Here is a 70,275-nt window from a genome sequence, read left to right as displayed (position 1 = left end):
TGACTCATGTGGACCCACATGTAAGTGAGATAGTAATGGTATGGATCCAAAGTGGTGATCTTTTAATGGTATGGATCCAAATTTCCCTTTATAAAAAGAAAAGGAAGAGAAACAAATGCAGAGGATTTGTCACTCATATTACTCTAAATTCCTACTGTATAAAGAAAATCATGTTCTCATCATTAAAAAATATTTTACCTATACCACAATGCTCCATAGTCATGTAAATTAACTACTGTATACCCATCCAATTACCTCATACCGCTGATGCTAACGCATGCTGTTCGGTCAACCCAACATGCCACCGGAGCAGCACACCTGTAGTGAAAGAAAGCCTTGGCACGGAACGCCATAAATAACCCATCCGCAATATTGTCACCCGCCTGATCGCTCGCCGCGCCGAAATGCCACCGCCGCATCACCTCTGCCTCCGCTTGCTCCTCCTCCTCGTAGCCGCCTGCCACCCGCCGCCAGCCGCGTGCCGGCTATCTACCCGCCGCCGCTGGTGCGGCGGCATAAGCAGCAGAACGGCAGCGGCACCAACGTGCTCACCGCGGCGCTCGCCGCCGCCGCCGCGTCGCTCCTGGCGCTGCTCCTGCTATACCTCTGCGCTGCCATCGCGGTGCGCCGGTTCCGCTCCCGCGGCGCGGCGCTGGCTCTGGCGCAGGAGCCGGCGGCGTCCCGCGCCGCGGCCTTCCTCCGCCGCCACGGGCTCCACCACCACCGCCCGGCCTTCACCTACGAGCAGCTGCGCGCCGCCACCGCGGGCTTCGACCCGGCGCGCAAGCTCGGGGACGGCGGCTTCGGGACGGTGTTCCTCGCACTCAGATTTTGTACATCTTGGTAGTCTACTTCTGTTGGAAACTGTGATGTATAAGCTCTACATGTGCTCCTAGTAGTAGTAACAAATCCGCATTCAGCTGCCATCAAAGCGGTGCGCCTTGCCCCCCTCCTAGAGTCGAGTGACCGAGTCGGTGACTCGTGTGGGTTGCAGCAGGCCTGCACCCTATCGTTCTCCAGTCTCCACGCACGAACGCCTGCCCCCACCCGGTCCCCGTTGGCTTCAGAAGATCGTGTCGGCTCTCGTGCCATGTCATCTCATGGCTGCTGGCTGCTGGTGCTGCGATCACAGGACTCGGTGAGTCGTCGACGCGATCAGGTCACAAGTTCACAACCATCCGACGCGCCTGCCGTGCCCGCCGGGGGCCATGGCTCGTGGGGATGGGGATTGAATTGAAACAGAAGTGGACCCACTCAAAATTCGCTGGCAGATGGGCCATTGCGCTGAGCGCGATCACGGCCCAGGACGAGGCCCACTTGTGAGACGTCTTGTACAACCGTCGCTCAGCGGGAATTGATCCTTACCGGTCTGTCCATCGCTTTGAATTTCTTGTTCACGAGCGAGGCCTGCTGCAGACTGCAGCCAGTGGCGGGATCGCGCCGCCCATGCACCCGCTCACGCTCTCCACCACCACGTTCCTCCGTCTAATCAAGTCGCTCTCGCCGGCGGCGGGGCCGAGAGCCCACATCTCGGCCGCGGACCGCGGCCTCCTCTTCAAGGAAGGGCTCCTCTTCAACCCGAGGAAAATTGGTGCTGTGCCTAGTTGTGGACTTGTGGTGACCGGGACCAACTCCAAATGAATCTGCAGGCTGCAGCCTGCTATGGCAACGGCGCCCGGGCAAGATGAAGCCACGGGTCGTCGTCGCCCGCCATGGTCGTGTTGAGACGCAAAACCAGAAACCACAGCACCAACTTTCCTCGGGTTGGAAACCACAAGTACTATAAAGCAATAATCCAATTTTCGCATCGAGCAGGCTGATTGCGTTACACACCAAATATATCAAGACAACCCAAAATTTATAGCCAATCTTAGTGGCCTGTCAAGATTTTTCCCAAGCCAGGTAACATCAATCAAAGCCCTGGTACGAACACAACAATAGTGAAACGCTCCTGCTCTTCCTTCCTTTCTAGAATCTCGCCAACTGTCGTTTATCGCCGGCACCGCCTTTGTCCTTCCTCCCGTACGGGTTCGAAGCGCTGATGCCATGCCTCTTCCCACCGTCTACTCTCCTCATCTTCTTCCGATGCTTCGCCGCACTGCTATCCAGGTCCAGGTTCACTTTCGGGGGATTCTTGAAACCGAATGACGCAGCTACTTTCTGTGAAAGTGGCAACAAAATGGGCATGATGAGTTCTCTAGAGTATCGAAAACCCATATGCAAATAGAGTTCACTAATAAGAACACAGTGATGCTGCTACTTTCTGTGGGGCAACAGAAACTCATTTGAGTTCCCCGGTATAGTAGCAAAACCTGTCATGCATTTACTGTTTCATTCTCATGGCAATGGTACTAAGACACTATATAAAACACCAAATGCAATTAGCTCATTCTCCTGACGCTGATGGCAAGACAGAATATATATATATATATATATATATATATATATATATATATATATATATATATATATATATATATATATATATATATATATATATATATATATAAAAGCAACCCATGACCAATTATAGCTCATGCTCATTCTCCTGACATTGATGCAAAGACATAATAATATATACGAAACGCATATGCAATTAACTCACGATAGCTTCTTCATAAGGAATAAGCTGAACTTTGCAGTTAATGAAAACTTTGCAAAACGTTTACCTGCAGATCAAGTTGATGGACATTAAAAATGTCTTTCATAGAGTGAGAGTCATATGCCAAAACGTAGGATCTGTAGGCTTCTTTGGCAGACTGGTTCAGAAAGTAATTCTCACCAACAATATTCTCCTGTTCATCAGCTCGAGTTAACTATATATATGACAAAAGGGGGGACTCGTATAATTCAGTTATCTTGAAAGGGGTACTTACAAGCTGCGATTGCAAATTTGGCACATTCTTCTGATTGAACTCATATTCCGTCAGGGTAACCTTGGCCGCCTACAGACAACCAATAAATGTGTGATTTCTCTTAATTCACCAGAGGGAGGGAGTAGCAGGTCAAGGAAACAGGGCACAAGTATTATATTATCTTTTTCACACATACCTTCAGGTAAATTAGAAACTTCAGTTCTTCTGGTAGTAAGAACAGCAATGCACTTCCTTTGCCTTTCTCACCACGTGCGGTACGACCAACTCTGTGAATGTAATCCTGAAAGTGAAATTGCAAATAATAATTATAGCAAGCACTGTGTAGAAAATTTCACAGGCTCTGTTTAGAATCACCAACCTTTGGTTCATCTGGAGGGTCATATTGCAAGATATAATCCTAAAGAAGAAACCAGATGCTTCTGTTAGCCGTGAACAAGAATTAAGTTTAGCGTTAAAAAATAAGAAGTCAAAATCTCACCACGTCAGGAATATCAAGTCCACGGGCAGCCACATTAGTGCACAATAAGATGCCCTTTTCTGCCTTGCAAAAGCTAAAGAATGTAGTAGTTCGCTTCTGTTGCTTCTGTTTTCCATGGATATCAGAACACTCTATCCCAAGGAAATTCAGAAGTTCAGCGTGGAACTTTACTGAATTACATGATGAGAAGAACACCATTATCTTCTTATTCCGCTTCTTTCTTAGGAAAGCATACAGAACCAAGAACCTTTTATCGCTAGAAATGACACAATAACCCTGCTGCAGGCCTTCAACAGTAGCCTGACAAAGCACCATAGTTATTTTTTTTCTACAGAAGACTCTTGGAAGGACAGTTGAATAACCAGGTAAACCAATTCCTTACCTTTGACTTATCATCATCAACTCCAACATAAACAGGTTTTTTTTTACTTTCTTCATTTTTCTCAAATGACAGTTTAGCAAATTTTTCAACCTGTGGGGCATCACCGCATAAGAGCAAATTATATAAATCATGAATGAAAAGTTGACTACAAGCAGCATAAAAGATCTACTAACCTCTGGAGTTTGTGTAGCAGAAAAAAGAACAGTCTGCCTATTCTGCATATCATCCATGATGATCCAACAAAAATATAAAACATTATGTCAATGTGAAGTTTAAATCTGCAATATGCATATGAAATGGGAAGTACATAGCCCATGTACCTGGGGAAGGCGTTTAAATATTTGTTTCATGTCTTCCTCAAAGTTTTGCTCAAGTATGCGATCGGCTTCATCAATGACAAGGCACTGCAAAATTACATAGATGCACAAAGTAAGTTGGAGAACAGATCAATCAGCCATGGTGTGTTGGCATTCATAAACATGAATAATATTTTCCATTTCCCTATGGTGAAATAACAGATGGCACATGAGATCAAGCCAGCAAGCTAAGGCCTACTGATATATGGACTGCCCAGCCCAGTACGTTCAATCTTCTGGGCTTCGTGCCAGAGGCTGATCAAGGGAAAAATGTCTTGAGCCCATCCCATCCATACAGTATGTTTAGAACACATTTTCCATCAGAAAAATAGAATATTAAATTTTGAGGACAGCCATAAGAGCGGTACCAAAAACTTCAAGCTACCTAAACAATTCTCAGCTCAGCTGATATCCTCAAAAAAAATTGTCACATGTCACTCCAGACAAACTAAATCCAGAATCATGGAGGAACTAACAACACACCCAAAAGGGAACATGTAACAGAGATACAAATGCCTAAATAAGATAGAAATAGTGTTACAAGGAAAAGCTTCATTAAGAGACAAGGAATTTCCATTCATACCAACACCGGGCACTTTTCGTCTATATCATCAGGTTGGTCAATGACTTGTGAGTGTGCTACACATTGTTGATGTAGGTTTGTGGAATAAATAGAAAATGTGCCTTAAATAGTGGTCTAGAAGAAAATTTTCCAATAACAAGTCAACAAAAAACAAGAAACAGGTATAAAAGCTGACTTGGTAAAAATAAAAAACCAGCACACAATTTTACATATATGTTGTATAGTCCAAGCAAAATTATCTAGAGTTCGAGAGTACCATTTATTTTCACACTCAAGCAAGCTTCAAGTCTTGGGAAAAGCAGTAGATAGCGATAACCAAATAATACATCTGTAATACAGCGGATAAGCAGGACTGATGATGCAAAACTAGATGCATTATTGCAAGTTTACTGCTATTTGTTATGACAGCTCAAAAATGCATGATACAAGCAGATTTCCTTCAGACTTCTCAAGATAATGCTACAAACATTATGTTTTACTACCTTTAGCCTTCTGTATATGAAACTCTTGGTATTTTGTAGATGGTCCAAAAGCCTGCCTGGGGTAGCAACTAATAAATTGATCCCCTTTGCAAGCTGATCAGCCTCACTTCTTCGATTATTACCACCAATGACATATCCGAGAGTTTGTGAGTGATATTTCATTAACTCCTTGGCAACATTGTGTGTCTAGAGAAAATAAATCAGCAACAGTTAAGAATAGTGAAATACATAGGACCAAATTATTAGCAATAGAGTAGGTTCAAGGCCATATAGATTGCAACTGTTCAAAATACAAAAAAAAATTGACACACCATAAAGAATACAATTTTAAAATTCCACGTTTTGTCATTTATTGGCAACAGCAGCATTAAGAAGACTTTTTGCAGCTTATACAAAAATACTTTCACATCAATTTGTCCAGTAATTTTAGATAGTATTCTCTAAACAAAGTATAACCGTATCTTATTTGACACGTCTGACATAAATCGTTTCTCAGTTTTTAAACAACCTTAAACCATGTGAGCTGAAGAATACTGTTATTGCACCACGGACTGTACGAGTAAACCATCATATACCTGGATAGCAAGTTCCCGTGTCGGGCAAACCACAATAGCTCCAGTCCCATTCCTCGGTGAGAAGTGTGTGTGATATAGCATCTCAATCGCTGGTATAAGGAATGCAAGAGTCTTCCCAGAGCCAGTCTTGGCTGCGCCCATCACATCATTCCCCTCCAACAGATGTGGTATTGATCTAGCTTGAATCTGCAAGCATGGAAAGAACCACAACCTTAATTCACTGTATCATCAGCACTAAAATCAAACAGAGCAGTAGACAACACAGACTTTCACAAAAATAATTAAAGTTTATGCAGACTGTCTCTGGCAAAAAAAACAAAGAAGGTAAACAGTTATCGATTTTCACTGGGAACAGAAGCCGCATAAAGAGAACTCTTTGGGCACAGACGCACGGTGATGGGCGGTACCTGGGTGAGGTGGGTGTAGTTCATCTCTCTGATGGCCTTGGCAGTGAGCTCAGAGAGGGGGAGCTCCGAGAAGAGCTTGTTAGACAGGATTCCACTCCCCTCGCTCTTCTTCTTCGCCTTCTTTTCCTCTTCTTTCTTGTCCTCCATCACCTTTTTTTCCTCTTCCTTCTTGTCCTTCTTCGCCTTCTTTTCCTCTTGCTTCTTCGCCTTCTTTCCCTCTTGCTTCATGTCCTTCTTTTCCTTTTTCTCCTTCACCGTCTCCTCCTTTTCTTTTTTCTCCTTCACCTCCTCTTCTTCCACCTCGCTATCGTCACCAATTTCATTTTCCTCGCCGCCCTCGCTCCCCTCCTCCACCTCCTCGTCTACATCCTCACTCTCTAACTCCTGCGTCTCCTCTTCCTCCTCGTCATCGTCGGAGGCAGTGTCGTAGACAGATTCCTCCTCAGAGTCCGACTCCGGCGGCGCTATGACGGGCTGTTTCCGCTTCTTCGACGGCTTGGCGGAGCTCGTGGTCGCCGCTGCTGGGCACATGGCGGCGGCGGTGGCGGTGGCGGCGGCAGGTTGAGGGAAGTGGAAGGCTCGCCTTCGCTAGGGTTTTAGGACCAGCGGGTAACGGCGCGAGAGGTTCGGTATTAACGGCAGTGGTCTCACCGTGGCTTCTCAACCTCCCGCGCGGCCGCGCCGTCAGTCTTGCAGGCCCATGCGGCCATGCCCAACGCGGCCCGGCCAACGAAAGATGTGGCCTATGTACTTCTTTTTCGGGTGACTTTCTTTTTTTTTCTAACATATAACTTGTGCTTACGCTATGATCTCAAGGAGGGAATGGGTTGATGTCGACGGCGATGGCGGCACGAGTGAAGGAAGGATGAGAGATGATATAAATAATATTGTCAATTAAATTTGAGTAAGGGAGAGTTATCGAGCGATCTTAACTGTTGATCTTGATGGTGTGTTAAGTCTAAGTATAATTTGTTTGGTTAATTCAGTGTAGGTTATGGGTGTTGAAGTGATTTAGTTGGGTGAGCTTTATAAAGTTTAAATTGGTATATTATATATTGGTGTATATATATATAATAATTCTTCTCTTCTCTACTTATCTCTACTCTTAACGGTCGTCGTTTGTCGGAAAAACTCTCTTACACAATACTTTGAATGGGCATATAGATAGAATGCTTTTCGAACGAAATTATGTAGTACTGAACATTAACAAACACGATATCCCCTTCAAAAATATCACGACATGAACACTTAATGTTTAGGCTAAAGAGGGTTAGGGTTTAAGTGTATGAAGGCCTTTTTTACTATAGGGCCATATGGTCGTTTGGGCTAAAAGGGTCCTTGGTGACAATGGTGAGGATCTAGAGTAGTGTCATGACCTTAACACAAGTTCTTGTTAACGTTAAGTGTATGGAGGCCCTTTTTACTATAGGGCTATATGGCCGTCTAGGCTAAAGAGGGTCATTGGTGGCAATGATGAGGATCTGCAGTAGTGTCATGACCTTAACACAAGTTCTTGTTAATGTTAAGTGATGAAGGCCCTTTTCCTATATGCCCATGTGGCCCATGGGTTTATTTATATGTAGCTATTTCCATTAATCAATTGCTCATCTTCTCATACCTCCAAGGCTAGTAATATGGTACCAAAGCAGTTTTTACAGATTACTATGAAATGGGAAAAGCTTGTTCAGTTGTTGAAATTTGTAAATTGTTGAAAAATGGTACTACTACAAACAACATACCAACAATGTAGAAATGAATACAACACTTAGCTAATATTATGTTGATGAGAAATATATGAGAAATGCTAGTGAGACTATATTTAAAGTCGTGTGACTAAACTTAGTAACATCATCATTGTATGACTACATGGACAGAAAATTGTAGTAGCCCATCAGCAGAAAATCAGGAACACCCTGATTTAGCTAGCTAAATTAATATTTTTTAGATAATGGAAAACAAATTCCAACTTTCACCTCTTTTGAGGTTAGGGCCAAGTTTTACAAACACTAGCAACACAGTCGTCTGCTCACAAACGGAGAGACAAACCCCAAACCGTGAAAGAGGACAAAACCCCAAGACGCACAAACACAACACCAACGAAATGTAAGGTTCTGTTACAACACAACACCATTTGTAAATCTCCAAAGATGAAAAGCGAAAAACTGCATAGCCACCGTCTCGAGACGTCGACATGTGTTCCTTATTAAGACAACTATGTCTTCACTTCTTTGGAGCTGCGACCAGAGTCTGAGCCAGTGAGTGACTCTGAATATAATCTGCAGATAAGTCATCATGTGGGCTTTATAGAAAACTAAGTTATTCCTACTTTTCCAAATAGCACAGTATAGTGTTGAGACACCTAGAATAACAAGATTCTTAGTATTTAAGTTTACCCCAACCAACTCCAAAGATATGTCTAACTTATATGGGTCTCGTCAAACCAAAGCAAAAGGATAACAAACGCCACATGTGATCAGCAAAATGGCAAACAAAAAAATAAATGTTGAATGGACTCATTCGAACGACAAAAAACACATTTTTTTGGTTACCCTGTCACTTGTGTTTTGTTAGAATGTCTTTTGTCAGCGCCACTCCTTTCAACAATAACCACATTTTTAAATATTAAGAGATATTTTAAATTTCTAGATTAGCTTTTGATGAAACATGGTCCCATTTTTATAAGATATCTATACATGGATTGAATTGTAGAATGCCCAAACGAATTTAAGTTCCATCTAAAGATATCCTTTTTAGCCCGTAACTGAACATGAATGAGACGCGCCACTAGATTATGCCATAAGATGAAGTTGGGGCCCGACTAAGGCCCTATGAAAAGATACATTTAGAGGTATTGAACCTAAAACCGTAGCAACCGTGGCGCTTTTATGTCTCACAATCTGGTATAGACTCAGACATTGAGACATAAAAGGTTGATTTCCAAGCTAAATATCTTCCCAAAAACTAATATGTTTCCCATTATTTAGGATTAACTTTCCAAGGTTTAAAAAGGTATCATTGGTCTTCATTAAACCCGACCAAAAATGCCAATCTTCAGGTCTATATGTGTCACTTTTGATAGAGGATACCTATAAAGATACTTTTTATGTAACAACTATTACCATAAGTCGTCTCGTTAAACAACTTAAAAGTCATTTGCTTAATAAACATTTATTTTGAACCTATATGTTATGAATTCCTAACCCTCCTTGATCCTTAGGTTGGCATAGGATGTCCCATCTGGCAAGTCTATATTTCTTCTTATGATTCTCGCCTTGCCAAAAGAACCTAGAACGAAAGTAGTCAATCATCTCAAGAACCCCTCTAGGTACTTCAAAGAAAGATAACATAAACATTACTAAGCTTGTAAGCACTAAGTTTATTAAAACTACTCGGCCACCCACAGACATAAGTTTTCCTTTCCATCCGCTGAGGTTATTCTCGAATTTCATTTCTGTTATTTTCCAATCACTATTCCTTATCTTATGATAGTTCATTGGAATCCCATATATTTTTGAATGGATATTCCCCCCTTTCGCAACCAAACAAAAGATGATATTGTTCCTCCTCGTCGGTAACCCGACCAAAGCAAAATAACTCACTTTTGTGATAATTAATTTTAAGGCCCGAAAACTTGCTCAAAAGCAAGGAATAATTAATATAGCAAGACATCCTATTCTTTGCTAAAAAATTAACTCGCTGGAAGTTGCACTGCAACTGGAATACCTTATGAATCTTTTCAAAATGTGGAAGATAATTGAACTTCAGCTTCTTGCCAAGTGATATCTCTGTACTGTTCCTACTTGAAAAGAGTTTGCCAGTTTCATCGGTAGCAAAATTATTAATATATTTTTCTTTAAAATTCTAATATATTATTTTTTCACAAAAAACTTTACACTTTAGATAAGCTATTCTCGTGTGGCTAGTGCAGACACACTCAAAAAGTCAGAAGCGGATGGAGAAAAACACATTCCGTTCAAAGTAACCCTGGAAAACTTATAGGGTGTTTGGTTTGAGAAATCACTCCATGCAAGATGTGGTGATGCATGCATCATGAGTCAATTCCTCAATTTTGGTGGGATGACATATTCCTTATATTAGTATTAACTAACTAGCTAACTATGATGAATGAGGTGGTGATGGATCAACTCATTACGTTCCACAAACCAAACAAAAAAGTGAGGAGTGAGAAGATAATGGACTAACTAAATCCTCAAACCAAACACCATGTTAAATTCCATACTTGTGCTAACAACCAAACATATCCCAAGCTAATATGATAGATTTAACTATACGTCGGATGTTGGTTCTCCACCTCCATGTGGTGTTCATTCTCCTTGTGTTCCACCTTGGCACCTTTAGTGTTGTTTTCCTGCTTATGGTTAGTGGGAGGCTCCTTCCACCCATGGGAGAGATCGGCTCCGTTGAAGCCATAGCGATGACGGTTCCGGTCACCGAGGGCAAGGTGATCGAGATCTTAGGGAATGTGGTGGCTAAGGTTTTTGGGCACAAAAATGTCGGTGTTTCGTATCTCGTTCCGACAAGTAAATTTATTGTGTGCGTTCTAGAATCTGAAGGGTGTGTGCAAAGGGCATAAGATTTATATTGGTTCGGACAGAACGTCCCCTACATCCAGTCATCATTAACTTGCGCTACTGACACTATTGAGGATCAAACTTGTAGTAGGGGCTACAAGTAGTCGATAGAGGGAGGAGACTCCCAGATCTCTTAACGGGGTGGAAGTGGAGCTTAGAAGCTAAGAGATGCAATCCTAGTTAAGTCTTGGCTTGGTGGGGCTCCGGTCTCCTGGTCCTCATCGGTGCTTCTCCCCATGTTCATCCTTATGGGCTCGTCTCCTCCTGGTCTTAATGATATTCTTGACACTGTTTTCATTGATGTTCCGCTGAAGGAGGTAATCACCAAATGTTGCATTACTGATGGAGTGATCGTTAAAATGGCTCTGTTATACATATCGTCTCTGTGGCCAAAGGTTGCCTAACAGTAGCAGTTGTAATTGTAAATAGTGTCATCTCGAGAACTGGGTCTTGTTATTCTCATGTTTAAATTAAACTTCATATGCCTTTGATATATGAAACCTTGTGGAGTTTCTTCCAGTTATAACTGTATTTTTAGTAGGAAAGAGTTGAACTTTGTATTGAAGTTCAAAACATGTAGTTCTTCATTTGCTTTTGTATTGGTGATTGTAGGATTTGGACTTGCAGATCTCCCACCAAGGTCTCTGGCTGAATTTTAGTACTGCGTTATATGACCATATTGTTCCTTATGTTGAAGACAACAAGGATGATTTGTTTCGTGTTCAACTAACTAACTAATAGGATAATGTTCATCTTTGTTTGATTCGTCTGGTGTATTTCCTGATCAATAGAGAAAATGGAAAGAGTGGTAGAGAAGCAAGTGCAGATTCTGTATGGCGCCACCAAGTGCGGATTCTGTCCATGTTTTGTTGTTCAAAATGGCATGCGTTTGTGTCTGTAGATAGGCACACACACTTTGTTTGGCATATGCAAGTTTAGAAGATGTTAGCCTTCCATGTTTTCCTTTCTTCAGGCCAATGATATCGGGTCATAACTAGAAGTAAAACTACAGACTTGCTCTTGACCAATTGCACTTGGATGAATGATGAATTGGATGTTTAACTAGATGTGTTCTTAGTTTAATCACGCATGACCACCTTCTCTTGCTACTTAATGATTTTACTTGAAAAAACTAAAAGTAAACAGAATAGGTCGTGCAAAAACTGTGGTCAAAATTTGTTAATCCATATATTTAATGAAGTTCATTAACATTAAGATAGTTCTTAAAAAATAATAGATAGAGAGTTCACACCAAGGCCGTGCAGGAGGGTGTGCAGGGTGTTCGTCCGAGATCGCTAAGAGTAACTAAGGCGCATACAAAATTACCAGCATAAAACGAAGAGTAACTAAGGCACACACAGGTAAATAAGGCTTCACTAGAGATGGCAATGGTGAGCTGATTCCCCTAGGGAATTTCCCTATTAGGGGACGTGTTACGTTTATGAAGGTAATTTAGTCCATATGAGAACCAGAACGGAAAAAAATTAGTCCACGTCAGGGTCGTGGTGATGGGGATGGGAAGCCATTCTGTCCTCATTCTTCGCGTACCGCCTCACAAACTTCTCTTGATCTAAACTAGTCCATTGACTTATTAAAATTATACTAAAAAATTAATACATAGCATATTACAAAATAGTCAAACTAAACTCTAAAATATATCTCTTATAACTTTAAATCTTGTTTCTCAATTTATATTTATATGATATAATTAATTTAAACTTACCTTTAAATATTGTACTTTTTAATGGAGACGGATCCCCGCAGAGATAAATTCCCCAACAGAGATGTAGATCGGAGAAAAAACTTCCTCATGAGCATTCACGTGGATAGGGCCTCATTTCAAAATCTGTATAGGGCCTTGGATTGGCATTCACATGTCTCATAATTTACTGTTATCTGCTGGGTTATACAGATTATCACAAAATCTATATCACTTTTGGCACGAGCATGTTGTGAAGCTTCTCAAGTTCTTTGTGTTGCAAATACAATCTAGATAATATTCTGTGGAGGTATTTTTGCATACCTGACTGAATCTTGTACGATCCTTTTACGAATCTGCACCAAGGCTGATATGCTAGATGCGCGTCAGGTGCCAGCAGAGGTATGCCATTCTTTCTTCACTGTCGTTCCTCCTTTCCACACTCATTCCACCCTATCTTATCTCTAATATTTGCAGTTCCTAATCTATACTACACTATTAAGATAACAGTGTCAGCGTCCACACCCTTGTGCCCCCGCCCACTCCCACGCCTGCGCATCCCCCATTCCCCCACATCGCACGCGCGCCACCATCGCTCGCTCTGCGCCCTCGCCCCACATGTGCGCTACCTCCGCATCGCACGCTCCGCGGAGCGCTTCCCGCATAGATTCTCAAACCGCACGCTGCACTCCCTTCTATCCTCATCCCCGCATGATGCGCTCCCAAGTCCCAACACTAGCGCCCTCCATGATGAAAGGCCCGAGGATTTGAACGAGGGACGTGTGCAGATCTTCGTGAAGACTCCAATCGGAGCCTAGCCATGGCCGCCGTCGCGGAGCAGGAGAAGAAGCTCCTCTCGTCGGTGGTGGACGACATCCGCTCCTACTCCGGCTCCGATCCCCTCCACCCATGGCTCTGGTATGGCACCACCGCCTATCGCTCCCTCCCTTCCCTTTCACAACACTCCATCTCCTGCGATTTCGTCCCTGTGTTTTGCGCGCCGGTGACGGATCGACCGATGACCCCCATGATCTCCACCTCCCGGCGCACGTCCTCGACGCCGACGGGGGTGCGGAGCTTCTTCTTGGAGATGGACTTGCAGGCTAGCGCCTCCCCTAAGGCGCGGTCCGTGCAGAGATATGTGACCCCGAACTCGCCGCGCCCGAGCTCCGCTCCAAGCTCGTACCGCTCTGCGATGTCCCGCGCCCGTTGTGAATCATCTAGGCCCCTTTGGTAATGTTTTGGTAATTAATGACAACTACTTGTGGACTAACGATTCTTGGAGAAATAAGAATGCAGGGTTGGACCACATAGAACAGGAAATGTTGAAGAGTCATACGCATTGGTTGTGGATCAGATGAAGGCAAAGGTATAATATAGGTTTTACTTTTGCCGGTCTTGAGGTGTTTAGAGAAGATACCTGACCGGATTAGTAGGCTAGATAGCCGTACTATTAAGAGGGGTCAATGACTTAGATCTGTGTAAAACTTAGTGCCTCATAGAGCATCAAGTAGTTGCATTTGCATAAGGGCTAACAGCGCTTCTCATTTCGTGAGTTAAAAGTTCATTCAAAAGCATGTTTGAAATTTGAGAAGTCTTGGTCGTGCGGACTGTCCGGCCCTTAAGGGCGGACCGTCCGCGATCCTCCAGCAGGTCCGGGGTTTGACCATTTGTGTTGACTCTGTGTTCTATTGCACTGCGGACCGTCCGGGCCTTAGGGCCGGACCGTCCGCAGTCCTGACCAGAGGAAGGTGGCTTCGGGTCAGTCCCTGAATTATAGGCGGACGGTCCGCCTGTGAGGCGCGGACGGTCCGCATGTGTATAACTCGTTTTTGGACAGGGACTGTGTGTTTTTATTGGTTTGTACTACGGACGGTCCGGGGGACCAGTCCGGACAGTACTGTCTCAGGTCGCGGACGGTCCGGGATTTATAGCCGGACGGTCCGCGTGTGTTAACTCCGTTTGATCCGAGGCTCGGGTGTTTGAAATTGCCAGGTCGCGGACGGTCCGGCCTTGAAGGGCGGACTGTCCGGACCCACCTTTTGAGTCTGCTCTGACATGTTTCAACGGTCATTATAGCCGTTATGGTGTACGGCGGACCGTCCGGCCCTAGGGCGCGGACGGTCCGCGTGTGCGCAGAACTGCCCCCTTTTGCACATAACGGTTGGTTTTAGATGGGGGACTATAAATAGAAGGGTAGCTCGTGTGTGAGACCTCCCTTGGCTATTCCTTGCACATATTGAGCTCATTTGTGATCCTCCAGCTCACTCTCTCACACTCTTTGCTTGAGATTGCATTCTAGTGAGAGATTGAGGGTTCCTAGTGCATTTGCATCATTTGGTGATTCTTGAGGCACTAGGTGGTACACTGAGCAAGCGTCGTTGGCTTGTTACTCTTGGAGGTTGCCGCCTCCTAGACGGCTCGGGTGATTGTCTCCGTCGAGCTCTCCAAGAAGATTGTGGAGAAGTCGCGGTGTTGATTGTGAGGGGTTCGCGCCTACCTCGCCGGAGCGGCAAAGGTGACATTAGTGGAATCGAGGTATTGAGTGATTTCTTGTCCACTTGGCTCAAAGATCAAGTCGTGTCTTGATAGAGGAGCAAGTGAGAGCTTGAAGTCCACCTCAACGTGGATTAGGGGTGATCGGCAAATCACCGATACCACGGGATAAATTTCGGTGTCTATTCCTTCTAGCATTACTTATTGCCTTGCAATTGATTAGTGTTTTGCTTATTGTTCTTCAAGTATTCAATCTCCGTAGTTGTCTTTCATACATTGTTTACTTATTGACACTAGCAAATTTATTCCTCTTGTTGTATTGATTAAATTTACTTAGTATTGTTGTTTTTAGTCAAAACCGTCTATTCACCCCCTCTCTAGCCGGTGTCCTAGATCCTACAAGTGGTATCGGAGCCGAGGACTCCATTGTTTGTGGATCTAATCATCCCGGAGTGGGACAAAATGGCTAGTAACAACAACGTGCACATTGGGAAGCCACCGCACTTTGATGGAAACAATTATGATTATTGGAAAATAAGAATGTCAATGCATCTTAGAGCAATGGGTGGAAAAATTTGGCCAATTGTTAGAGATGGATTTGTTGTATTGAAGGAAGATGAACCATCCGTTAGTGATAATGAGAATATCCTCACAAATGATCAAGCCATGAATGTCTTTTATGATGCTCTTGATATAAATGAGTTCAATCGTATCAAGAATCTCACAACCGCTCATGAGATTTGGGTAAAACTAATGGAAATTCATGAAGGAACTACAATTGTGAAGAGTGCCAAACTATATGTGTGCAAAGGGAAGTTTGAGCAATTTATTATGAAAGAAGATGAGAGTGTATCCGATATGTTCAATCGATTGAATGAGATTGTAAATGAACTCAAGGGACTTGGTTTCAATGTACCGGATGTGGATTTCACACACAAGTTCCTTAGATCACTTCCGGAGAAATATGAGACTATTGTGACAATGCTAGTAAGGAGTGATCTATCTACAACCTCTCCAACCGAAGTATTGGGAGAAATTCTCACTCAAGATATATTTAAGAAGTCACAAGCCGATGCTTTAAGTTTGGCAAAGAAGGTGAAAAATGAATCTATTGCTCTCAAAGCCAAGGCCTCAAAGGCAATTGAAAAGGAAGATAGCAATGATGAAGAAAATGAAAGTGAGAGTGATGGTGACATGGCTTTATTTGTAAGGAAATTCAATAAATTCATGAAGATGAAAAGAGGTCAACCTAGAAGAGGTCAAACATCTAGAAGAAATGCTTTCAATGATAGAAAATGTTTTGAGTGTGGGGAACCCGGTCACATTGCCATGAATTGTCCAAGCAAGAAGAAGAAGGGCAAAGATGAAAGTGACAATAAGAAAAAGAAATACTATAACAAGAAGAAAGATGGCAAAGCCTACTTAGTTGAATGGGACTCGGATGATAGCTCGGATGATGATGATGATGACACCTCATCCAAGCTTAATGCCGGAATTGCCATCAAGGAAGCTCCCTCACTCTTCTCATCCCCCCATTGCCTCATGGCAAAGGGAGATGCTAAGGTAAAAATCATCACCGATTTAAATGATATAAATGATGATGATGATATCGATGATGTTGATGATGATGGCTATTCATATGATGATCTTGTTAGAATGTTAGGTGAGGCCGATGACTACATGCACAAAGAAAAAGAAAAATTTAAGGCCTTGAAGGAATTATATAAAAACCTCCAAGTGTCTTTTGAGGAGCTCAAGACCTCTCACAATGACCTCAAAGAAAATTGTGAGAAGCTTGCGGATGCTCAAAAATCATCTATTGTGCATGAAGTTGAGGTGGTCACTAAGGATGTTGGAGTCACTTGTGACTTACTTGATAGTCTTACAAGTGAACCACTACCTACTAACTCTATTTGTGATAAATGCAAAATTTCTCTCAATGATAATATTGCTCTTGATGAATCAAAAATTATTGTTGAGAATGAAGTGTTAGTGGATAGAATAAATACTCTAACTCATGACCTAGAAAAGGCATATGGTGGTAAGAAGAAATTGGATTTCATATTGGGAAGTCAACGATGCTCTCTTAACCGTGAAGGTCTTGGATATGTTCCCAAGAAAGGAAAGAATGCTTTTGTAAAGCAAAAGACATTGTTTGTGAAAGAATGTGACAAAGTGTGTCACAAGTGTCACAAAAAGGGACATGTTAAGAAAAATTGTCCCAAGTTCAAACATGTATCCTCCACTTGTTTTGAGCATTGTTATGTTCTTTCTCATAATGCAAAAGGTGTTCATGCTAAATTTGTTGGTACTTCAATTGTTGGAAACAAAAAGAAAGCTATTTGGGTGCCAAAGACCTTGGTCACTAACATCCAAGGACCCAAGCAAGTTTGGGTACCTAAAAGAGATTGATTTCCTTTTGTAGGTAAACTACAAGGCGGGAGGGAATCATTGGGTGTTGGATAGTGGATGCACTCAACACATGACCGGGGATATGAAGATGTTTACCCAAATGAGTGAGGAAGATTGCTCAAATTATGATAGTATCACATTTGGAGATAATCGTAAAGGAAAGGTTAAAGGTTTGGGTAAAATTGCTATCTCAAATGATCATTCTATATCAAATGTGCTATTGGTTGAGTCTTTGAATTTTAATTTACTTTCCGTAGCTCAATTATGTGATTTAGGATTTTGTTGCAATTTCACAGTTGAAGATGTTATTATCTCTAGTGTTGATGGTAGCAATCTTAAATTTAAAGGTTTTAGACATGAAAATCTTTATCTTGTTGATTTCTCATCTAATGAGGCAAAGCTCACAACTTGCTTATTTTCAAAAGCTTCACTAGGTTGGTTATGGCATAGAAGACTTGGTCATGTTGGGATGAAGCAACTCAATCGGCTAACCAAGCATGACTTAGTTCGAGGCTTAAAAGATGTGAAGTTTGAAAAGAACAAATTGTGTAGCTCTTGTCAAGCCGGTAAGCAAGTGGCAAACACTCATCCAAATAAAAGTCAAATGTCCACTCATCGACCTTTGGAATTACTTCACATGGATTTATTTGGGCCCACATCTTTTGTAAGTATTGGTGGTAATTCTTATTGTCTTGTGATTGTGGATGACTATTCAAGATTTACTTGGGTTTATTTTCTACGAGACAAATCCAATGTGTTTGAAACATTCAAGTCATTTGCTATATTGGCTCAAAATCAATTTGACTTTGACATCAAAAAGGTTAGAAGTGATAATGGGTCGGAATTCAAAAATGCAAGAATTGATCAATATTGTGATGACAAGGGTATCAAACATGAATTCTCTTCCAAATATACCCCGGAACAAAACAGTATTGTTGAAAGAAAGAATAGAACTCTTATTGATATGGCAAGGTCTATGTTAGCGGAATATAATATATCGGATTCTTATTGGGCCGAGGCAATAAATACCGCTTGTCATTCATCAAATAGACTATATTGTCACAAGCTCTTGAAGAAAACTCCATATGAATTGCTCATTGGTAGAAAGCCAAATATCTCATATTTTAGGGTATTCGGTTGCAAATGTTATATTTTGAGAAAGGGAAGCCGGCTTTCTAAATTTGAGAAGAAATGTGATGAGGGTTTTCTTCTTGGATATTCATCAAATAGTAAGGCTTATAGAGTCTTCAACAAAACTCATGGTATTATTGAGGAAGCATATGATGTTGAATTCGATGAAACAAATGGGTCTCAAGATGAGAGTGATAATCTCGATGATGTTGGAGGAACTCAATTGATAAATGCAATGAAAACAATGGCCATTGGTGAAATAAAACCAAAGGAAGATGATGATGAAGATAGTGTGGTTGTCATTCCTTCATCCTCAACTATAAATGAGGAAGATCACCAAAGCCAACAACTCGATGAAACCATGGATACTCATGATCAAGGTACTTCAAGACCTACGGTTCCTCCTAATGCTTCAACAAGCAACTATCAAACGGTATCAAGAATTCATCATTCCATTGTGAAGGATCACCCGGTTGATCAAATTGTGGGTGATATTAGTAAGGGTGTTCAAACTCGCTCTCGCATAGCTTCATTTTGTGAACATTTCTCTTTTGTATCTTGTATGGAACCTAACCGTGTAGATGAAGCTCTACTTGATGTTGATTGGGTGAATGCAATGCATGAAGAATTAAATAACTTCGCTCGAAATGAAGTTTGGGAGCTTGTTGAGAGACCAAAGAACCACAATGTTATTGGTACAAAATGGGTGTTTCACAACAAGCACAATGAAGATGGTGTGGTAGTAAGAAACAAGGCAAGATTAGTTGCACAAGGATATACTCAAATTGAAGGATTGGATTTTGGGGAGACATTTGCTCCCGTAGCAAGATTAGAAGCAATCCGGATTCTACTTGCTTATGCTTGTGCACACAATATCAAGCTCTACCAAATGGATGTAAAGAGTGCCTTTCTAAATGGTAAGATTAGTGAACTAGTGTATGTTGAACAACCTCCCGGTTTTGAGGACCCCAAAAGACCTAACCATGTGTTCAAGCTTTCTAAAGCTCTCTATGGGCTTAAGCAAGCTCCACGCGCTTGGTATGAAAGGCTTAGGGATTTCTTGCTTTCCAAAGACTTCAAAATTGGGAAGGTTGACACTACTCTATTCACTAAAAGAATTGGCAAAGATTTATTTGTTTGTCAAATCTACGTTGATGATATTATTTTTGGATCTACTAATGAATTATTTTGTGAGGAGTTCGGAAAAATGATGTCAAAAGAATTTGAAATGTCTATGATAGGAGAATTGAGCTTCTTTCTTGGCCTTCAAATCAAACAATTGAAAGATGGAATTTTTATAAGTCAATCAAAATATTTGAAGGACATGCTCAAGAAGTTTGGTTTAGAAAATTCTAAGCCTATCAAGACTCCAATGGCAACAAATGGTCATCTAGACTTAGATGAAGGAGGTACTATAGTTGATCAAAAACTTTATCGTTCAATAATTGGTAGTTTGCTTTATATTACCGCATCTAGGCCCGATGTTATGTTTAGTGTATGCATGTGTGCTCGATTTCAAGCTTCTCCTAGAGAGATTCACTTGAAGGCCGCTAAAAGAATTCTAAGATATTTGAAGTATACTCCCAATATTGGTCTATGGTATCCCAAAGGTGCTCAATTTGAATTAATTGGATATTCGGATTCGGACTATGCGGGGTGTAAAGTTGATAGAAAAAGCACCTCCGGTTGTTGTCAATTTCTTGGTAGATCTCTTGTTTCATGGTATTCTAAGAAACAAAATTCGGTTGCTCTATCTACCGCCGAGGCGGAATATATATCGGCCGAAAATTGTTGTGCTCAACTATTATGGATGAAACAAACCTTATTGGACTATGGAATTATTTTCAAGAATGTGCCTCTCATGTGTGATAATGAGAGTGCGGTAAAATTGGCTACCAATCCGGTCCAACACTCAAGAACCAAGCATATTGATATACGGCATCACTTCTTAAGAGATCATGTTGGTAAGGGAGATATCTCTATTTATTCCATTGGCACCGATGATCAATTAGCAGACATTTTTACAAAACCTTTGGATGAAACAAGATTTTGTTCTCTAAGAAGTGAAATGAATGTGATCGATATCTCAAATGTGACTTGAAGTTGATCACACATGTGTCGTCTTGCATCTTGGGTCTAAGTATGCTCTTTATGCTATTTATTTGGTATTATTTGTGCATTTTTCATTTCTAATTGCTCTAGATAGTTTAATTCAAAAATCTTGCATTACTCAATTACATCATATGTATATGCATGCATACCAACTCTTGGATTGGTCAAAATGTCCATATATGAGCACCAATTCGGATTCGGAATTCAAAATCAGAAAGTGGACAGAAAGTGGAAAAATGAGTATCAGGCCGCGGACCGTCCGCCCATGGACCGCGGACCGTCCGCCCATGGACCGCGGACCGTCCGCAGCATCAGGAAATGGACAGTCCGAGCAGCCTCACAGACCGTCTGAGATCATCAGGGCGCGGACCGTCTGCCGCCCCAGCACGGACCGTCCGCGACAGGGCAGAAAAAGGGACAGAGCCCGCAGACTTGCCATTTGTGCCCATTCGCTTGTTCTCTCTTGCTCTCCACTCGCCATATACTCTCTTGTGTCGAGTGTGCGCGGACCGTGAAGTGAAGTTGCGTGCGGACAGTCCGACAGTTTACAGCAACATTCCCTCAACATGTCTTCATCACGGTATCTTCAAATCTTGTGGATTTAATCAAATTTCATCAACTTTGAGATTATTTGGGTTTCTTCTCTGATCTGAAATTGAGCAGTGGGTTTCAAAATCTGATTGGTGGGATTGATAGTTCTTCTCAATATCAATGCTATGCCAAATTTTGAACTTGTTTTGCTGGGTATTATCTGCAAAAACATCAATTTGAACACTTGTGGTGGCTAGGGTTCTTGGAGTCGCCCCTGGTCGGTCGCGGACCGTCCGCCCGGTGGACGCGGACCGTCCGGGCCTCTGGCGCGGACAGTCCGGCCCCCTAGCGCGGACAGTCCGGACCCTGGCAGAGCATTACCATTCCATTCCTTTTTATAAGTGGTGATTGGTATCAATTATTTATCTATGGATGTCTGTCACCTTGTTGCAGTGGTTTTGGTGGTCTCCGCAAGAAACTTGCAGGTCGCTTTAAATCCAAGCGCCCTCGTGGCAATGATGATGACTATACACCGACCACTGATTCAGAGGCCCAATCCTCAGCTGGGGGCACTGAATCCATGGATGCTGAAGATTTTCTTCATGTTCACCCAGATTATCCCATTGATATCCAAGGATGGACTTATCCCAAGCGGAGATTTTCTATGACTGAGTACTGCTCTAGACGGACTGTGAATCAGTATGCTCTGCCATCAGATACAAATATCCAGTTTTTCCACACTCAGCTGCAGTTTGATGTCCTTTGGGGCACCCTGGTGGATACCAATTTTCATAAGCATCAGGTGATTGATTGGTCCTTCTTGCTCAGTCAATCAGTCATGGAGGGTCTCATCCCCAAATTTGAAACATGTGGGTTATATCAGTTTATAGGGCAGCGCACCGATTTCAATGAAATGGCAGTTAAGCAATTCTTGGCTACCTCAGAGATTGATATTGCAGCAGAATCTATCACCTGGATGACTGGCTTCAAGCGGTATTCTGCTTCTTTTGCTGACTTTGCCGCTGCCAACAGTCTGGACTATGGCACCATTTCTGCTGGGGTGGATCTTTATACTGAAGATAATTTTGAGGATTTTGTGCAGTTTTATGAGCCAGCCAGGCTCGGTATACCCAGGAGGTTTGGAGAAACAGCAGGACTCAGACATCATCCTGCTGTCATCAACAAGATTGCCAGAGTCACCATTCTTCCCAAGAGTGGTGATAAGAGTAAAATTCGAGATAAGTTCTGGAACATAATCCAGCACATCATGAATGGTGAAGTCATGAACATTGTTCTTTTCATGATGAGGCAGCTTAATGATTTAAAGATGGACAAGAATCAAAACTTGGCATATGCTCCCTACATTATGGCTCTCATCAAATCCAAGACAAGATTTGAGGGCCCATGTGAGATTGTTCACACTCCATTCAGGCCTTTTAAGAATGAGGTAGGGTTTCTCACCAGGCCACTCACTCCATTCCCAGATGATGAGGAAGACCCTGGCTATGAGGGTGGAGCAGCTCCTAATGTTGAGGAACAGCAGATGCCTCCTCCTCCACCTCCTCCTCAGCCTCAGCACTATTGGGAGCCTGCTCCAGGATATTTTGATCCTTATTTTCACAATATGCAGCAAGGGCTGGAGACTCATATTGATACTCGCTTTGAGGGGTTGATGTCACATGTGGATCACCGCCTCGATGACATGCAGTCTCGCTTTGACAGCAACTGGGCTGCGCTCAACTCTGAATTTTCTGACTTTCGTGATCAAATTCACACTAATGTCACTGATCCCATCATGTCAAGGCTGAATAATATGCAACAAAGTTTTCAATATAACATGGGTGCTCTCTCCAGTCAGTTTGACAATCTTTCTACAACTGACAACATGCATGATATAAGTCAGAGGCAGCAGCAGCTCCAGCAGGACTTTGGCCAGTTCTCCTCCCTGTTTGACACCTTCAGCACTCATTATTACAACATGCATCCTCCGCCGAGTGATCAGTAAGGCCTCTCCTTTATGGCAATTGATGCCAAAGGGGGAGAGAAGTGATGAGAAGTTGTCAGGCGTCTCCTTCAGGGGGAGTTGGTGGTTCTATGTGGACATCAAGACCATGCATATGCATTTTACCTTTTCATGCCGCTTTAGTTTATGTCTTATGCATTCGGAACTTGGTTTGATCCATTAACTCTATGTCGTATGTCTGTGGACTATTATCTGTAATATTCTGTGGGATGAACTATGTTTTAGTTCAAATTACTCTGTGTGTGGTTAATCGAGATGTGATTATAATTGCTGCGCTCACTCTACGGATCATCTCTTGTATGCCTCGATAACCATGATTGTAGGAAAGTCTCCATCAAGCTCAAATATATTATGTGTGTTATATCTTCAACTTCAAATAATCCTGCACACACTTAGGGGGAGCCTTTCTTGCATACTGAGTTTTTATTGGGATTTATCTATCTCTTGGACAGAACTTCAAATCAAGATAAGTCCTATGAAACTCATCTCCAAGATCTATCTTGTACCTTAGGTATGAGAGAGATTTGGAGAAACTAAACTTCTCTTTAATATACTATGTGGTGTTGTCATCAATTACCAAAAAGGGGGAGATTGTGAATCATCTAGGCCCCTTTGGTAATGTTTTGGTAATTAATGACAACTACTTGTGGACTAACGATTCTTGGAGAAATAAGAATGCAGGGTTGGACCACATAGAACAGGAAATGTTGAAGAGTCATACGCATTGGTTGTGGATCAGATGAAGGCAAAGGTATAATATAGGTTTTACTTTTGCCGGTCTTGAGGTGTTTAGAGAAGATACCTGACCGGATTAGTAGGCTAGATAGCCGTACTATTAAGAGGGGTCAATGACTTAGATCTGTGTAAAACTTAGTGCCTCATAGAGCATCAAGTAGTTGCATTTGCATAAGGGCTAACAGCGCTTCTCATTTCGTGAGTTAAAAGTTCATTCAAAAGCATGTTTGAAATTTGAGAAGTCTTGGTCGCGCGGACTGTCCGGCCCTTGGGGGCGGACCGTCCGCGATCCTCCAGCAGGTCCGGGGTTTGACCATTTGTGTTGACTCTGTGTTCTATTGCACTGCGGACCGTCCGGGCCTTAGGGCCGGACCGTCCGCAGTCCTGACCAGAGGAAGGTGGCTTCGGGTCAGTCCCTGAATTATAGGCGGACGGTCCGCCTGTGAGGCGCGGACGGTCCGCATGTGTATAACTCGTTTTTGGACAGGGACTGTGTGTTTTTATTGGTTTGTACTACGGACGGTCCGGGGGACCAGTCCGGACAGTACTGTCTCAGGTCGCGGACGGTCCGGGATTTATAGCCGGACGGTCCGCGTGTGTTAACTCCGTTTGATCCGAGGCTCGGGTGTTTGAAATTGCCAGGTCGCGGACGGTCCGGCCTTGAAGGGCGGACTGTCCGGACCCACCTTTTGAGTCTGCTCTGACATGTTTCAACGGTCATTATAGCCATTATGGTGTACGACGGACCGTCCGGCCCTAGGGCGCGGACGGTCCGCGTGTGCGCAGAACTGCCCCCTTTTGCACATAACGGTTGGTTTTAGATGGGGGACTGTAAATAGAAGGGTAGCTCGTGTGTGAGACCTCCCTTGGCTATTCCTTGCACACATTGAGCTCATTTGTGATCCTCCAACTCACTCTCTCACACTCTTTGCTTGAGATTGCATTCTAGTGAGAGATTGAGGGTTCCTAGTGCATTTGCATCATTTGGTGATTCTTGAGGCACTAGGTGGTACACCGAGCAAGCGTCGTTGGCTTGTTACTCTTGGAGGTTGCCGCCTCCTAGACGGCTCGGGTGATTGTCTCCGTCGAGCTCTCCAAGAAGATTGTGGAGAAGCCGCGGTGTTGATTGTGAGGGGTTCGCGCCTACCTCGCCGGAGCGGCAAAGGTGACATTAGTGGAATCGAGGTATTGAGTGATTTCTTGTCCACTTGGCTCAAAGATCAAGTCGTGTCTTGATAGAGGAGCAAGTGAGAGCTTGAAGTCCACCTCAACGTGGATTAGGGGTGATCGGCAAATCACCGATACCACGGGATAAATTTCGGTGTCTATTCCTTCTAGCATTACTTATTGCCTTGCAATTGATTAGTGTTTTGCTTATTGTTCTTCAAGTATTCAATCTCCGTAGTTGTCTTTCATACATTGTTTACTTATTGACACTAGTAAATTTATTCCTCTTGTTGTATTGATTAAATTTACTTAGTATTGTTGTTTTTAGTCAAAACCGTCTATTCACCCCCCCTCTAGCCGGTGTCCTAGATCCTACACCCGTGGGCTCCCGCAGCACCACCAGCCTCGGCGCGCTCGCCGGCGCCGAGCCGTTGTACTCGATCGAGAAGGGGTTCGGCTTCTTGCCCTTCTTCTGCTTCGGCTCCTTGGGCTTCTTGCCGCCGCCGGCGTCGGTGGCTCCGTTCGGTGTTCTGCAGCAGTTGCCCATCCCCAGCCGCTGCGGAGATCCGGCAGCCCCGGATAAGGCGAATCAATGAACCTCACGGCCCGCGGAGATCTGTGGGGGAGAAGGACGTGGGTAGGGAGAGCGGCCGAGTAACGAACACCGCGCGCGTCGATTGGGCGGTCAGGCGCCTGGGCTGCGCAACCAACCGCACCGACAGGCGGTAGCACTAGCACAGCAGGCAGCGGAAGCGACGGGGCACGTGGGGTGCAGGCGACTGAATGATTCGTTGCGTGGAGCCGGGACGGGGGGGTGTCGGTGGCGACCAAGCCCTGCCCCAGCCGGCTGGAGCTGCTACTACTTTTGTAACTGACGACTGCGCTGCACGACGATGTTACGACCGCGCGCCTGTCTGTCACCAGCCGTTGTTTACCGTCCAGGAAAGCGCGGGGCCCCTTGCTCCGCGGCCGCCGCTCTGCCGGTCGTGCTCGTGCCTGCGCCTTCGCCTGCGCCTGCGTCGCCGGCTCCTGCAGGCAGGGGCGGATCTGCGACCGTGGCCCAGTATAGGCGAGCGAATAGGCCCAGCCGGCGCGCCAGTCCGACTGCTCCGACCCCTCCCGGCGTGGCTGCTGCCGACGAGGCCGACTCCGCACGTCTTCTGTCGCGCTGGGGGGCGGCTCCGGCGCCTGGGCGCCACCGAGGCCTACGAGGCCGCGCAGACGGCGACACAGGTGAGTGGTGTGTTCTGGTGGCCGTAGCTCGTGTAGCCTCTGCCATTCCTTTGTATTTAGCTGTCAGATTCATGATATCCCTAGCGTTTAGTAAATTTGAAGCAGAAAATATGAACATATTGTTCATTCTGTGAACACCAGGTATTGTCTGTTTAGTGAGGGTAATGATGTGCAACTGCCTCGCGCCTCCTCATTAACTTCTGAGGACAATTTATTTGCCCTTGTTAAGGATTAGGTAGATACACAATTTGTGTTGAAGCTACTGCCTATTACGGTTGGTTGGTTCTTTTGCAGAAGAAAGGATCAATGAACAGCGACCAGAGAAAGGCTGCATTGTTCCTACGCCTGCTGGTGCTACGAACAAGAGGCCCAGGTTAGTGCCTTCTTCCGCTTGGATGGCAGTAAGGTTTTTGCTAATCAACTGTGAGCCAATCTGACACTTATTAGTACTAGACCTAATTAGCCTTAGCTTAGTAGCCCCCTCTTGGATCAATCCTGGATCCGCCACTGCCTGCAGGCCCGGGTGCCCGGCGGCCGTGAAGCAAGCAGAAGCTGTGCGCCTGGTCATGCCTGAGGTGCGAACTGCGGCTTCCGGCCTTTCTCTGAGTAGGCAGACAGGCAGAAGTGTCGCCACCTGACGTGTTGGAGTGGAGTAGAACTCGGCACATCAGAAGAGATCAAAAGCGTACTCCGATTGTGCAACACGAACAGCTCAACACCAAGGCATGGTTCATTCATGTGTTTCTTAGCGAATCGCAGGAATGATCTAGCCTACCACGGTCAGCTGATCGGAGTAAAAAAAAAGCCACACAAGCCAAGTAGCAGTGGTGTTAAAAGCCAGGGTAGCATGCAGTGGTATCTGGCCGAGTTCACGTTCATCAGCTCCGCGGATTCCACCACCTCGGCCTCTCCCGTCACGTCGACGGGGCTGCAGGGACTCAACAACCTTGGCAACACCTTGTTCATGAACTCATGCTCCAGGCGCTCGTCCACGCGTTGCCGCTCCGGAACGGCGCTCGTCCACGCGCTGCCGCTCCGAAACTACTTCCTCGATGAATCGAATATTTGGTGCCATGAGGGAAACTGAGTGAGCTGTTTTCCCAGTCCCCGACCCCCGTCACTTTGCTTCCCGATGTCGAACAGTCGAACTGGTGGTACTACCTCTACCATTCTTTTGAGGTGCAGTATACTCATGTGCCATCTCAGTGGCACTTTCTACCCAAACTCTGCTTTATGGTATCCTTCCTTATTCTGCAAATGAGCCATCCTATGTTCGCTTAGACCTCTGTTGAGGGCAAAATGTGTCTCATGTTCATGAGATATTTTTCTGCAAAATAATGAACTATCATCATATGCTTTTAGTACTCCATGGTGATGTAGTCTGTGCTCCTTAATGAATCCTTCAACAACTGACAAATAACTATTTGTTGAACTTTCAACAGACTTGATTTGTTTGGGCTCTAATTTATGAACACCTGAACTTACTTTTACATCTGTAATCGCATTACTAAAGCATTCATTTGATATATACTTGTGAAACTAACTCTGACATTTTTATTTTTGCATCTTCCAGGTTTGTATGGCCCAAATTCTGTTTTCCATGCGCGTCTTGGGCCTGCTCCAAAACTGTCTGAAGGTATTTCCCTTGGGCTTCAATTCGTAGTTGTAGATGCCTTTGCACCTGTTGCCAGTTTAAATTTCAGACCAGAATCACTACATGACAAATCTATTTTATAGACACTACAACATGTATTTTGCTGGACCTTTAAACTCAGTAGCGGACGTTGGATCCAATATTGGGCGTGCGAAGCCATAGAAAATAATTCAAGATGCTGCCCCTCACAATCATAACCCTGAACACTGCACTTGTACAAGTTTTCTAATGATCAGCACAAAAGAGGCTGAGGTGCTTGGCGCTGGGAAATCCTATTTGTAGCAGACGGGCAGGAGAAAGAAGGCTAGAGGCAAGAGAAACCATATGAGAATGGGTTTGCTTTTCAAGCATGCAACTTCAAGATTACTAATTGATTCAATGGTCATCATCTCTGTCGGACAGAATGCACAAGTGCACTTAGGCTAACAGGAAGCAGCACGTTGCCATAACATGGGAGGTGCGACTTGCAACAAGGAAAGCTTAAAAAAGAGGAAGAACACACTCCACCTATTCCAAATCATACTTCACTTTAGCTCTATTGTAAGTTAAACTTATTTTCGCTGAGTTTTTAGAAAAAAAAACTATATTAACATCTACAAATTCAATGAAACTAATTTGATTTCATAGATGTTGATGTGTTTTTTCTACAAACTTGGACAAAGGTAGATAAGTTTGACTTAGGACAAAGCTGAAATAAACGATAATTTGGAATAGAGATACCATATGAAGGTTGAATGCCATTTGTTGAAGATTGCATACTTGCATTAATGGGAATTTTCATTAACATTTAAAAGTTCACTAATAGAATTGATGTTTGGTAGATCTGTTTTCATGTTTATTTTTTAGCAGGCTAATTGTTTCTTCACCCTGCACTAACTAATGACTATGTGCATTTCGTGGTTCAGCTCAAACAATCGTATTCCTTAATCTAGAAGGGTAATTAGCTTGTACTTCCTTTGTTCCAAATTGTAAGTTGTTTTTAGTGCCTTAAGAGATAATGTAAAACTCTTAGATCTTTCCATAAATGCATTGGTTTTGCTTACATAATAATGATTTTTAATGTGCACTGTTTTTTCTCTTCTGGTTTCAGCTACCATTACTGGAGAATTCTATTACAGAGATCAATTTCCTGGATTTGGAAGACCCTTTGTGTTCAATGCAGAGATTTTAAAAAGGTATATCAGTGTAATTACAAATTATGTCATGCAAGATCAAGGGAACCTATTAGCTGGCTGTTTGCATTTTGTGTCAGTGTGAACATATATGTCATTGCATGGTTACATTACATGTTGCATGAACATGACGTATGGTTTCCTGATTTTAATTGGAAAATGTGAGACGAACACAATATCGGTCACATGCAGAATTTTTATACCTAAACAATTCTGTAGTGTCCGGCCTCAAAAGATGGTTATACATTTGCCCGTGGCCTCTGCAATGTCATGATTTAACAAGACACGTTTTCATGCACCAAGGTCGGAACGTAATTCAGTGTTCATTCGTGTTCCTTATTTTCCTGTTGGTTTGTTGTTGTTAGAGTTGGACGTACATTTGAAGCCAAAGAATCAGCTCAAGTGGCTCTGAAATCACCATGGTGGACACTTGGATGCAATTACGAAGTAATATTGTGCGGCCTTTTCATGATCAGCTTGTATGCCTAGCAACAAACAGATATTTCCCTATTTTCTTTTAGTCTCTCTTCTTGATAGTTGAGACCAAAGACTTAGCTTATACACCTTTTTTCATGAAACAAGTGGCCAAACTGAACTAGCTTGGTGGGAGGATGAGCAGTTCGAATTCATAAGAGGGAAGGTAACTAAGGAGGGTAAGTGTGAGGTCCTAAAGAAAAGAAAGGTTCCATAGCAGGTGTTTGACGAGTCTCTTTAATTTGTCACGTGATAGCTTCACCTATTTTTTGGCTGACTCCACTGCCATTGCTGCTCTGGTGCACTGCAGGTCTGCTCTGGTGCACTGCAGGTGGTTCTTAACGGGGCTGTATTTTTTATGGATTTAGTATTTGTGGATTAACTATAGGATGAGGTCGTGGATCAGATTATTGAGTGTTATAGAGAAGCTGGGCTTCATGATATTGCAAATTTCATTCCCTATAGGGAATAGATGTCAGGTTCCCTATGGCCTATAATGTTATTCAATAAATTCTTGAATTTTTTCTAGAATCCTCACTCGTATGATCTTTGCTCGCTTTACATGGCCGCCTGCAACAGATCGAGCAACTTCTTGGAATAGTTTTTCAAGTCCACTAGGCAGGCAAACTATTGCACGATGTGCCTTTGTTAATGTATGTTTGATTTATTACACTTAATTAATTCCTCACCAACACATAGACATTTAATTTACTGTATGCCAACAATCACAAGGGAAGGATGTGCACACACATGCAGGTGCATCAAGTCCTTGACAGCAAGTTTGATTTTAGAAGTTTGATGTATGTATCTTATATCTTTTCGTATCAATATTTTGTGATAGGCTTTTATTTTCATAACAAAGCATAGACACATACCTATATATTTAAGGTATCTAAATCTTTTTAACCTTTAAACGACGCTAATAAGAGCATAGTATGACAATTAGTGCGTGTGTATCTCAATACCCTGTGTGTTACCATCTCTGCGGAATAGTAAAAATAAGCTAAAATTATGCATAAATGTCACGAGCACCCTACCACCACGAACCTAACAAGCCGCTTAGTGAGTAACCATTGAACAACTATCCTATTTAAAGGTATATAGAAACCGTAGCAAAACACGGGCAAATAACTATGAACAAAGAAAAAACGTAGCAACGCACGAGCACCATACTAGTCAACTACCTTAATTAGCGATGTCTGACCATCCCACAAGAATATTCTTATTCTGTAATGTTATTGCAACCAAACACACACATTCTAAATTCCATGCTTCCTCTCTTGGATTAAGACAAGTGAGGTTAGATATTTTTTTAGAGGTTTTAAGAGAGAGATAAACAACCATGAAGCCTGATCAAGACTGTAGTGATGGAGTCCATTAGTCCAACAACCAAGGCCATGCTATATTGATCTTGCTGTTAATGGAATTGTTTTAAGGACCTTCATGCAAAACCCCAACCATTTCCCCTTCTGCACTCCACGGAGCAGTGAAACCGACCTTTCTCCCCTCCCCCGCGTTCCACTTCGCGGAGATCTAGCCCTTGGGTTTCGCCAGCGGCGAGGCCTAAGTCATCGGCGGCGAGCCAAACTCCACGAGCGGAGGAAGAGGAGGGGAAGCTGAGACGAGGAGGCAGCTATGGGGCAGCAGTCGCTGATCTATGCGTTCGTGGCCCGTGGCACGGTCGTACTGGCCGAGTACACGGAGTTCACCGGCAACTTCACAACCATCGCCTCCCAGTGCCTCATGAAGCTCCCCGCAAGCAACAACAAGTTCACCTACAACTGCGACGGCCACACCTTCAACTACCTCGTGGAAGACGGATTCAGTGAGTTATCCTGCCTTCCCCAATGTTCCTTTTTGTTGCCCTTGCGATTCGTTGTTAGGATTCATCCGATATGTCCTGATTTTTTGGTCACTTGTGTGTAGATCTTCCAGAGTTGGCTGTTACGCGGTTAGGTCGTTTTGATTGCAGTTGGTGATCATGTTTGTTGGCTGGTAACGTGATGCACTGTACAGTTCGTTTTATGTGGGAAGTGGGAAGCATGCTCCCAGCTGCGCGTGCGCCTTAGTTACTCTTAGTTACCTGGTGAAACCTTAGATGGTAGGCATTGTTTTAGAGTCGAGTTTTACAGTATTTCTAGACACGTGTAGTACTGTGGGTACTGTGGTATTTGCTGAATCTTGCTAATATGTAGTATTGGACCATTAAACATTAATGCGTGTATGTGTTGCTTCACATGCTAAAATGGTGTATGTTCTCACAACTTAAACTAGCCAATGGCTGATGCCAAAAGTTTTACATTACGAACATGGTTCCATTATCCGTCTCTCTCTCTTTTTAACTTTTTTATAAAATAACTCAACAGTGCTTGACTACCACCCTGGCATAAAGCGCCACACTTCTCAAGAACTTGATTTGTGTTGCAATAGTGCCATGTCGGTCAATTTTAAATTTTAAAAATTATAAATTTACAGGTCTACTGCTCTACTTTGCTTTGCAGCATACTGTGTTGTTGCTGTTGAATCAGTGGGGCAACAAATTCCCATTGCTTTCATGGATAGGGTTAAGGAGGATTTCACAAAAAGGTATGGTGGCGGGAAAGCTGCTACCGCTGCGGCTAACAGCCTCAACCGAGAGTTCAGGTATGTATAACCAAGGTCTTGAACTCAGTGATTACATTGTTGTTCCTCTTTAAACAATATGTACTTTCTGCAGATTAAAACTTAAAGAGCACATGCAGTATTGTGTGGATCACCCTGAAGAGGTTAGCAAGCTGGCCAAAGTGAAGGCACAGGTTTCTGAAGTCAAGGGTGTTATGATGGAAAACATTGAAAAGGCATGCTTTATGGATTGGTCAAGCTATACAATCTAACTGTTGGTATTGATGGCCACTTTAAGAATGTTCTGATTGTTTTGTTTCCCAAATGCAGGTCCTTGATCGTGGAGAGAAGATCGAGCTGCTTGTTGACAAGACTGAGAATCTGCGCTCACAGGTTTTCATGCATTCCTTTATCCTGCTCTGTAGTGCTCCATTGAGTATTGTATTATTTTTTCCTTTTGGAGCTGTAGGCGTACATTTCGCTTAGAAGGGCAAATCCATAGATGTCGGAATATCTGTAGGTTCGAAAGGCAATCCATTTCCATAAATGCTGAGATATAATCTAAGCATGTAAGCAGCATACTATGTCAAATCCCAAGAATACCATCATCGACTTGTTAGTGTTCATATGCAAATATAAATACAAAGTATTGAAATGAAAGCATAACCTTTCTCAAGGGTTGGACGTTCTTCTATCTATATTTTTTTTTGGGTTTTAGAACAGTGAATGATCCTAAATCTATTTAAATTTTGTGATGTAACTCCTATTTGCGTGGCCGGTTTGGGGTATGCCAAACATAGCCAGTTTCTTATAATTTGTCTGGGTTTCCAGGCACAAGATTTCAGACAGCAAGGAACAAATGTGAGGAGAAAGATGTGGTTGCAGAACATGAAAATCAAGCTCATCGTCCTGGGAATAATCATCGCACTTATTCTGATCATTATCCTCTCTGTCTGCCATGGTTTCAAATGCCATTAAGCACAGCCAGAACACTGGTACATTCAACTGCGCCCTATTATACTGCTGCTTGGAGGCACAACAAAAAAAAGTACTATTTTTCTGTTCTTTTGCTAGTGTGCTCTTGGCCGGGTCATTGTGCACAGGTGTTTTACATTGTCCTAGTAATTGATACATGTTGGATGGTGAATAGATTAGTTGTCAGCCATCCAATTGGTACACGCTATGTATGTATAGCCTGGATATGAGTAAATTTACTGAATTTCTCCGGAATGTTGTGCCTCGGCGTTTGCTCCTCCGGACAATAATCTGGGGCATCTTGCATTGGCCCCATTTAGGACATGTTTGGTCTGTCGCCTAATTTGACATAGTTTGTCATGTCTAATGCTCCGCTCGATTTAGGGCAACTAAGCTTTAATCACTTGTAGTCCCTAAAGAAGTAAATATGGTGACTAAAGTGGGGTGACTAAACTTTAGTCACCCCACTTTTGAAAGCGTGGCAATATTTCTTTAGTCATGTCAATATTTCTTTGGTGAATAGATTAGTTTCAGCCATCCTAATTGGTACACGCTATGTATGTATAGCCTGGATATGAGTAAATTTACTGAATTTCTCCGGAATGTTGTGCCTCAGCATCTGCTCCTCCGGACAATATTCTGGGGCATCTTGCATTGACCTTATTTAGGCTGTTTGGTCTGTTGCCTAACTTAACATAATTTATCATGTCTAATGCTCCGTTCGGTTTAGGGTGAAACTTTAATCACCTGTAGTCCCTAAAGAAATAAACATGGTAACTAAGGTGGGGTGACTAAAATGGATAAGGGAGTAGGATTTTACCTCATTTGCAGTCTTCTCTCTCCGTGCAGCAAATATCCACTAATTAATAGGGATAATGCAGTCATTATTCGTACCAATTAATGCTCTTTAGTCAGGTTTACTCACTAGAACCAAACGGCGTACTTTAGTGACTAACCAAACGGGGTCTAAGATTAGTCAGGTTTGATCAAGTTAGGCACTAACATATGTTTGGTTTGTAATTACAGTTATGTCAAGATTTTTTTTCTTGATGCATAGGTCAAAGTCATCGTCAATGACTTGTGAAAGCGTGGCAATATTTCTTTAGTCATGTCAAGATGTTAATCTGCAGTGTCTTAGGCATACAATCAAACAGGTCTTTTGTGTAAAATCACAGGTTGGAAAATATGAGCACGGAATCTATTTTAATTTTTCAGGGTCTTGCTATTTGGCTTTAAAAAAAAATCGGTGCACCGCCGCGGCAGCAGTCAGGTACGAGAATGCGCCAGAAGTGGTAAATGGTCTCTCGTCAGGTGCCGGGCATCGAAGAATCACGTAGAGGGTGTTTGGTTTTACTGAACTCGTATCAAATATTTGGATATCAATTACGCCTATTATATATATGTTTAATTAGATTTAATAAACTCGAATCGTCTTTTAGTGTTTGTAATTAGTTTTATAATTAAACTACTTAATGTTCATAATTACTATTTAAACATTTGATGTAAATTGAACTTAGTTGTGTGGAACCAAACACACTCTAAAGTTAGCTCCTCTGGACCGTCAAATGCCCTATACATTATTGTGTGCTGTAAAAGTCATGGAACCAGAGCAATTAGAACCGAGACGAAGCCCCCTCCGGAACGTGCGACTCCGTTGTTGGAGTCGTGTTATCAAATCACTGGGATACGCTACACATCTGCTGAGCTTTGATAGACGTCAGAGCTAGGCTTGCAAGGATCTACATTCTACCTCTGCTGCTTCTCCTTCTCCTGGCAAACTTAGATCCAGTCAGAGCTCAGAGATGAGACAGACGATCTCATTCCCATGTCTCCTAATCAGGATAACGCCATGAAACGTGTCGCTTCAAAAGTTGAAATACCACCTGCTAATTAATCCAGAATTCCAGGTCTCTAATCCGTTTAAGGTCTTGTTCGGTTCATCCCGTTACTCATGGATTGAATGGGATTGGAAAAAATTAAGAAGAAGTTTGACTTGTTTAAGATTTAAACTCATCCAATCTCACTCAATCCACATGGATTGAGAGCTAACCGAACAAGCTCTAAGACCTTGTTCGGTTATTCCCATTATACATGGATTAGTGGGATTAGAAAAAATTTAGAAGAATTTTAACTTGCTTGGGATTGAAACCTACATAATCCCACTCAATCCACATGGATTGAGAGCTAACCGAACAAGCCCTAAGCGAGAATAGTTAAAATTGTTTGGCTCATTGGAAGGTCAGAATTGTATTTTTTTTTGGAGGAAATACCAAGAGAAAGTACACTGGAAGCTAGACGTACGTACACTGGAAGCTATGACCGTATGACGTACGTACCACCATGTGCGCACTGTTTTTGGATCCCAAACAAACAGAGAGTAGAAAGCAACGCCTCTGGACTGGAGGCATGCAGCGCAAGCGCAGGAACAGGATCCATCTCTGTCTCCCCTTTGCTCTGCATCTGATACCCGATAGAGCTGCAGTGAACAAAGCAGTACGTACGCCTTCAGTTCTAATTCTAAAGAAGACACAAGATGACCGGTCAATAAGTTAGCCCCTAGGACCAGGAGCCTTCTCGTCTTTTGGACACAAACCACAGCACCCCCCTCCCCCTTCTCTCTAGCATGTAGCATCCCTGTCTGCTTGCTTTAGAACTCGAGCAAGGCCACTTTGCCTGTTCAAAGCTTCGCCAAGAAAAGAAGGTAAAGAGAGGAGGAGATGGTACAATGGAGGGATAGGGAGGAAACAAAAGAAGAGAAAAGGCAGGCTGGCTGCTGCTGCAATGGTGCTTGTGCTTCTCCCTCCCTCCCTCTCTCTCTCTCTCTCTTTAACCCCTTCTGCCCTCTTTTGCCTTTAGCCCGCTCGCTCCTGGTCTGTTTGTTTGTTTGTGGCATGTTTGATGCAGAAGGCTCATGTTTTGTGGTAAAAGCTAGATTTCTAGAGACATGCACAAGACCTGTAATATTGAAGTTTCGCAAACAGGGACTATATTTTGAAGAGAAAAAAAAAAGAAATAAAGTACTCTAGGAGAGTTGTATGTGCCGGTGCTTCTTTTCAGAGTTCAGAACTTCGGACCCATGGCTCCTTTAGCAAATTTATGCTGTGCTGCAGACCATACAGTGGCAATGCAAAAGAATGAACGCCTTAAAGAAAACAACAGGGTACTGCTACAGAGATGTATAAAGCAGCTGCGGCCAAGAGAGAGAGAGAGAGAGTGTGAGTGAGGAGGAGCTCTTTCTTGACCACAACCCTTTGCCAAGAAAGAATCTTTGATGCTTGCTTGTTTCCATGTGAGAGGGAAAGCTCGATACTTACTGCTCTCTATACAAAAAAAAAACTCCCACTGGTAGAATAGAATAGAATAGAATAGGCTTTGTTACCTCCCCCACCCATGACCCACCCACCAAAAAGAAGAAGAAGAAGAAAAGCTAAAGTTTTCATCATGATTAAAACTGTCTTAAATAGCAGTGCTTAGAAGAAGATAGGCCACCTCCCCCTAGTTACACCCAACATCCCAGTCTCTGTTCCTCTTCGTCCATGCAACGCATCTTCTGTTTGCTTGCGGCCGCTCCCAACATGTCGCCGGCCTCTTCGGAATCGGACGCTTCCATGCACGCCTCCGCATGCGCGCTGCCGACGTCACGCTCGGCCCGGCGACCGTCCTGATTTGCCGGTTCCCCTGGAGAAGGCGCAAGGATTTGAAACCGGATTACAAGGGTGAGAGGCCTGAAGCAGCAGCAGCAGCAGTCTTTTTCTTTCAGCAGGTGATGCACTGAAACCGTTAAGAGTTCCTGTTGTCTGTTTGTTTATTTATTTATCATGATGATGAACCGTGGTGTGCTGCCTGCTGCGCTTTGTTTGAATAGTAATGATTCCGACAATGATGTGTATTTGGTTGGATGTACAAAGAGTGATGGATGGGTGTCTATAGTTTCTATAGTATTTGAATGAGAGTCACGTGGAGGCGAGGTAAACACTATAGTAATATTTGGTATCGGCGTGATCCAAAAAAATCGAGAGGACTGATGTCGCCCCGCCACATCCTACTTTAATATCAAACCAAACACATCCATCTAGTGTGGGGGTTGTGGGGTGGGGTGGAATAGGACTTATCCGTCGCTGAAAGATTACCACATCATCATAGGGGAATGTGGGAGTGATGAGGAAGAGGAGCGCGTGACATCTTTTTCACCTCCTCCCTTTTATCCGTTACCCAGTTAGTGCTTGTCTATGATATTATGTGAAATATCAGTTTTTTTTGGCCTATTTATTCTACATGTATGTAAAACATGGTAGACGCGAGCATAGTGTGAGACAGACTGATTGCATGTTTGAAAGCCAAAACAAGCAAGTTAGGACAAAAATGCCATGTGTTGGAGTTCTGCTATTTCAAGCTGGATGACCTACACACAGTATCTGTTCCCTCTCAGCGTACGTATACGTAGTAAAAGAAGCCATTTTTCAAGCCTAAAACGTCTAGGTCCATGAAACCTGTGCACTGGTACAGAGATAGCAACTGCTGCTTCTCGGTAATGGCAAGGGAAAAGAGGGACGAACTCGAACACCAATACCAAGCTTGCAGTGCAGTGCAGTAATCTGTATAAATCAAGGTACCTGTTGTGGATAGGATCAGGACCGTTGGGCACCCTTCTCTTGCTGTCCTGGAAGGGAACATCAGCAGCCTGGAAATCCTCCAGAGTGCTCTGCCCTCGTCCGTCGCCTCTGGCCAGCATCCTCCTCCCGCCGATCGCCGCTTTCTTGACGTCGTCCATAACCAACGACATCAGGAGAAGCCCTCCGAACACGATGGCCAATGCCGCCCGCCTCACGGCCACGGCCGACCTTGCCATGACACCCGCCGGTCGCCGCCGCGCTGCGTCGTCTTCCGCCGTCGTGGCTTCCTCCTCCTCCTCCTCCTCCTCTCTCTCTCTCTCTCTCCTGGCGACAGCGCTGGCCTTCTAAGAGCTTCCTCTCACGGGCATGGGGACTAGGGTGGCGCTAATGCGATGCAGCGCTGCTGCGGCCGCGCAACGTGACTGCATATTATAATGTGTGTGTGTGGGGAGGAAGTAGCACTGTAGCAGCAGGATTTGTGTCAGTCAGTCGCTGCTGCGGTACTCAGTATTCTTGCTTCTTGTTCTGTTCCTGGCCGCCTCTGGGGGCATTCTTTTGCTTTGGCCGATTCTGCTGTGCTTTTGAGGGGCCGAGGCCGAGGCCGAGGGGGGAGAGTAGAACCAAAGCAAGCTGCTGAGCCATGCTTGCTTTTTGTTGCACTTTGCTTTTTTTGGGTTATGCCATGTTGTTTTCCTGCCTTTCCCTTTCAATCCCTCGCTTCTTCTTGTGAAGAGAACTAGAGAAGGGTAAAATGACAGTGGATTAAAAAAGGGTTTTGGGAGGCATTGTTATCTGATCGCCCTTGTTCTCCCCTCAAGTACATTCCTATTGGGAGGTAAATCAGGTCATCTGTGGAAAAGAAAAGGGAAAGAGCTCATCTTTGAGTCGTTCTAGGAGAGAACAGCATGACACATGAGAGATTGCCATGGCAAAAGTGATGTTCAAAAGAAGCAGCACCCCTGAAGAAATAACCTTCACTTTCATGTGATCTGTCACAATCCTTTTGAGTGCCCTTTTTTTGGAGTGAGTGAATCGGTTTTTGATGTTTGATGTGTACTACAGATGCTCCTTCATCACGAACCAAAACTATGGTTTTGATTCCCTGCTAAACAAATTCCCTTTTCATATGGTATCCTGACTTCTGAGGCTGAGCATGCTCCCATTCATTTGGAACATTATCTGTACCAGAGTAACAAGTTTTTGTTGGATTCCTGCTTCCTTCATGCTGGTGCCACTACATATGGAATCAAGTGACTGGCCAAACAGCATACATTTGTTTCTCTCTCTCCTTGCTCTTGTGCAGGAGGCAGGCAGGGTTTCTTTGGCAGATCAAAGCTTGGGGTGGGGGGCAGCAGGGGACTGACTGAGTGAGGCCAAAGGGCTTCTATATTGTGGAAAGGGCCAAAGGAGTTGGTTATTTTGGAGACAGGGCTGACACGGCCGCTGTCCTTAAACCCACTGTGAAGCTAGACAGCAGAACAGTAAAGCGAGCTGCAGGAACAGTCTCACTCGAGCCAGCACGCTGTCGCAGTAAACCACAAGTTACAGCATCTCCAAACTTGCGGTAAAATTCAGGATTCGTGTAGCCAGTTCGTGTCCAAAATATCTGTAATGCAACTGAGTGTCAGCGTCAGTGTCCAAGCTGCATGTTACCATCTACCAGATGGGATGGGAATCCTCTGCGAATTGCAACCTGCACAGGCTGGGTTATTCTCGCGTATAGTAAGAGCCTGATGCAGCGCATGACACGCACATCTCGCTCTTGTCATACAGAGGACCAGAGCGTCGTCCTTCGCTTTGCGTGGTATTTGATGCTTTTTTTTTTGTCTCACATGAATCCGCTTGGGTGCAGAACATTTCTCACGCTTACATTGGATACACTCAACTAAATTTTAGTCATCTAAACATGTGAACTACAAGTGAAATGGATTTTAGTTTTCACTCCAACTAGGCATTAATCTATTGGTTAGCAAATGTGAACTAAAGTAAACTAGAAGGAAATGTTTTTTTTTTACTTTTGGTTCAGTTTTAGTCCATGTATATAAACACACCTGACTAAAACCATCCTATCTAAATTTTAGTTAAACTAAACATTAGTTCATCTATACCTTAGTTGTAGATCATATAAAGATTACTATAACCCTACACCGATTTCACTGCAAGCAAAAAAAAACATAGATTCCACACAAAAAAGATAATGGAGGTCAGGTTCTGACAACCGCTCTGGACTGCAAGTAGGTCTCGAGAATTGATATCTTGCCGGTTGCCACCGGAGAAGAAGAGCACGGGGACCAAAGGCGCGACGGTGGCGGCGGAAAAGAAGGCAAGCAGGCCCCGCTCTGTCGCTCTCTATTGCTGCGAAGTCGTCGCGAAGGATTTTGATTTGGCGCCACCAAGATAATAATAAGTCTACGATTTTGATTCCACAACCATCCCCCCACAGTCAGCATCGAGCGATGAAAACGCCGACCCGGCGTCTCGTAAGGGCCCAGGCCCAGGGGGAGAAGGACCGTCCCCTGCCTGGCTAGCAGCTGAACATCTGCGGGCTAGCAGGCCGACGGATAGGGGCCCAATGGTGTGGGCCAAGATGTATGGGAGGAACACGTCGCCACATGTGGAAGCTCTATATTTGTTTTTTTTTTTGTAATTGCGACAATTAGTGGACTAACATGTTGGTAAAGGATGATTAGATCATTAGTATTAGAACATCTGGTGGACGAAACAGTCCAATGGAGGCGACTGTACCGAAATTCGCATTACACTAGGTTACTGATTCATCTGTTATGAGCAGAGAGAGTGAAAACATGATGGGATCAAAATCTACCCCCAAAACATGCACGTTCAAGCATCACAGATCCCGCAGCTCTTGCGGCAAAACCCGAGAGTGTCTTTGGTCCCAACCATGTACGTCGGGTTCCTGTGGCACTCCCCGATAGCAGCCCATCTAGGGCAGAGCTCCTTGTCGTCGGAGCACGGCGCGTCCGTCCTCACGTCTGGGGGGTTGTCGAACGACCTGACGTGGATCCATTTCGTCGCCGACCATTTCTCGCCCTCGATCACCGGGCAGCTCCCGTGGAGACTGCCTGTATCGGCTGTGGCGTTGACGTGGAGGTTGAAGAACAGTAGCGCGTCTCCTTTCTTTGGCTTCACTGCAAGGAGAAGGGAAGAGAAGAGCACAGCCTCAGAACAGTAAATCGTCAATGCCGATAGAGGCAGATCAGCTCGGAGAAGATACCTGCCAGGCCAGATCTTGAACACTCCGACCAAGTTTCGTCCTTGTACTGTAAATGGCTTCCCTGAAAGCAGGCAATACGTTCCTGGTCAAGTCAGGTCAGTCACTCACTCGCTCTAATTGCAGTCTCAGAACCGAGTGTGTCGTGTACCTCAGCGTTTGGAAATACAGTCTCTCCACCCTTGTTGACATCTGTGAGGTACATAAGGACGGTCGCAACTCGCTGGCCGCCGAGCTTCAGGTTGTTTCTGTCGTGGAAATAGTCGAAGTGGGCGTCATACTTCTGGCCGGTTTCGTAGCGCAGGACCTGGAGTGATTCGGCGTTTTCTGGACCAGAAACCGTAGCATCAGCCGTCAGAGAATGCGCATCTAGATGCATGCACGAGCAAACAACAACGACCCAGTGCAGATTACCTTCCGGGAGAAATGTCCAAGCAGCTACGCGTTTCTCAATCGCAGACACGATCTCATCCTTTGGTTGGGGTGGGCTCAACATGAACAAGTATATATCAGTGCCCCACATCAGTAACTGTTTGGAGTATTTTGATGCAAAGCTGTGTTTGGCATGCAGTTGTGGGTGGCTGTATATGCTTTTTGTTTACATGTTCACTTGAGTCTCTACCACCGTGCGTCCGTGGCAGCAATGGCAGTCAGTTGTGCACATTGCCATGGCAATGAGGACAGGAGATTGATTACCTCGCGCTTGGCCAAGAAGGTGCCGGAGCTGGTGCGCGCCTGGCTCGCCACACTCTTCCCGGAGTCGTTATCCGCCACCATCGACTTCTCCATGCTGCCTTTCGCCTGAAACCCAACAGAAAGCAAAATGGAAACGGCTCCGTACGTGAGCGCGCCTCTGATCATCGCCACGACGCGCGCGGCGGCGCTGCAGAAAGGCCGATTCGCGAACCCAACCCCAACCCAACCCACCAGGCTGACGAGGTGGTCGCACTCGGTGTCCGAGAGGAAGCCGCTGTACAGGAACGCCCTGCGAGACGCTTGTCGCCGTCAGCCAGACCGAGATTGTGAAACCGCAGACCGCACGCCGCGCGCAGCCGTAGAGGCAGAAAAAGGCCGCTTCACGATTTCACCTGGGGCGCGAGGAGAGCTGAGTGACGCTCGCCGGGTCGTAGAAGCCGCCGCCGCCGCCGTGGGCGTGGGAGACGGCCCGCGAGAGCACGATGGCGGCGAGAAGGAGCAGGGCGAGCGGCGGCGCCATGGAACGGATGGAAGAGCACGGCGGAGGCGGTCGTGACGGTTTCTTATATTCTCTACCTTTTTATTGGTAAAAAAAGATTGTAGAGACGGCGTCAGTGAGTAGAGGGAGAGGTGGGATGGATGGTCACCTGGATTCGGTCGGCGGCGGCGCCCACTGGAATTGCGTAGGGAGACCAGGAGTCAGGAAACGCCGCCAAACGAGCGGAAACGGAAGAGCGAGAGGAGAATCGAAAAGTGTATAAGGAGACGTTTGGCATAGCTACTACACGAGAATCACCCCCGTAAAACCAAAGGATAAAAATTTAAACTGATTCATAATAGAAGTGAATCTAGTCTCTACTTTATACTAACCTGGTTTCCTCATTTTAACCCCTCAGAAATCACTTCACAACATATTTGTCAAATGGTTTTCGTCAAATAGATTTACTTCCGGTAGACTCAGAATCACTTTATTAAAAAATCAGCTCTCAGAGCTAGAGAATCATGTAGCAGAACTCTACCAAAACTCTCAGCTCCATTTTTTTTTCTAAACCAAAGCCTATAAAATTATATTTGTTTAAATGAAAACATAAAATAAAACTAACGGGCCAATTCTAAACAGATTCTTAATGTATCTAACTAGAAAAATATAACAGCCTTAAAGAAAATTGCCTCCGAGGCACAAGCTATGTATATGTGTAAAAATGTTTAATTATATGTAATAGTAATAATAATAAGCATGTATGTATGTAAAAGTAAAATAACAGCATTTACATAAAGGATAAAATACACGGTGCTAGAATTTAGATTCCAGGTTAAATTTTGTCTCTCGTTCTTGTCTAAAGTTTTGAATACTCTAAATACATATTTTTTATAAAAAAATGCTAATTGTACAATAATTGTCTCGTTCTCATTTACATTTGTCCAAGTGATGGTATCTCACACCTCGATAAGACCGTATCCTGTAGTTCACTCATATGGTCACCCTAATAATTATTTTTATTGTAAAATGCATTGTTCGTATAGTAGAGTTTGAATATGGATATAAAGATAGGTAAAATGTTGGAGATAGCCTAAGGAACTAAGTATAATTTGAGTGCGAGTGAGCTAGGCTAACTAGCTCATGTTGCCTCCAAGATAGTCAAGGTCCTGCTCAGAAGGCCATTTAGGTCTCAATGGCTCTCCCGGTCATCACTCTCACTCAGATAGAAATATAGAACCAATGGTGAACGTTTTCTGCCTTCGACTAGTGATATTATGAGAGGTTTTGATCCCATCTTATAGTGTACAAAGGCTAAAAGGCATACTCTATTGGCAATGACGGCTACGCAAGCAGTCTCTAGGTGTAAGTGTGCAAGTGAGCCTCTTGATCCATTAGATCATGATTCAACCATAAATACAATCATGTGTTTGTTAGGGGAGTTTTATAAATCTACCCATGCTAGTGATAGAAGGGTTTAAATGTTAAATGTGGCATACGTATGGATAATGATCTAACGAAACAAGAGGTTCGCTTGCACCTAGGGACTGATTGCCTAGCAGTCATTGCCTACTCTATTAGTATTATTGCCTACTCTATTAGTATTAGAATGCTCATGGCTGGTTGTAGCTATAGTGGACTATTCGATTGATTCCTATAGCACACGAAAGTCTAGCTTGTCATACTGATTAGTGTACAAATCATCACTTGAGGACTTGCCATAATGAAAACGTAGTTGACGCTAAGGAGTCGAACGTCAGGGATAAATTTTGTGTCAATCACTTGCTCTCGTTAGTTTGCTGTTTGTGCTCTCACTTGCATTTATTTTTTGTGTGGTAGTTGTTTGGTAGAGTAACTTCTAGCTAGTTGTAGTTTTAGTGGTAAATTAGTTAGTTCTTAGTTTCACTAGTTTAGCTAGCTAGGGTTGCTTACTTTAGTTAGTAGCTTGTGTGTTGTTGTGATTTCTACTAAAGATCACATGTTTTAAAAATTGCATAGAGGTTTTGTTTACGTGTTTGTATAGCTTAAACAATTATTGGCTATTAGACTTTTTTTGTAATACTAATGACTTTGTTCCAATTTTATGTTTTATACTCCCTCTATCTCAATTTAAAATTTATTTTAAACAATTAATGGATCCATATAATACTTAATGTATGTGTTTTATATATGTGTTTAGATTTATCATCATCCATTTAAATATTAACATAAAAACTAAGAGCTAAAACGAATAGTATTTTAGGATGAAGGGTGTAGAACATTTCAATAACCATGACTGAGTTACGCAAATCAACCTAACAGACAAAAGAACTGGCATACATTTTACCGATTCAACTCTGTTGTCTACTCAATTTCTATACCAACAAACTTTGAAGACCAAACCAGCAGAATAGGCCGATCATGAAACCATGCACAGCATTACTGCCATTACATCAAGCTTTTTGCATAATCGACAAAAGGGCAACAGTCAAAAGGAAATACTGGATCATCAGGGAAGGCACATACAATGCATTGCACTCCATTGATGTGGTTTCTTAACAACAGAACAGGTTCAGCACAGAAAAAAAAACTGTGTCAACAATCTGATTTTTTTCAAAGTTTTGCAGTTTCATATAAAAATGTATAGAAGTGAAATGCAGTTTCAATGCCGCTTGAGAGCTTGTTCGGTTAGGGATAAATTGAGGAGATTAAATCTCATTCTATATAAATTTATATAAGAGAGGATTTAATCCACTACAATACTCCTCGATCCACTTCTAATTGAACAAACCCTGAAATATTGAGCACTGGATAACAGCTTCCAGAAACCGGATCAACTGTGGGCTGTGGCTGGTGAATCTACTCTGATAAATTACCTTTTGTCCGTCCAGAAGGCAATGATAACAACGAGCTACGTGTCTTGTTCTTGAAATTACAAAAAAACTAGAACACCGTAGTTCGAGCAAGAAGCCGCCGAATTGCTCCAACATTTCCCTCCTACCTCGGTACCTTCAGTCTGGCAGAGGAAATAAGCAGTTGATGTTGCAGCTCCAAGTTAGCAACAAGATGACCGGAAATCTTCGAGCTTTATCAGGGGACGAAAGCACAGTTGCTGGGCTGTAAGAAACAGTTGGTCTGACTCGGCATCCTCCTTGCTAGCGGTTGATGGGAGTATGTATCCATTAGATATATTATATTTAACATTTAAACTCTTTCACCATCAACTCGTGTAACCTTATAAAAAAACCTTAACAAATCACGATTACATCTATATTTGGATCTAGATCTAACGGATCAAAAATCTTATTTGCATGCTTGCAATAAATAGTTGTTTGTATAGTAGTCGTTACCAAAATCTTTATCTCCCGCGCTAGTAGCTTCTCGATCCCGTTCACATGTGTTGTATAAGAAAACCCTAATAAATAGTTGTTTGTATAGTTTTTTTTCATACTTAGCCTCTCGATGCAGTTCTAGCTTGCATTTGATTACATATCGGCATAAACTTACTCTCGCACTAGCAATGCTACTAGGCAGATCGTTCATATCAAAACGTCAAGCCACCAAATCTTACCTCCCCGAGGTGATAGGGATTTGTAAGATTCAATAAGCATCACTCAGTCAAAAAATAGATTTCATCAGGTATACATCCCATGCTGAGTTTACTAGATCAATTAACTCATCAGCACATGTTGAGTTTACTACATCACATGTTGAGTTCACTAGTTTCTTCCCCAGGTCCTCCGATGGATAAATGAGGATTCCCCTATGCTCGTTAACCGTGGGGACCCGTTAAATTTGTATGTGACGATATTTTCGTGTAATAATTAATACAAAATAATAATTAATTTGTCAAGAGATCACATATTGTACAAATATATTTATTTTGATGTACATTTCTTACATTTTACAATGTGTATATGTGATAATGTTTTTCATTAATAACAAACCAAGTATGTTCGTCTAAATATAATTTAAACAGGGACATGATCCTCGTCGAAGATTTATCCCCATAGGGATGGTGAAGAAATACCCTCCGCAATCGTTTGTGGAATCTTAAGTGGGGAAATTTTCGTCGCGAAAACAGGGATCATGATCTATTTCCCTCTTGCCATATCTACACAGGCCCTTAGGCTATTTCCCGCAGGTGTCCCATGCGGATGCATATTACACGATCCCTCCGGCCTAGTTTGGATACTCTAGTATTAATATTAATCCACATGTATTGAAGTGTATTAGGGTATAACTTAAACTAATTTATACTTTAATCCATCTCAACACACATAAATTAGTATCAATGCTAGAGTAACAAAAAAAACATAAAGCGACAAGCTTGTCCATGGAGGAGGTTCAGTTCCAGCAACTTGCGCGCGGTGAAAACGAGAAAGAAGGGGAGAACAGAGACTCAGAGAGGGTGGCGGTGCCCATATTTAAGATATGGGTAGAGGCAACGTCCTTTTCTTTCGTATCCGCATCATCTGTGCTCTTCCTGAACGCGTACACTAACCAGAGACCCCTTTTTCCACGTGCGGGAAATGATAGGAGGCAAGCACAAGCTGAAGCCGTTGAAAGCTATTATTGGGAGCTGCAGCCGGTGCTTTGTTTTTTATTTTACATTCGACACAAGCTACTGTTTAAGCAATAGACCACTGTTTTAAGCTTTATCTCACTCTATTCTCATTTTTATGTAAGATTAACTCCAACAGCTTATTCATTCTATCTTTCACATCTTGTATTTTAAACTCCACTCTACTGAACAGGTTCTAAAAGTATGATTTAAAGAGCTTCATATGCAAAACTGTTTTAAAAAGATATGTTTCATAAAAACAACAGCTCATAAAAGCTCACATATGTTGTATTCTAGCAAACAGGACAGTAGACCACTATTTTCAGCTTTATCCCAATCCATTCTCATGTAAGAGCATGATTTAAAGAGAGCTCCGTAGACAAAACTATTTTCAAAAGATCGGTTTTGCACAAAAAGATAGCTTATAAAAGTTCATATCAGTTGAAGCAGTGACAAAAAAAATCTGTTTGGTTTCCTGCCCAAGATGTGATAATTTGACTAATAAATTTAGGCATGTTGTGACGCCTTGGATATTAAACCAAACAGTGTCGAGGAAAAAACATAAAGCCGAAGTCGCGAGATAGTGATACATCCACCAACTGATCAAATCATAAATTATGACCATGTTAAGAGAAGTTACACAGCAAAATTCTTGTCCACCAAGATCGCTCATGTGTACCAGCTGGGTTGTCTGACAGCAACCACAGCCAATGGTGCCAAAAAGTAACAGTTATTTAACTAAGCTTTCTAACCGTTCCATTTACAAATCAAGTCCCCAAGCAGGTCTCATACTGCTCAAAGAACTCGGTCTATACGTTGAGAAAAGAAGAGGGAAAGGCGTTACAGGCTGCTGTCTGTTCCCCTTGTTTCCATTTCCAGCTCAAACACCACCTGGTCAGCTATACCAAAAGAATTCCGTTAAATGTCCATTTGTTAGTCATCTCAAGGGCTTAATTTATTTCCAGCCAATATTCTTGAAGTTAATCTTGGGGCTATTAGGTTCTCAACTCCTTCGTGAATTAGGATGGGCACTACCACCACAGAAAAGCTTACCAGTACCACCACATCCATTCTTGCTATCTCATATTGCAGCATTGGGCTTTTCCAGCCTGCAGTTTGTCCCACAAACACAACATCTGCCTTGGTGATTGGTAGTGTGCAGTGTAATAATCATCTATGCATCCAAATTGACAAAATTTGATGCTGTGGACATATTTAACAAGTCTGGTGTTGTTGAACCGCTCTACCCACATGCCCATGCTCACATCCTCCATTTTGAAAAGCTGCAGAGCAAGAAATGAAATTTAGACTCTTGTCAGCACCATCATGTCCCATCTTACAAACCCATGTACCAGCGTCCAGCTATCTAGTGGCAGAGTAGTCAATGGTGGTTGTTTATGAACTTCTGGAGGGAAATATAATCAGGTAGGTTGCCAGTTATTGCAAATTGTTTAAATAAGTTACCATATGTGTCATGAAATGCAAATCAAAAGCAGTCAACTGAGCTTACCCTTAATTTATGCTTTAAAAATTCCGATAGAATGGAACCTGCAATATCAGAGGATATAACATATCCAGGACCATTTGCATAGATGGGATAATCCTCTTCTGGCCATTCCTGTAAAGCGCGGAATATAAGCATAGATGCAAAAACGCATGCGTTAAAAAAAGGGGCACTTGGTAAGATAATGAAGTAGAAAAGGATAAATAAAAGGCATCTCTCATAGACTAGCAAAGTGAAGTAAGGTAGAGCCATAGAGGTAGATGATAACTCTCTGCTAAGTGCTGCATTGCAGGCACAAGTATGGTACAAAAGTGACTTATTACGAGGCCAAAAGTTGCAGTCATATTTGAGGGTAAGATATCTTTGTACATACTGATTCAACAACAACAAAAGCCAACAGTAGTAGTGTAATGCCTACATCAATAACCAATCTGTTATGTCAAATTTGCTGGTGAAAATATTGATTGTACAGACTAAGTTTCTTTTTCGTTACATTGAATTGAATGCAGACACGGTCAAGTTATGAAAACATTACATCATTCAAGTAGAATATAGTGGGTATATTAACAATGGAGTGAGTATGAGCAGAAGCTACATACAGTAACAAAATCAACCTTTCAGTAATTATTGATGAACATGCATATAGCAAGCCAATTTCAGCAATAGTCTTATGTGTTTGCAACACAAAATAAACTCATAATTTTAACAATGGAAAAAGGTATTGATTAAAGATAAAAAACTATAAACTGAGAGAAGTTTAGAAGATTCAAGGCTACAGCAGCTTCCATAATGCATATGAAACATAAGCCAACATACATGGTTGTTCAAGCCAAAAGTACAGACAAATTAGAAGCCAAATAGCACAAAGACATTTACAGGAAACAGCTTGACAGAACCGCTTTTGTTCCATGGGAACCATAGTTAGTTAGACAATTCAACTTATGGAGCTAAATTCATTGTTATCCATGTAGCGTTGACGCATTGACTCATTCAGTTATGTCATCTGTGATATATTTCCAGAAATGAACCTTATTATATTCCTTTGAAAAGGAGAAAGATTCAGTAAATTTGACACCAAGGTACCATGATTAATTTTAACCTGATTTCAAGGTTTCATGAACAATTTAGACACTACTAGGGGTACAAGTTTGATTGCTATTGCTGGTGTTATTTAATACTCAGACAGATCAAATACCCTGTATCTAACAGTTCACTAAGGCTGTATCTAGCATCTATCCTATCTCATTCCCTAGTTCAAACTTTACTTTGCAAACAATGTAATATATAGTACAAATCTCCTATTTTACACGATCTGCTGCAAAAAGCCTAAGCAACATAGTGTGCACGACATGTTCATTTTCAATCAATGAAAGGAAAAAGGGCATATGTAAGTCTACCTCGTAAGTAACAGCCCATTTCCCATCACGTAATGGCTTGTGGTGATAATTCATGTTCCCTATATAGAGACTTTCACCATTCTGGATTTTCTTCACTTCAGCCATTACTGAATCAAGTCTAACAAAAGTATCATCATCACACTTCATTATGTATCTAGCAGATACAACATGGACCTGAGGGAACAAGTTCATTATAGTATATAGTGACAAAGTGTCTTATAGCGACTTCATAGTAGCAAATTTTGAAGAAAGAAAGCTCTAAGACATACCCCATACTCGCATATGGCAATTGTCTTGAGAACAACCAAATCATAGCTATCCATGAATGGGACAATAACAATGTCACCAAAAAACTCAGCCTCTTTTTTCAGCTCCACATTAACCTCATTTCTGCCATGCTGCAGAAAAGAAAAATAATCAGCACAAGTCCAACAAAAATAAAAGTACTCAAGTTTGGTCTTGAAGATGTACCAGGGCAACAAAAAAACGGGCCACAACATTCGACGACTTCTGAGCAGCAGACATCCATGTCTTTCTTGCAGCCATACGCTCAGCAAAATGGTTGCCTGCTGACAGGATACCGATGAAAATCTCAACTGGTTCGTCTGGAAGGGGAGGGGCCTGCCAACTGGGTAACAACTCTAGATGTTTCTGTGGAGAAAAGCTAGGATGTGTAGTGGGCAGAGTCCCCGCGAACACTGATTGCACATCCAGGTCCCCATTCAATGATAAGCCAGTAGCATCCTCAAGAACAAATCCCTACCAACACCACAAGAGACAAAAGTTAACATAAGTGCCAAACACAGACGCCAGTGCACCAATATTAATATTGCATTGCATTCCCCATCCATTCATGTACAAGCGAGAGCCACTTACAGTGCGGTATGGAAATGATGTCACATGCCGTCCATCAACATTCACATGGTAACCTTCCAATCCAGCAGTGAGAGTTAGAACAAACAGGTGGTTCTCCACGAATGGGTATGGCCAATCAACGGAGACGGTCTTCGTACGGCCAATGAGCCGGTTCAGCCACCATGATGTTTTCGACTCCTCGGACCGCCCTTCATCATCCCGAATCCACTTCTCACACTTGGCCAACCCATCCACTGCAAAATAATTCAATCAGAATAAAATCCTTGGGCCAATGCAATCAGTAACTTAACAATACTTTATATGGTGACAGTGGGAGGGTGCAGACCAGTCTCCTCGTCGGCACGGGACCTCCAGCCATCGCAGCGGAGCGGAGTGCCCCACTGCATGCGGTAGCAGGTGTTCTGCTCGATCACCGGCTTGCCGCTCCAGTCGCCGCGGAGGCGGGGGTTGAAGTGGAGAATCCTGGGCGGATCCTCGCCGTCCACCGTCTTGAGCCCCTGCAGCTCCATCATGAACTGCGACACCATGATCGGCTCTTCCCCCTCCCTGAGCAGCGTGATCTTAGGATCCCGCTCAGGGTGCGCCTCGTGCGGCGTCGCGGCGACCGTGATATACGAACCCAGCGTGAGCCCGCACGGCAGCTCCACCGCCCGCCCCCTCTCCCGGAACTCGTCGCCGCTGAGGACGATCGAGTGCGGGCACTTGCTCTTCTCCTCCTCCTCCCCTGACGAATCGCCCGAGAAAGTCAAGGCCGTCGCTAGAGCCTCCAGGTCGGAGAACACGCGGGCCCCTGACTCGGCGGCCTCCGCGGCGACCTTGCGGAGCGAGCCGGAGCGGGTGGAGTTGAGGTGGCGGAGCTCGAGGCCAGAGACGATCCCCGCCAACCGGCGCGCCCGTCCCCGCCCCGCGTCCGCCGAGAGGGTCTCCCTGTGCGGGTGCTTCGCGGGGCGCGCCGGCGCTGCTCGTCCCGCGCCCTCCCACGCGCCGTCGAGGTGGAGCTTCCGCGACGCCGCGGCGGACGCCCCCGCCCCGGGCAGCGACGTGGACACGAGGGGCGACTCGAGGAGCAGCACGGCGACCGCGTAGGCGAGGGAGACCGCCACGAGCACCTGGATCGCGCGGCGGCGGCGGCTCGGCACGCCGGCCCCCGACGGCCTCCGCATTGCGCCGGGCGCCACGGGCCCCCGCGACGCGTGCCCTAACCCTAGAGGAGGAGGAGGAGGAGGAGGCAGGAGCCAGGCGGGCGGACAGAGCAGTGCGGAAGGCGAGGCACGCGAGGGACGCTGCGCCCGCGCGTGCGCCTCCGTGGTGGGCGCGGAGGGAGCGAGGCAGCGGCGGAGGCGGCCGAGCGCACAGGGGGGAAGGAAAAAGAAAGTGCCCGAGCACGAGAGGTTAACTTGGGACGGTGCGTGTGTTCCAGGTAGTTTTAATTCCCTTTCCATCGCATTATAAGCCCGCCTATACTTTATAGTAAACTCACCACCTGATTTTAAATATAAAATTTTCTGAGTACTATATAGGAGTAACCTGTTGACGAACGGAAAGGCCGCGTGTTGGCCAACGGAGTAAACGTTAATGCCTCCACCCACTGTTGGCGAATGTAAATTGGACCTTCTCAGATTTTAAAAAGACGTGAGGATGATACTCGTATATAGGTTTGGTTTGGTGGTTCGAGGAGCTAAAGATAGCTAAAGATTAGCCTTTTTATTTTAGTATTTAAATTATCAAACGATAGAACTAAAACTTAAACTAAATTATTTTAGTCTCTAATTTTTCAAAGAGTAACTAGAAAACTAAATTATATTATTTTTATTTATTATCACTCCTGTATTTTAGTTACACTAATGTTATAAGAATAATAAAGAGTATTTTGGTGCACTTATTACTTATTTATTGTGTTTTGAATATTTTTATTTTTTTAGACACAAATAAGATAGAAAGTAAACTGTAGTTTTTTAACTAAAGACCTAATTTTCTCGAGTCGGCGTGATCGTGGTCGTGGCGCGGGAAGGCCGCGTGCGCTCGGCGTATGGACTATGGAGGCATGGAGCTGTGTGGCGGTGTGGCCCCTGCTGCGGGCGTGGACGAGGGGTGACTCCGGGCCGGTGCCCGTGGGTTGGGTCCTTGCAGAGTTGCAGTCTCGGGAAGGGAGGGATCCACGTGGGTTAAAGCGGCCCGTGCCGGCTGTGACCGCTGTTCCGGGTGGGCGAGGGGATCCCGTGCGGTGGGGCACTTTGTTCACCATCAGATGAGGTTTGTTAAAAAAAATTGAACTACGGCTGGGTGGTCTTGGGATGCCCTCCCATTGTTTGGGCTAAACTATTGGCCTGACACGGTCTCGTGGAATATGGACATGGATTGTTTCGCTGATCTGACAGTACAGAGATTTGTGGGTCTTTTGTTTTGAGGCCGGCCGAGCCGGGCAGTTGGAATAAATTTTATTGTATGTGGTTGTAGCATGGCTGTTCCTCTAACATAAGCAGTACACAGTTTTCCGATGCTTGGCTACGGTTGTTTTATATCGTATAAATAATTGTTAAGATTTTTATTTAAATATAATTATTATTTATTTCTAAATACTAAGATATGTGTGTCTGTTGATTAGCCTCAAATTTCTAGAGTAGGAAGACGTCGATTCGAGTGCTCACTCTACACTACTTTTTTTGCGCGGTGTGGTAGCTGCAGCAGTAGCTGAGAGAGCGCGCGGGGCGCTCGACGTGGGGCCACAGAGCACGGTGCCGAGATGAACGTCTAGGGTGGATCAAAAGTGTCAGCGCGAATGGTGTGGCCTTGGTAGTAACAGATGGCCACATTAGGTTCTTACTTAATATAGTAGTATATAGATAAGCATATAATTTTATGATTTTTTTTTGACGAAGGGGCGAAGCCCCCTATTTCATTAAGAAATAGGAAAGTATGTAACAACCGCACACACGCGGTATAACCACCAAAAGATCAGCCACGGCCAGAAAGTTATCTAGACTCTAACCACTATCGCTAGATCAGTGAAGAGACTACGATAACAGGGAAAGTTTTGGCCTACGAAGAACTACATAAGACTTTCTTATTTACAACAAACCAGACAGGCAGAAGCCACAAAAGACCTGAACAGTTTAGCCAGCAAAAGACAGACAACTATCCCAACAAGGTTTCACGGCTTCAGCATCTTGTCATCCAGAAATCCGCCTGTCAAGAGGACACCACCCCAAGGCCCTCCCGAAAGCTTCACTTGCCGTCTTTCGGATTAACTTGCTTCCTAGCACCACCATTCTTTGCTCCTTCTTTTTCTGACGAATCGCCCAAGAATCCAACCAGAAGCAGCAAAGAAAAATGATGTTAGATGGGTCAAGTAAATGACTATTCCCAAAACACCAATCATTTCTAGTGCGCCAAATAGCCCAGAATAAAGCACCACAACCAAATAACACCAGCTGAGCCATCTTGTCTTTTGGTTTACAAAACCAATTGTCATACAAATCTTTGATATTTTTTGGGATAGATTTCAAATTCAAGGCCACTTGAATAACTCTCCACATGTAATGGGCAATGGGGCAATAAAAGAACAAGTGATCAATAGATTCATCCACCCCACAAAAACAGCAGTTTAAAGAACCAATCCAGCATCTTTTTCTCAAATTATCCTTAGTAAGAATCTTATTTCTTACCACTAACCAGAAGAAGACCTTAATTTTATGAGACAATTTAGATTTCCACAAAAACTTATATGGAATCAAAGATTGATTTTCCATTTTCTTTCTGTATAAAGAATTAACAGAGAAGCTTTTCTTCCCCAGAGACCACACAATTTTATCTTCATGATCAGATAGACAAATCTGTTTACAATAATTAATTAGATCATCATAAAGTAACTTCAGATTACCCACAATCCTTCTTCTGAAAGTAGGGGATTCAAAATTTGAAGTGAAAACTTCGTTAACAGAAACATCTTTGTTATAAGCCAAGTCAAACAAAACTTGAAACTGGCTAGACAACGGTTGGTCACCCAACCAAGTGCTTTTCCAGAAGCTAGTCTTCAAACCATTACCCACGTCAGTTTTACAGTATTTGTAAAAGATGTCCCTTAAACTCAGAAGCTTTTTCCAGAAATGAGAGTCATTTTGCTTTTGCTTAACAACAATAAGGGGTTTTCCCTTAATATACTTACTAGCAATAATCTTTTGCCATAAACCATTCGAATTCTCAATATTCCAAAGCCATTTAGAAAGAAGAGAGTCATTCATAACTTCAAGATTCAAAACACCCAGGCCCCCTTGAATTTTGGGAGAACACACTGACACCCAATCTGCCAGGTGAAATTTCTTGGACTGTTTACCCCCCTGCCATAAAAGTCTCCTTCTCAACAAATCAATTTTTTTAATAACAGACTTGGGGGCAGGATAGATCGAAAGCATATATAAAGGAACATTAGAAAGGCAACTATTTAGCAAAGTAAGTCTACCACCAAGACTCAAGAATCTACCCTGCCACCCAGCTAATCTTTTTTCCAACTTCTCAATCATGGGGCACCAAAGGTTTTTATTAATCTTTTTCTTATCTATTGGCACACCAAGATATTTCATAGGTAGATTACCTATAGGACAAGTAAAAATATCAGCATACAAAAAGTCTATCTCTTTAGCATCACCAAAACATAATATTTCACTTTTGTGAAAGTTAATTTTCAAACCTGACATGCTTTCAAACAAACATAAAATGAATTTAAGATTTCTGGCGCCTTCTAAGCAATCTTGAATAAGAAAAATGGTATCATCAGCATACTGTAAACAACAGCAACCATTTTGAATGATGTGAGGGATCAACCCTTCAATCAGACCTTCCTCCTGAGCTTTTTTAATCATACAAGCTAAACCATCAGCAACCAAATTGAACAAAAGGGGAGAAAAAGGATCCCCTTGCCTCACCCCTTTGTGAGTAGTGAAATAAGGGCCCAGAGTATCATTAGTCTTGATGGCAACTTTACCACCTCTCACAATCTTCATGACCCAATCACACCACTTACTACCAAAGCCTTTTTTCTCCATCATATTATAAAGAAAATGCCAATTCACTTTGTCATAAGCTTTTTCAAAATCAATTTTTAAAACTACTCCACTTTGATTTTTCCTTTTAACTTCATGAAGAATTTCATTAAGCGATATGACCCCATCCATAATATATCTATGCTTAATGAAACCATATTGTGAATCACTTATCACTTTTGTGATACAACACGCCAGTCTGTTGTTCAGAACTTTGGAAATAATCTTGTAGCACACATTCAACAGGCAAATAGGTCTGAAGTTTTTCATGTCAGCCGCTTTGTCCACTTTTGGTAATAATGTTACCACCCCAAAATTCAGTCTCTCAATTTTGAGACTATCATTGTAAAAGTCATTGAATAATTGGACAATATCCAACTGAATAATATCCCAAAAAGTTTGAAAAAATTCAGCAGGGAAACCATCGGGTCCAGGAGCACTGTTATGCTTCATCTCAAAAATAACTTTCTTAATCTCCTCTACTGAGAAAGGAGCCGTCAGGAAAGATCTATCAACGTCTGATAATTGCTTCATGTTGCACTGAGACATATTAATATTAGATATCACCGAATGACCAAAAAGATCTTTATAATAAGAAGTAGCAATTTTATTAATACCATCGGCATCACTCACAGGTACATCATCCTGATTTAAGAAAGGAATTCTAACCCTCCTCTTCCGGCCTTTAGCTAAAAGATGAAAGTACTTGGTATTTTCATCACCCTCATTGATGAATTTCTCTCTAGCAGTTTGTTTTTTTTTACAAATCTCTTCTTCCATGATTTTTTTCAGATTCCATTCCATATCAAGCTTTTCGATTCTCTCAGAATCCGAGATACCCATTATTTCACATTTTTTATCTAAAATATCAATTTTACTAATCAACTCTTTTTTAAATTTCAAATATCTACCCTCAACATTGATATTCCAACCTTTCAGCATATAATTTTATGATAACGTAAAGGTTTATATAAGCATAGTGTCGACAAAATGGTACATGCCACCTGGTTCTCTCGTCTCATCTACTTTTCTTTTCTGCCTTGATTCCTAATTTTCCATCTATCCCGTTTTTTCATGATTATAAATTTGTTCGTGGAATTTTTTTGTTTAAAAGTCACTTTTTCGAAAACATAATATCATTGTTATATACGTCAGGCCTCTATATAGCTTTTCGTTTAGGGCCCCAAAATTCTCAAGACCTGCTCTGCTTCGAAAATATATAATCTCTATATACCCTATATATGTGTGTGTTTGTATTGAAACACTTGCAAAATCTAAAAAATAAGAAGTCTAAGAATGTGTTTTAGAATCAATGGTTTGATGGATGAAAACGGTAATTATTAGGATATCAATTTTTTTATCTTTTTATTTTATTGCGAATAAATATGATATAGAATCAGCTAATCAAATTCATATTATTGTTTTAGTATTAAGCTTGTAAATATCCATAAAAGGTAAATCTTAAATTTATCATATATTTTCATATATTTTCATAATTTATCATATCGGTATAGATTGAGATACAAATTCAGTTTTTTTTTTGTTGTAGGGCACAAATAACACATAAAACAATGAATGCAAAAAAAATATTCTCATTTGTAACATTGCGCTTGATAACTAAAAAACATACATATTTATTTTAAAAGATCAAATTTATCTTAACATTCAGATTACCACCTTCACCCCTAAAGCCAAAGAAACTCTAGAGGCTGGTTCATTGACCAGAAAATGGAGAGGTCTATAGAGGAGGAATCCCCTTGCTAAATAGCAATAACAAGATATTCCTCCCCATAAATCATCTCTAATTATCTGGTCATCAAATTAATTATAGGAGTACGTTTTGGAGCTGGGACGCAGAGATGCATAGTGCCACGTGTAACTGATAAAGGAGATCCCATGAGGATGTGGCGTGGCCCGATCTAGATAGCAACATTGCTCGAATCGGCCCATACAATTTGTCTGGACGAGTTGAGTCCATCGAGTTCATAATCGTCCACGGGAGTCCCAGACTCCCTTTGATGCCAAAGCAGAAAGTACTCTATCCGTCCACATGATTTAGTCGTTTTAGATTTGCTCTAAGTCAATCAATATCAAATTTGACCGGTTATATCGGATGTTTCATAAAATTTTATAACTTAAAAGTAAAGTTACTAGATTTATCATAACTTGGACTATCATAATATATAATTCTTTTAGTTTAAAATAGTTAATTATATATATATATCATTGATCAAAGTTAAAATAGTTTACCTTAAAGGTAAACCTAAAACCAACTAAATTACGTGGACGGAGGAGGAAGTAGTACGCACGGAACGGAGTCGAACTGCATGCAATAGGCAGTCCGCACCGCACGAACCCAGCCGTGGCCGTGCCGTGCGTGTGGAGGCAGGAAAGCGCGGAACGCCCACTGTTTGGTCATTTTGGAGGAGGGGGCACGCTACGTACACAGTACAGTAACTGTTGCGCCAAATTCGGCGTGACAAGTACAGAGCGGCGGAAACACGGTACGCGCAACAGTGTCCGTCCTTCCATTTCCCATGTGTGAGCGCCGGAATCGTGGCGGGAGGGAACGGAGGAGGCCGCGGCTCCGAGCGCGCCGCGCCGTGCACGAAACGGGAACGTACACGAGCTGCTTCGAGATCTGGCCACGCGCCCTGGCCTTCTCTCGACCGTCCGTCTCGTCACCGCGTTGCGTGTGATGTCATGCGTGCGGATCCTGGAGAACACGCTAGCAAAGCATCCCATCCCATCCCACTTGCGGCGAGGGAAGGAAGGGTTCAAACGCGGGCGCCGAAAGCAACATGCATTTCCTCCACTTGCTGCCCCGTATCCGTATCTGCTTGAGCTGAGCTCTCACTGGCCGCCGCCAACGGGGCCAGCACCAGCGCCACGGTGCCACCGCCACACTTCTTCTTTTTCCTTTTTTTCGCGGCAAAAGAGAGTCGCAACTTGCGCTGCGGTGGACGGTGCAAGGGAGGAGACGACTCCCACTGCGCACTGTTGTAGACTGTAGTGTTGTGCACCCCCAACATAACAATTTGTTAGAGGCAGAGGTAGTCCTGCAAGTTGGGCCGGGCCGTGCTGATCCGGCACGTGTCCATCGTGCTTCGGGCTTAAATAATTTGGGCCGGGCTAGCACGAATTGCATTCTGACCGGGTTAAATCGTGCTCACGTCCTAAAATGTAGGCCCAGCACGACCCTAAATTACGCTGGGCTTGTATCGGGCCGTGCTGGCCTAGACCCGGCCCGTAACACTGTCGTTGTTCGCGGCGGGCGAGGGCGAGCTCGGGGTCGTCAAGTCAGAAAACGGCGCACCAGCCGAAATATCGCGCGACGCGAGACCGCGGCTCCCTAACCCTAAATCGTGCTGGGCTGGCCCGAACACGGCCCACCAACCGAAGCACGGCTCAGCCCGTATAACATGCCGTGCTGACCCGGTTTTTTCTGTTTTGTGCTGGGCCGGACTACGTGACATCTATTTCGTGCCGGGCTCGTGCTGGCCCATCAACCACAGCCCAAACTTACAGGAATAGGCAGAGGCCCCGCCGAAACCCAAACGACATCAGTACTGCCGTTGGCCTCGTTCGAACTCTGCAGGCCCATGCAGCCCTCCACAACGCCACCGTCACACCACCAGCTCTCCTCTCCCGACGGCCCGACGCATCTCGCTGTTCTTCGCCCCATCGTCGCACACTCGCACTGGATCATCACCGGCCATGCCGTCTCCACCGCGGCCGCTCGCCTCGACGCCTCGCTATGCCGCGCCCTCGCCCTCGTCCTCGTCCCGGCGCTTCTGCTGCTCCCCACCATGGCGCACTCGTACACACCCCCCTCGCTCCCCCGCCTTGACCCGCCCCGCTTCACTGTTCACTTCCACTTCCACCCCCTCATGAGCCCTGACTGACAGCTCCGTGCGGTCCCTCCTGCAGCGTGGGGGCCGAACCGGCGAGGGCGCTTAGCGTCGGCGAGGAGCTCGTGGCTGAGACCATGCCGCTGCGCCACGTCCGCCGGGTGTACAGGATCGACGGGCCGCGCCCGCGCCCGTCCGCGTGGTACGAAGTCAAGAATGATCTCCTACCCGGCCTCCGTATGATCGGTGCGGTGCCCTTTCCCGTGAGAGCTTCGAATTTTAAGAAAACGTGTAGGGACTTCAGTTTCACTTTCACCGTTGCAGCATGTTCGTGTCTCTGACGGTCGTGTCCGTGTCTGTAGTCCTGTAGATACCGTCGAGCTTCTCCATTAGACTCGTGGACGATTGTGGCGGTAAGAACAGGAGGCTGCTCAACACGGAGAAGATAATTTTCAAGGCTGAAGCAGCAGCCCGGTTAGTGTTGGATGTCGATCGGCCGTTTGAGCTGAATCTGTTCATTGCCTGCAGAATCTCAATGGCATTCAGTTTTTTGCCCCCTTACAGCTCTATGTGATCCATTTCAGGTTTATGTTCTCGTCACCGTGCAGCCTGAGGGCGTACGTGGTGGTGAAGCCAAATGTGCCAGAGAGGGAGCTTGCACTTTATAACATTGGTACGGTACTAGTGTTTCTCTATAATTCATTCAGGTCCTCCTTGATAAATTCTGAGAACAAACTAGTCAAACATGGTAGAAACTTTAGCAAGTCTATCATGAGTTGTGTGAATCTCTTTGCATTCTTGTGCAAAACCATAGGATGAATCAGCCCTTTGAGCCGCGTCGAGCATCATGCATTTCCAAACCTGGTTCATCAATTCTTGGTGCTTATTACTATACACAGTTTTCAGTTTATCTAGGAATTGGAAGCTTTGGGAAGATTATTTGGAACCCTAATAGGCTGATTCATGACCTTAAATTTGAAAAGCACCTACTAATTGGTCCTATTAATGGATATGGTCAATACCCCGTAGCTAGGGTACCCTCTCCTACTGCGTCAAGACAGAGACCCACGTATTTAGCTCTAGCCACGCACTAAGGAGCTGAGCAGCCAGGCCCGGGACTGGACCTGTCTGACAGGATCGCTGGCCTCGGACCTGCTCCCGACTTAGGAGTAGGTCTAGTGCTACCACGTGTCCCGGAAGGGGAAATGCTCAGAGACTACACCAACGGGTCTGGACCCCTACGAATAGGCCTGGGCAATCGGGTTACCCGGAAAATTTGGGTCGGGTATTTCGGGTAATTATAAATTCGGGTTCTGAAAAATCTTACCCGAAATGGACCCGAACAAATCATTACCCGAAATTTCGGGTACTCGAAATTTCGGATTCGGGTACCGGGTATTCCCAATTCTCCCGGTCTCAAGAACCATACAACACAGAATACATATTAACATGTTTATAATCTAGAAAAATGCGGCCACATAATGGTCTAGTTTAACCAACTTCACACGAAGCACTATGGCAACAAACACACATGGGAACTTGCGCCTGCTCTACAACTCTGGTTGGGAGAAGTTGCAGAACATAGTGTGGCATGCAATGGAGTCCGACGCTGGCCAGCCGTTGCCCGTCGGGGCCTCCGCCTTAGGGGTCTAGGCAACTGACAGCGGAGTGCATATAGGCCAGGAGCAGCAGCCGAGCAAGAGCAGTCGCGCTCGCGCCATAGGAGCAGGCGAGCAGTGGTTGAGGACTGGGCGGCGGGCGCTGAGGAGGCTAGGGTCTGTGGCTGAGCGACTCTACGCTCTCCGCCTGTGGGACTGGGCCGCTGAGTCGCTGTACCACTGACTGTTCGCCTGTGGGCTGGGCTAGAGACTGGGCTGCAAAACACAACATTGCAAAATTGGGTCGGGTAGTTCGGGTACCGCATGACAAAACCCGAAAATCCCGAAATAAGTTCAGGTTTCTAGAGTTCATACCCGAATTTCCCAAACTAACTTCGGGTACCCGGAATTCTGGGTCCAGGTTTGGGAAATCTGGGTTCGGGAGTCGGGTAACGGGTTTTTTGTCCAATCCTACCTACGGATGGGGCCTGGACTCCATGGACGGGTCTTGTACCTCCACGTGTACCGTTCGGACCCCCACACAAGTGATCCGAACCTTTTCGTCTGACATCTGGATCCCTGGCCGGTGAGACCCAAGTCTTGATGCCACAAGCGCCCTTGGTTCCCTTTCTCTGCTCGGGCTGGGGTCCGGTACCGCCACGTGGCTCGTAGGCATATGGCAGGAGCCTTCGGTTAGAAGCAAGCTCGTCGCCCGCATTTAATGTGTGCAGGCTTTTTGTCAGATAGCGCATGCACGACTTACCGCTCTGTGTGTTGCCAATGCGGGCAATTGCGTGTCAGCGTCACGTGCAAGCCTTGTACAATACACCATGTGATACCGAGACAGACGGTTGTGTTGTGTCTTTGTGCCGTGCGCGTGTGCGGCGCCATCATGAGCAGTCGTTGGCTCGGACAGCAAGCACACATTCGCCACATTAACTCCCGCGCACATTAGCGTGTCCGACCCCTACATACGTCAGCATACTGGGTACACTTCGAGGCAGGCATAGGTCGGCAAATAGGGCGAAGAACACACCTGGTCAGATGATTTGCACGACGGTCGAGGAGAAGATCTCTGTCTGTCATTGCACTTACTGCTCCATGTTGCACATATTTAATACTAGATCGCTGGGGCCACCTGTCGGGGCTCAGCACCTATGTGCTCCCCCTTGGACTATAAAAGGGAGGACACATACGTGACAAGCTCTCTTGAGTTCACTCACAGCTCACAAAAGCTCAGACTCATGCTCAACAATACAACTCACAGTGGACATAGGGTATTACGATCCGGCGGCTCGAACCATTCTAACTCCTTGTGTTCTTGACATCTCCACAGGTAAAACCTAGGCAGCCCCCTCGTTCTTAGAATTAGGCGGGTGCATTCCGTCATCCGACTGGAGTTTACCTCTAACTTTGTGAATGATTGGTTCGGTTTTGGGTCTTCCAATGCATTTGTTATGAATTTCTGCTGTTGATGTGTAATAAAATAAGCATCTACTTCTTGTTGTTTAAAAAAATCATATACTTGTAGATACTTGTAGCTTAAGAGTTAAGAAGCTTGGCAATTGGCATTCCATCTATCCAGAATGAACCTGGACCTGTTAAACATTTCATTTAGCCTCAATGACTTGTTTTCATCTCACATGTTTGACTAGTTTCTGTGTAAAATTAAATGGCTGTACAGAATAACAAGAACAGATTTCTGTGCAATATATGTGTTGACGCCTTTTCGGAGCGCCAAACACTCAACAAGAACCGTGGCGGTGCCCTCTGCACAGGGGCGGACGGTCCGCGCGCAGGGGCCGGACGGTCCGCGGCCTGGTGCGAGGCGCGGTGGTGCTCTCTGCGCAAGGGCGGACTGTCCGCGGCCTGGGGCCGGACGGTCCGCGGCCTGGTGCGCAGCTGGGACTCCTGCCTGACGGCCGGACGGTCCGCGCCCTGGGGCCGGACGGTCCGCGCCCTGGGGCCGGACGGTCCGCGCGTACGCAGGGACGGCGGGAGATCGCCGACGGCGCCTGGATCTCGCTCCCGGGAGGGACCCCGTCGGGGAGTAGAGATCCTAGGTGGTGTCTAGGCTCGGGCCGGCCGACCTAGACTCCTCTAATCGGCGTAGAGCCGAAGAGAGACGAAGAATTTGGGGATCGAGTGGCTAAACCTAAACTAGACTAGAACTACTCCTAGGATAAAATGCGAGTAAAAGTTGTATTGATTCGATTGTTGATGATTACAAATCGGCCGTAGACCTCTCTATTTATAGAGGAGGGGGGCTGGACCCTTTACACAACTGATTCCGAGCTAATCCCGCGAATATAGCTAACAACCGTAGCACAAAACTCGGAACCCTAATCTGTTCTGCGCACGCGCGGACCGTCCGGCCCACAGGCGCGGACCGTCCGGACCGCGGACCGTCCGGCCTCAGGGCCGGACTGTCCGCCGGCTCAAAACCGGTTCGAACATATGCCCCCCTGCCTTTTGGTGGAGCTGGGCGAACCAAAAGCAACTAACTCGATGTGATCACATCGGTTTTCTTAGGCATCTTGCCACATACTAGGATGGTACTGTTTGAGGAAACGCCCATTCAAAGCCTTAGGTAAATCCTTGCCTTGTAATGTTTGTAGTAAATAAGCGTTACCAGACATCACCTGTTTCACTTTATAAGGACCCTCCCAGCTTGGCGACCATTTCCCGAACTTTCGGTCTTTATTCCTTAGAGGTAGAATGGTCTTCCACACCAAGTCTCCTACTTGGAATGATTTTGCTTTGACCTTCTTGTTGTAGGCCCTGGCTACCATGATCTTGTCCTTTTCTATTGCTCCCAAAGCTATCATCCTCTTGTCGGTCACCTCATCAATATTATCCATCATTGAATTATAATAATCAGTAGCAGTTAGATCATTTTGTCTGGCAAACCTGACAGCATTCAAACTTATTTCCACAGGTAACACTGCTTCCTGCCCATAGACAAGCTCAAAAGGAGATACTTTAGTAGCACTATGCTTAGATATTCTATGAGCCCATAAAGCTTCAGACAAAATCTTATGCCAATGTCTAGGATTATCAGATACCTTTTTCTTTATCAAATTAATCAACGTCCTATTACTAGACTCGGCCTATCCATTGGCCTGAGCATAATATGGAGACGAATTAAGCAACTTAATTCTGTATAATTCAGCAAATTCACGTACCTCCTTTGACATAAAAGAAGTACCTTGATCTGTAGTCAAGGTCTGGGGAATGCCGAATCTATGAATAATATGCTCAGTTATGAACTCAATTACCTCCTTGTGCGTCATGTTCTTTAGAGCAACGGCTTCAGTCCATTTGGTGAAATAATCAGTGGCAACTAACACAAACCGATGCCCCTTTGATGACGAAGGATGAATTTCTCCAATAAAGTCTAATCCCCATCCTCTGAATGGCCAAGGCTTGATGATAGGATGTAATTCGGCTGCAGGGACCAACTGTAGGTCGCCGAATTTCTGACACACTTGGCACCCCTTGTAGTACTTGAAACAATCAGCTGTCATACTAGGCCAATAAAAACCAGACCTTCGCAACAACCACTTCATCTTTGGAGCTGATTGATGGGTACCACAAATTCCTTCATGTACTTCGGCCATGGCTAATATAGCATCATCTGGGCCCAAGCACTTAAGCAGGATATCATTAACCGTTCGGCGGTAAAGTTCATCACTCATCAACACATACTTGAAAGCTGTTCGCCGAATGTTCTTATCTGTCCTGATATTGGGATTTTGCAAATAATTAAGTATAGGTGTCCTCCAATCACTTGTATCGGCTTCATTGTCAGCCGAATCGATTAAGAGAACCCTTCTGGTAACCTCGGACGGTCCGGCGTCAACACGCGGACGGTCCGCGACCTGGGAATTTGGCTCTGCACTGGTTATCAGATTTTCAGTTTTGTGAAATTTCCCTCTCTTTATCCGATAACCCGATGCATCTTGTGCCAAATTGTTAGCTCTATGATTCTCAACTCTAGAGATATGCTGAATACTGAATTCATCAAAAGAATGGATTATGCTCCAACATTTCTCAAGATAACTATTTAGAGTACCATCAAGACATTGATATTCTTCTAACACTTGTTGGACAACCAGCTGAGAATCACCAAATACCTTCACATGTTTTACTCCCATACCATTTAACAGTTCTAAACCGAATAGGAGGGCCTCATATTCAGCTTGATTGTTAGTGCAATATGTTTTCAATCGGCTAGAGAAGTCAAAGGAGACATTACTTGGTGAAACAAGCACAATGCCAATTCCTTGCCCTTCATTGCAAACTGATCCATCAAAATATAAAGTCCAAGGAGTAATAGTGAGGTATGATATGTCTAGCTCATGAATATCATTAACCCGATGCTCTACAATAAAATCTGCTATGACTTGGCCTTTCATAGATTTCAATGGTTCATAAGCCAAGTCATATTCTATGAGTGCATAAGCCCACTTACCAATTCTACCACTCATAATTGGGTTATGCAACATGTACTTGATTACATCGGCTTGACCAGAAACAGTGCAATGACTAGACAGTAAATAACATCTACATTTGGTGCATGCATAAAACAAGCATAAGCATAACTTTTCAATAAAAGTGTACCTTGTTTCAGCATCCACCAACCTTCGGCTCAGATATGTCACCACATGCTCCTTCCCCTCAGTTTCTTGTGTCAGAACAGCCCCAATAACCTTGTCTTCAGCTGCAATGTATAATCTGAATGGTGCTCCTACTTGTGGTGCTTTTAACACGGGAGCCGAAGACAAGTATTTTTTAATGAGATCAAATGCTTCCTGCTGCTCTGCCCCCCAAGTGAATTCAGCATCATTCTTAAGCCGAAGGATAGGGGTGAAGGCATCAATCTTCCCGGCTAAGTTAGAAATGAACCTTCGTAAATAATTCACCTTGCCGAGAAACCTCTGCACTTCGACCTTACACGTCGGAGGCCCCACATTCCGAATAGACTTGATTCGGTCAGGGTCTATTTCTATACCATGTTCATGGATGATAAATCCTAAAAACTTACCAGCCGACACTCCAAAAGCACATTTACGTGGGTTCATTTTTAAACCATACCGGCGCATTTTATCAAAGGCTTTGCGCAAATCAGCTATATGAGAACTAAACTCAGCCGATTTGACTACAATGTCATCAATGTAAACTTCCACGGTGTTTCCTAACAATTCATGGAAGATCAAATTCATAGCCCTCTGATAAGTAGCACCAGCATTTTTCAGACCAAATGTCATGACAACCCACTCGAATAAACCAATGAAGCCTGGACATATAAAGGTCGTTTTAGACGCATCTTCTTCGGCCATGAAAATCTGATTATATCCGGCATTACCATCAAGGAAGCTAATAATTCTATTTCCCGATGCATTATTGATTAATGTGTCGGCTATGGGCATGGGATATTCGTCTTTAGGAGTTGCTCTATTTAAATTGCGAAAATCAATGCATACTCTAAGTTTACCTGTCTCCTTCTTCTCCACCGGCACAATATTGGAGACCCACTCTGCGTATCTGCAAGGTCTGATAAAATCAGCTTCTAGTAGCCGGTGGATTTCGTCCTTGATGCGTGGGAGAAGATCCGGACGAAATGTTCTGGCTCTTTGCTTGAAAGGTCTGAAACCAGGTTTGATAGGCAGCCGATGTTCTACTATCTCTCGGCTTAATCCAGGCATCTCAGTATAATTCCAAGCAAAACAATATGAATATTCCTTCAATAGACCGATCATCTCATTTCTAGAATCGGTCTCCAGGGTTTTGTTTACAAAAGTCGGCCGTGGAGTTCTACCATCTCCTATGTCAATCTCCTCCAAAGGATCGGCCGATGTAAACCCCTGTCCTAGTTTATCAAGATCTCTGAACTCTTCTATCATGTCCCCCACAGAGGAATCAGATGATCTTGGTGTGATGGCGGACTTTCCGGTCTCGGGGACCGGATCATCCGTAATACTGTCTTTTCGTTGTGGTAGATGTTCGGTCTTAAAGTCCGAACTCTTTTGTGAAAGACCAGACCATCCGGCCTTGGCGGCCGAACTGTCTGTGACCAAAGACTCATGAACTTTGTGTGTATTCATCATTTAACTTTATTTAGGATTTAGCCGATTCTCCATCGGCTCTAGCATTACAGGGATGAAACCTTTCTTATCTATACTTATGAATTGATAATCAGAAAAGTCTACTCCTGTGAGACATGTAGCAGTCTCATAAGTCCAGAGTACAGGGGCATCGGCCACAGCGATGCAGGCCGATACATCAGCATGTACTTGTTCTATGTCATCGCCTACCCATTGTATCAGCATTTGATGTAATGTAGAAGGTATACATTGATTGGCGTGAATCCAATCTCTGCCTAGGATTAAACTGTAATTTCCTTCTACATCAGCGACGAAGAATGCAGCAGCAAGGGTCTTAGTCCCGATGGTTAATTCAACGGACGTGACTCCCCTGGCTTTGATCGAACTATCAGTTCCAACACCGCTGAGGGTCATGTTGGTCTTGACAAGTTCGTTATCTTGTTTACCTAACTTTCTGTACAATGAATAAGGCATTAGATTTACAGCCGCCCCTCCATCTACCAACATCCTAGCAATCGGTATCCCATCAATGTGGCCGCGCACGAAGAGCGGCTTTAAATGGTTTACCGATTCCTTTGGTTTAGTAAAGGCGGCTTCTTTAGGACCAAAATCAAACTGGGCAACAACAGGTTCATCGTCGCCGATAATAGTACAATCGGCAGAAAATGTAATGATATTTACATCCATACCTGGGCGTTCTGGAGAAGCCTCGTAGTCGACCAGGTCTTCTCCCAGCAGGTCATCCTCCTCCATTGATGTTGTCGTGTCGTCGGAGGCCTCCTGGTGAACGGCGGACGGTCCGCGCGCGGAGGCCGGACGGTCCGCGCCTGTTGCAGGTTGTCCAGACGCTTCCTGGTGAGGGACGGACGGTCCGCGCGCAGAGGCCGGACGGTCCGCGCTTGGTGCAGGTTGACTTTCTATTTCCGTGGCCGTTTGTTTTTTCTCAACGGCCTTCGGTCTCCATTTCTTTTGCGGTGGCGGGTATAATGGATGTGTGTCATTAAATGTCTTTTCCGCCTCCTTCTCCTGGCTCTCCTTTGCTCTTAGGCGCTGTAATTTTCTCTTTTGTGATCGTGTCAATCCCGCTGGGCACCATCGAGGCATGGAGTATTTTGGATCGGCTGTTTTGATGGTAGCCGTATCCTTTTCGGTTGCGTTGGCCGATTCGCCGAAAATCATCGGCCCTTTATTGTCTCCCTGTATGACAACATCTGCGGTGCCTATTTTGATGATGTCCCCTTTTGTTGTTTTTTGAGTTGCTGCAGGCATATGCCCCCCTGCCGGATTGGTCGGCCTTGAAGGCCGAGTAGTCCGGCAATCCTGTTGGGTTTGTGCCTGGTGACCGGATTGAGCAGTGCTCAATCGGTCTTGTACTGGTGGCGTTAACCTGTCGAAAACAGATGTTTGGGGTGCCCCCCAGGCGGGGTACTGTGGCATCCCAAATGGATATGGTGGCATGCCCCACATTTGATTTGGGACATATGGCGGAGGTAAATATGTGTACGGATATGGCATAGGTGGATATGGAGGTGGAGGTGTCCATGCAGGTATGTTAGGTATTACTTGTATAGTATGACCTTTCATTTCTTCCGATTGGTGGGGTGGTCCAATCGGCCTACCCTGGCGCTGCTCATGAATGGGTGAGCGGGGTCGCTTTGCTGGCCGGTCACTGGGGCCGGCCTTCTTTTTTATGTATTTAGACAATAATTGATCAAAAGTTGGGCCGGCTTTAACCAACCGACCAGCTGCTTTAAATGTATTTGTTTTCCACGTACCTATCTCTGGTCGTCGTGGTTTGAAAGTACGTGGACGTTGTGAATCCTGAGTACGGTCGGACCGTCCGCCGGAGCTCTCCGGACCGTCCGGTGGGGTCCCGGACCGTCCGCGCCTACGTGCCGGTTCGTCCGGGATACGCAGCACGGGCTCCTGCATCTGTCTCCCTGTCTGCGCTTGCCCCCCGGTACTGGAGGCTGTGATGGTCACCTTTAGGGTCTCCCCTCCATCGGGAGTCTTCTCGGCCACCACTTTCCTGCAAGAAACTTTACGATCCCCATCGGCCTGTTTAGCATTGCCGATGATTGTCTCTTTGCCTTTATCGGCTGTGTTTGGCCGAACTAGGACTTTCTTGCCCTCAAAGTCAATCATGTTCATCGGAAAGGGCTCTGTATCCACCTGCATTTCCTGAAATTTCAATCGTCCTTCGTTAATGGCCGATTGAATCTGTCTACGGAATACATTACAATCATTAGTGACATGAGAAAATGAGTTATGCCACTTGCAATATGCACGACGTTTTAGCTCGTCGGCGGATGGAACAGTGTGATTTATTTTAATGTTGCCATTTTTAAGTAATTCATCAAATATTCTATCACACTTACCAACATTGAATGTAAACTTAACCTCCTCTTGCCGTTTCTTTTGAACCGGCTGTAAGGAGGCACAAGCCGAAGATTTGGCCTGCTTTGGCCAAACCATTTCAGCAGCATACACCTCTGCTGATTCGTCTTCTGAGCTACTTTGATCGCATTCTACTACATGTACGTTGTGACGAATTGTTTTAGTAGTTTCTTTGCTTCGGCTTTCACAAGCCAAAGCTCTCTGGTGTAATTGTGCTAGTGTAAAGAATGGGATACCTTCTAATCTTTCTTTTAAATAATATCGCAGACCATTAAAAGCTAATCCCACTAGCTGTTTCTCTGCTAAATGAATTTGAAAGCATCGGTTTCTTGTATCTCGGAATCTCCGGATGTAATCATTAACCGATTCATCTTTTGTCTGTCGCAATGACACTAAATCTACCAAATCCAATTCATAATCACCGGAGAAAAAATGATCATGAAATTTTTGTTCTAGATCCCCCCATGATGAAATGGAATTAGGAGGTAAAGTGGCATACCATGCAAACGCGGTTCCTGTTAGCGATAATGAAAATAAACGTACGCGAAATGCCTCTGTGTCGGCCAATTCTCCCAATTGTGCTAAGAACTGGCCTATATGTTCACGCGTGTTTTTCCCTTGGTCACCCGAAAATTTTGCGAAATCGGGTATTCTAGTTCCCTGTGGGTATGGGTGGTGATCAAATCGGCTGTCATAAGGTTTCCGATATGATTGCCCCCCAGGGACCATGCTTACTCCGAGCTTATCTCGGAACGCCCCGGCTATTTCTTCCCTCACTATATCAATGGCAGCCGGTGC

General features: G+C 44.1%; 4 protein-coding genes, 1 long non-coding RNA gene and 2 pseudogenes across 10 annotated transcripts; 3 read left to right on the top strand and 4 right to left on the bottom strand.

Moving 5' to 3' along the window:
* Positions 1-1,840: 1,840 nt before the first annotated feature.
* Positions 1,841-6,757, bottom strand: LOC100501728 (DEAD-box ATP-dependent RNA helicase 51). Its single transcript, NM_001196398.1, has 12 exons — positions 6,140-6,757; positions 5,733-5,918; positions 5,158-5,343; positions 4,057-4,140; positions 3,910-3,951; positions 3,737-3,826; positions 3,355-3,654; positions 3,235-3,273; positions 3,052-3,156; positions 2,877-2,945; positions 2,670-2,795; positions 1,841-2,160 (listed from the first exon to the last, which is right to left on the bottom strand). The coding sequence occupies exons 1-12, from the start codon at positions 6,668-6,670 to the stop codon at positions 1,969-1,971; spliced, it is 1,950 nt and encodes a 649-aa protein (NP_001183327.1). The 5' UTR covers positions 6,671-6,757; the 3' UTR covers positions 1,841-1,968.
* A 22,226-nt stretch (positions 6,758-28,983) lies between these two features.
* On the top strand, positions 28,984-30,042 carry LOC103627959 (protein IN CHLOROPLAST ATPASE BIOGENESIS, chloroplastic-like; annotated as a pseudogene).
* A 778-nt stretch (positions 30,043-30,820) lies between these two features.
* Positions 30,821-37,045, top strand: LOC103625801 (vesicle-associated membrane protein 721). 2 transcript variants are annotated; one of them, XM_008646202.4, is made up of 6 exons: positions 30,874-31,395; positions 32,072-32,213; positions 32,287-32,407; positions 32,502-32,564; positions 33,003-33,166; positions 34,362-37,045. In XM_008646202.4, the coding sequence occupies exons 1-5, from the start codon at positions 31,206-31,208 to the stop codon at positions 33,147-33,149; spliced, it is 663 nt and encodes a 220-aa protein (XP_008644424.3). In that variant the 5' UTR covers positions 30,874-31,205; the 3' UTR covers positions 33,150-33,166; positions 34,362-37,045. The 2 variants fall into 2 exon arrangements, with proteins under 2 accessions (XP_035814816.1, XP_008644424.3); XM_035958923.1 differs by having other exon boundaries at positions 30,821-31,395; positions 33,003-37,026.
* LOC115072887 (LOC103644198-like pseudogene) lies at positions 36,574-38,161 on the bottom strand (annotated as a pseudogene). Its single transcript, NR_163837.1, has 2 exons — positions 37,760-38,161; positions 36,574-36,824 (listed from the first exon to the last, which is right to left on the bottom strand). The product of NR_163837.1 is annotated as a protein-like pseudogene (transcript).
* Positions 38,162-40,430: 2,269 nt separating this feature from the next.
* Positions 40,431-42,415, bottom strand: LOC100274058 (putative prolyl 4-hydroxylase 12). 4 transcript variants are annotated; one of them, XM_035967830.1, is made up of 8 exons: positions 42,335-42,415; positions 42,080-42,263; positions 41,919-41,976; positions 41,688-41,792; positions 41,406-41,463; positions 41,143-41,318; positions 40,995-41,076; positions 40,432-40,908 (listed from the first exon to the last, which is right to left on the bottom strand). In XM_035967830.1, the coding sequence occupies exons 2-8, from the start codon at positions 42,205-42,207 to the stop codon at positions 40,601-40,603; spliced, it is 915 nt and encodes a 304-aa protein (XP_035823723.1). In that variant the 5' UTR covers positions 42,208-42,263; positions 42,335-42,415; the 3' UTR covers positions 40,432-40,600. The 4 variants fall into 4 exon arrangements, with proteins under 4 accessions (NP_001347457.1, XP_035823723.1, XP_035823724.1 ...); XM_035967831.1 differs by having other exon boundaries at positions 40,995-41,055; NM_001360528.1 differs by lacking the exon at positions 42,335-42,415 and having other exon boundaries at positions 40,431-40,908; positions 40,995-41,055; positions 42,080-42,269.
* A 4,877-nt stretch (positions 42,416-47,292) lies between these two features.
* On the bottom strand, positions 47,293-51,903 carry LOC103625798 (hydroxyproline O-galactosyltransferase GALT6). Its single transcript, XM_008646200.3, has 7 exons — positions 50,811-51,903; positions 50,486-50,718; positions 50,081-50,368; positions 49,879-50,007; positions 49,610-49,783; positions 48,219-48,326; positions 47,293-47,991 (listed from the first exon to the last, which is right to left on the bottom strand). Exons 1-7 carry the CDS (start codon positions 51,646-51,648, stop codon positions 47,785-47,787), a joined length of 1,977 nt encoding a protein of 658 aa, XP_008644422.2. The 5' UTR covers positions 51,649-51,903; the 3' UTR covers positions 47,293-47,784.
* A 7,478-nt stretch (positions 51,904-59,381) lies between these two features.
* On the top strand, positions 59,382-62,727 carry LOC103625797 (uncharacterized). Its single transcript, XR_002262122.1, has 3 exons — positions 59,382-59,621; positions 59,738-59,849; positions 59,960-62,727. It is a non-coding gene; the product is annotated as an uncharacterized lncRNA (long non-coding RNA).
* Positions 62,728-70,275: the final 7,548 nt, after the last annotated feature.

Source organism: Zea mays, chromosome 5, assembly GCF_902167145.1.
Source record: "Zea mays cultivar B73 chromosome 5, Zm-B73-REFERENCE-NAM-5.0, whole genome shotgun sequence".
Lineage (NCBI taxonomy): Eukaryota > Viridiplantae > Streptophyta > Magnoliopsida > Poales > Poaceae > Zea > Zea mays.
Note: the sequence above shows the minus strand (reverse complement) of the source record. Positions and strands in the feature narration are given on the sequence as shown.

Excerpts from the sequence above, each read along its gene's own strand:
- LOC103625798 (XM_008646200.3), bottom strand. The coding sequence starts at position 51,648 with ATGCGGAGGCCGTCGGGGGCCGGCGTGCCGAGCCGCCGCCGCCGCGCG. Across the intron at positions 49,784-49,878 it reads TTGCCATATGCGAGTATGGG|GTCCATGTTGTATCTGCTAG; the intron begins GTATGTCTTAGA and ends TTGTTCCCTCAG. Across the intron at positions 47,992-48,218 it reads TTTTAAAGCATAAATTAAGG|CTTTTCAAAATGGAGGATGT; the intron begins GTAAGCTCAGTT and ends CTTGCTCTGCAG.
- LOC100501728 (NM_001196398.1), bottom strand. The coding sequence starts at position 6,670 with ATGTGCCCAGCAGCGGCGACCACGAGCTCCGCCAAGCCGTCGAAGAAG. Across the intron at positions 5,919-6,139 it reads ACTACACCCACCTCACCCAG|ATTCAAGCTAGATCAATACC; the intron begins GTACCGCCCATC and ends CCATGCTTGCAG. Across the intron at positions 3,952-4,056 it reads TATTTAAACGCCTTCCCCAG|AATAGGCAGACTGTTCTTTT; the intron begins GTACATGGGCTA and ends GATGATATGCAG.
- LOC103625801 (XM_008646202.4), top strand. The coding sequence starts at position 31,206 with ATGGGGCAGCAGTCGCTGATCTATGCGTTCGTGGCCCGTGGCACGGTC. Across the intron at positions 32,214-32,286 it reads AGCCTCAACCGAGAGTTCAG|ATTAAAACTTAAAGAGCACA; the intron begins GTATGTATAACC and ends TACTTTCTGCAG. Across the intron at positions 32,408-32,501 it reads TGATGGAAAACATTGAAAAG|GTCCTTGATCGTGGAGAGAA; the intron begins GCATGCTTTATG and ends TCCCAAATGCAG.
- LOC100274058 (XM_035967830.1), bottom strand. The coding sequence starts at position 42,207 with ATGGCGCCGCCGCTCGCCCTGCTCCTTCTCGCCGCCATCGTGCTCTCG. Across the intron at positions 41,464-41,687 it reads CCTTCTTGGCCAAGCGCGAG|GATGAGATCGTGTCTGCGAT; the intron begins GTAATCAATCTC and ends CCCCAACCAAAG. Across the intron at positions 40,909-40,994 it reads TTCAAGATCTGGCCTGGCAG|TGAAGCCAAAGAAAGGAGAC; the intron begins GTATCTTCTCCG and ends TTCTCCTTGCAG.